Source organism: Mixophyes fleayi, chromosome 6 (genome assembly GCF_038048845.1).
Source record: "Mixophyes fleayi isolate aMixFle1 chromosome 6, aMixFle1.hap1, whole genome shotgun sequence".
NCBI classification, from domain to species: Eukaryota; Metazoa; Chordata; class Amphibia; order Anura; family Limnodynastidae; genus Mixophyes; species Mixophyes fleayi.
In genome coordinates this window covers 174196955-174269043 of record NC_134407.1, presented here as the reverse complement: position 1 = coordinate 174269043, position 72089 = coordinate 174196955, and the positions used below count along the sequence as shown (strand labels likewise).

Genomic DNA, 72089 nt, shown 5'->3' with positions numbered 1-72089 from the left:
TTCCCATCCTGAAACAAATTAACCCATTGTCTTCCAGGTTCCTTGTTGAAACCCGTTCTCTCTTCCAAGAAATTCAGACTACAACAACCTTCTAAACCTCAGCCCTTATCCATCGATGGACATTAAGAATTTGAGGTCGAGAAAATCTTAGACTCAAAGAAAGTCCAAGGGCAAACTCATTTTCTTGTTCATTGGAAGGGGTATGGCCCTGAAGAGCGGTCCTGGGTGCCACAAAGGAGTCTACATTCTGACAAGCTGCTTATTGAATTCTTTAAAAAATTCCTGAAGAAACCAGGTTGTCGGGGTTCCCTGACCCCTCCTCAAGGAGGGGGTACTGTCACAAGCCGCGGCGGCTTTAGGCACCGCCGCAACTCGCTCCTTCTGGTGCCCCTGCGTTCCGGCCGTCATCATGATGACCAGGATGTCACTTCCGCTTTGTCCCGGCTGTTGCCAAGGCAACGGTCGGGACGCTCTCTGGCTGCAAGCGCCGCGTCCCGGCATCTAGGGCAGCCGGGCGCGCGCCAGGTAAATTAGTTTATTGCCCAGCTGGGCTGTTTCACTCCCTCTGCTGCTAGGACAGTTTTCTATTGGGCCTCATCAGTATATAAGGCAGGAAGGGGCAAGCCCACCCTGCCGGTTACAGTCCCTGCTCCTGCATACTTTTCCTGCTGTGCTGCTGTTGCTGTATTTAAACATTTATTTCTTTCTGTTGCCGACCCCTTGCCTGGACTCTGACTTTGATTGATTGCCTGTGACCTCGACCCCTGCTTGTATCCGACGCTGCTGATTTTCTTGTGACCCCGAACCTTTTGCCTGGATTTAAGCCCTGCTGTTTTGCCTGTGACCTTCTTTGACCTCGGTCTGGACCTGACGCTGTTTGTCGCCAACCTCCAAATAGCCCTAGCCGGGTTCTTCACTTCTCCTCGGTGTAAACACCTGCGCTACGTTCTCAGGTATCAGCTCCTACTACTAGAGTACAAGACCTGGGGGCATCAGAGTACCTGTGAGCGCATCTAGCTCTACGGGAAAAGCGGTTCCTATAGGCGAAGACCTCCGAAGCACTTCTAGGAGTTGATGCCTGGGACGTGAGCCATAACAAGAGTCAGTAAGTATGCTGCTAACATTTATTTATATTATACAGGTGATATGTTGGGGGGTTTGGGTCATGGAACTCCATGCAGATGGGAGTGAAGATGGGGAAGTAGCTAAAGTCGTACAGGAATATAAAAGTAATGTATGTGCAGATAGACGCTTGGGTAATCGGGAAGCTGGAAACTCAGGCGCAGCACCAGAAAATTACACCAGGGAGCAGCATCCTGCCTTGTTCCAGCACCAGCACAGTAGATAATAGTGTGTGGAGGCATTTGGTACCCTGGTGATCCTATATCCCATCTCATTAATTTTCTTAATGATGGAGGACTTGTATAAGAGTAACTGGTACCAAGCTGGCCATTTGTATCAATGCGAGAAAGTATTGTGATCTACGACAAGTGATGGTACACTTGTAAATAAATTTAATGAAAACTGAAGTACAGGAGGGGTGTAACCACATTGTGCAAACAAGAAGGCACTGATCCTCTACACTCACCAAATATATTATTATTGTTATTCTAGCTACTCAAAGCTGTACTCTGTATAAATAAAAGGGAATGTTAGTTCCACATATATGCAATATAGGTTAAGCTGCCCAACATGCGCCAAATTCTTCCCCTTCTGCCCAGACCTACGCTAAATGTAAACTTGAATTCAACCGGAATGTTAGCAGTATCAGTGTATGAATTTATATTGTGTGTCCTGAATTGCTAATAAAAACTTGTGTAATACTTATTTCTGTGTAGTTTGTAACTGCTCCTCTATCTACCTATTTATCTGGCATAGATCTACCTGTGTGTATATCTATTGTTCTATTCTATAGTCAATCTATTAAACTCTCTACTATCTGTATTTCTAATATTTATTTCTTTTATCCATCCAACCATCTCACACTGTCTTCTTCTCTCTATCTTGCAGAGTCTGCACCCAAACATGTTTACACACACTGACATATTTACATTTTCTGTCTTTGTTCAAACCGATCTCTTTTTCTGAGTGACAGAAGCCTTGTGTGCAGACAGTGTGAGATTGTGCTGAGCTCAGAAAACCTCCTGGATTTGCCTATGTTCTCTCCTAAACTGTGATACAATCCACAGTAATCTGTTGTATTTTTAAAAAGAAACATGGCCTTGAAACTGACAATAAATATACTATGTTTATGCACACAATATAGAACTAAAGGGCCCAGACTTGCAATGATAATAAAATACATACAAAGTTCCTGATGTAGAATTGAACACAAGTCCTTTTTTCCATACTGTTCACATAATTTCAAATAATTCAGAGACGGACACATCTGCAGGTACGTCTGTCTATTGGGGATGCTCTACCCCTGGAGTAAAGATCTGTACTGATAATGATGACCATCAGCACAAACCTTTGCAGTGTTAAAAAAAACAATAAATAGGATTTTTGTACTCACGTTGAATCCTTTTCTCATAGTCCACTGAGGGACATTGGAACCATGAGGATTGGAGGTGTGTGTAGGAGCTTGGGCTCTTTAAGAAAAATACTTGAAGAAGTGTCAGCCCCTCCCCTCATCTATATCCACTACCAGGCAGGAGACCAGTTATTTTCTAACAAAGCCCCAATCTAGGAGCATAATAATAATGTGAGATAGACATCAGACAACAAAGACTTGATCTTGTCCTCTGAAACCTTAACAACATCAACAAAAGAAAAAAACAGAGCATCTCATGGATGGGCATCCAGTGTCCACTAATGGACTTTGAGAAAAGGATTTAACATGAGTACAAAATTCTTCTTTTCTCATATATCCATTGGGGGACACAGGAACCATGGGGAGTTCCCAAAGCTGCCTTCAAGGAGGAAATGCTTTGAGGTTACTGAGCGCAAAACCTTAAACTCAAAACTGGCATCTTTAGACAGAAAAACCTTTGTAGAATTTGGGGAGTGGCTTCATTGCCAACATGGCCGGATGCTTATTGTAGGAGCTCCAGTACCTGCACCCGAGAGATCCCCTGTTAAAACTCTCCATTTTGGGCCCCAGTACTATCTTTTGGCTGGCTACCTGTTGCGGATATATCTCCAGTGCTGGCAGAGCGTTTAACCAAACTCTGATCCTCTGCATGGGAGCTCTGAAGCTGCTCTCCCACTGGAGCCCAGTTTTGGCGCCCTTGTGGTAAAGGCGCACCTCATGACTGCACTTAACCTTGCAGACCACCAGACTTTCTAGAAATCGGCACCCTGTGCCATTTGCACCATGCTACTCCACCACCGCAGGGGTTGCCTTCCCTACCTCATCACTGGGGAATACCTGTCGATGACACATTACAACGCCGACGGGCGTTGTGTTACTTATACCATGGAACTCCCTGCCTCCTGTCTACAGTCTGTGGCTAGCCCAGTAGGCTGGAAAAGGGATCCTATCCTAGCAACACAGTGAGTTATCCTCATCTTATCCTGCTTTTGGATTCACCTGCCTGCTCTATTGTTGTATGGTCAGGGTGAGAATATTCACTATAGCCTTGTATATTATTGACTGCCCTACCTCATTAGGGTCTCATTTGTGTGGTACTCTACTCCAAATTGCCATTTCTGCCTGCTGCAGTTTAATACCTCCAATCTTGTACATTCCCCAGAGTATCCTATGCTTTGCACCTTAGAGGCATTTTGATTACTAGTGTGCATGGTAACACGATGACAACATAACACCTTTTCAGCACTTCATATAATAATTTTTGACTTTTGATGCATTAGTGTAAGCAGACCGCTAGTTTGATTGAAATGTGATCTCTCACTCTGCCCACCCTGTTACTAATTGAATAATGTGATACCGTTATTTCACCTGTCTATATACCAATCGAGATGGACAAGCTTGTCAACAACCCAACCAAGGCACAGAGAAAATGTGCCGATCAGTCCACGTCTATCACAGGGAAGACCCAGGACAAAGACTCATCTGACTCTTGTAATGTTTTGGACGATAGACCTCTTACTTCACAATTTTCATTCAAAGATCCTACACCGCAACCCTCGTGTATCTCTTAGACGGAGGTGGTGACAGCGATCAAAGGGGCATATTTAACAAATTGCGATGTGCACTATGGTGCACTTAATGTACAATCCATGCCCCGATGTGTCCCCCGCATATTTATTAAAGGTACATCGCAGCAGATATCGTGGATATCTGCTGCTTTGCATTCTGCTTCGTTTTGGGGAGCAGTCACCATGCAATAGTATGGTGACTGCTCCCTCTTGCAATCTAACAAGTTCCAAAAAATAGAAGCTGGCGTACATTATCATAAATGAGAAACCTCATTGCTGTCAGCTCTGCTCCGAAGAGCAGAGCTGGACAGCGCATGTGTGGAGGGATCATGTGATCCCTCCCTGTCAATCACCGCTCGCTCTCTGCAACTATAGTTGCAAAGATCGAGCGAGATGTTTGTGCGCATGTGCAGTTCTTAGAACCCCTACCCCGGATTTTTTTTGGACAGTTTGTCTACCATTGAAATCGAAAAAGCCCAAAGACTCAGTTCAACGAGGGATAACCGGAAAGACCACACAAAACGACTTTATAGTCTGCTTGAAAAAAACGGGCAGAATAGAATGGAAAGACTATTGTCTACTGCAATTTCAAGGGGGAGGGGGGGGGTTAGCTTTACTAGCCTACTGTGCTGTCCCCATTTGCTTTTCTTCAACATACTTCCTGTACTTTTTTAAATGAGTACCCTTAAATTTTGTTCCTGGAACACAGGTGGTATAAATTCCCTAGGCAAAAGGAGGACAATAATTACTTATCTAAACAAAAGGACAGTGGATGTTACCCACCTTCAGGAGACACATCTAACCGATAAAGAGTCTGAAATTGGTACTTGCATATACTTCTTATAATATTAAATATAGGGGAGTTGTGATTTTGGTGAAAAAGGGGTCTTTCTACCGAAATACATCATAAAGTGATAGATATGGAAGTTAGATATTTAATTTTAGAGTGTTAATTGCAGGAACTAAATATGTCATATGTAACATTTATGTCCCAAATGTTTATTCCAGGGAATTTTTGTAACATCATCATCGGAGGAGATTTTAATATAGTAGCCTCCCAAGAATTAGATAGATAAGGCTCCTCAGTATGATCCGCGTGCTCCCTCAACTTAGTAATTGGATATTTTAACACTAAATTGCAGTTATTTGGTATTTGGCAATCTAGACATCACATGGATCTCAAATTCACATGCATTTCTGCAGCACATAACACCCAGTCTACATTAGACTATTTTTTGGGGTCTTATTGCCTAATGCCAAAATTTTCAAATACTATATGGAACCTAAAGGGTTTTCTGACCATGCTCTAATATGGATGACTGTTGAGGGTCAGTCCCTACATGGTGGATACAGACAATGGCAGGTCCCTGACAGTCTTTGTTATTCAATTAAATTTCAAGATATGTTGGAAGCATCATGGGCGATGTCTGCACTTGATAATCAACAACATATTGACAATCCGTCACTTTTCTGGCAAACGGCTAAAGCAGTTTTAAGGGGAAACATAATATCTTTCATGAAGCAATATAGAAAAAATCAATCAGAAGTGTTTTCAGTGGCCCAACAGGAATTAACAGCAGTCTCCACAAAATTTAAAATGAGACCCTCAACTGAGAATAGAAAGTTCTACCAAGACAAGAAAACACACTTTGATAATGTGGTACAACAAGAAGATGACAAACAGGTTTGTGAAAATTTGTATTCTATAAATTTGGTAATAAGTCCTGCAAAATTGCTTTCTAATCTACTCAATGGCAGTAAACAGAATGCCACTATTATGGCTCTGCTGGACCAGCGAGGGGAATTGACATATAAGGACACTAATATAAATCCATCTTGCGGGACTACTACCAAGGTCTATAAAAACAAGATTTGATACATTGCTATCTTAAGGCTTCCTTTGGGAACTCGATCTTTTTGCCTACTCTCACACAATCACACATTGACATTCATGATACCTTTTACAGAGGCTGAAGTCCTTCAAAGGATTAAAAATGGGTTCAGCTGGGAGATTTATAAAATCCTACAAAAAACAAGTCCCTAAATCTTTGGTAACATTTTATAATTCAATTCTTTCTAAAATTTAATCCCCCCCACCTTTAATACTGCAATCATAAAGGTCCTTCCTAAACCTGGTAGAGATCTGAAATTACCAGCTTCTTATCATCCAATATCCCTCCCTGATGTTGACATAAACATTTCACCAAACTCATGGATGACAGGTTGATGATTTTGTTTCCTAGCATTAGTGCCAGAGACCAAATGGGCGTTACTTGGGGAAGGCATTTCATTACTACTGTCTGGAAAATATTGACTGTCATTCAGGCCCTGGAGGTTTCTGGCACAGATAATTCCACTTTGTTTTTGCCTCTGGATGCAGAAAAGGTTTTGATATGGTTTTCTTGGGATCATCACTTCAAGACCCTCCAGAGGTTCGGTTTCCCGGAAGCTTACATTACTAGGCAAGGTTGCCCGCTCTCTCCACTACTGTTTGCGATGGCCCTGGAACTGCTGGCTGCGGCTTTGACAACCAACCTGGATTTTTTGATTAGGGGGTTGCTATAATAAACTTGCACTCTTTGCGGATGATTTCTTCTCATGATTTCCGATTCATAACGTTCTATCCCGGGTATACTTAACTCTATCCATATCATTGACAACATTACAACTCTTTTAGTAAATTGGTCTAATCTGCCCTTGTCATTACTGAGCTGCAATGCTGTTATCAAGAGTGTGCTTTTCCCCAAGCTATCTTACCCCCTCCAGATGCTTCCAGTTAGTCTTACTAAATTTGATCTATAAACCTGTACCAGGTTATTTTCCTGCTTTCTCTGGAATAATGCTAAGCCCCAAATTGCTAGGAACAAATTAATTATTGGGAAGACTGAAGGGGGCTTAGGAATACCAGACATTTTGTCATTTACTAAGAAAGCACTATTTCGGAAAATACAAATGGTTTTTGAGCCAGGACCATTTTACTTATAGAACCTTAGAGGAGGAACTATTTTCTCCTTACTCCCCGGCCGCATTGTTACACCCCCGAAGATCTCAAATCCCACCACAATTTTACCAAAATATCCTTTTTAAGCACACTTATAAAGCTTGGATCCAAATTACTAAAAAAATATAATAGGGATTATAAATTTTCTAGATTTATCCCAATTTGGGAAAGCCCAGATTTCATACCGAATCTTGACAATGCCACTTTTCTCACTTGGAAGAATAAAGTAATTTCTGCCATAAAAGATGTGTTTGTGTAAGATGTATGTATATTTTTCAATTCTGCATTCCCAATACTCAATTCTTCATCTTCTTACAACTGCGTCATTACATATGCTCATTATTCATAACGTATAAAAAAAAACGTAACCCATGGATGCCCTAGATTCCATGATTTTCTTTTTGAGGTCTAATACCTATTAGGATACGATATTTGTATGCAGACCTTATCCATACTGACCTAGAAGGAATCTGGGCCAATACATGGGGCCCATGGCAAAAGGATGTCCCCTCCCTAACTAACTCAGATTCTCTGTTACAACACTTTAAATCCACATGGAAATTTCTATCTTCTTCCCAGCTCCAAGAGGTTCACTTTAAAACAATTACAACTCCCGTGACAGAATGGGGTGGAGGGGGAGACAGGGAAGTCTCCTAAACGCAAAGCACAACAAGCGGACCCTTTTACACAAGCTGTGGAACTGTCAAAAAAATCAACAAATTTTGGAATAAGGTTGTTAATACCCATTTTGACACCCGTCAAATTTGGCTGTTACTTTCGCCAAATTTTGATCCTTGGAAAGACATTTTGTCTTCTAGTACACTATACCCTGTCTTTACAGTTATTGTCACTGTTGCCAAGCAATTGATATTGTGGCAGTGAAAGTCCCCGTCTCCACCTCACCTCTGTACACTAAAATCAGACATTCTTTATATGGATTGGAGAGCCACTCTTGCAGATATAGAAAAGAGTATGGAAGAATTCCAAAGAAAATGGGGAATATACTACAATTCACTAGATGTCACTGTACAATTTAATTTTATGAAATTGTTTGAATCCACCGAGCGGTACCTACTCAGACAACTTGAATAATTTATTAATGTATATCTCCACTTGCTTGGTGGACCTGTTCTTATTTTTATTCCTCCTACGTGGTTTCAAGTCTGGCTTCCCATTTTACAATGCACTAAATCACTTTCGTGTTTCAGACGTGGAAGAAAGATATTGAGACATACAATTGTTTAGATGTTACTTTCTCTTTTATTATTTTATTTCAGCTTATCATTGTTTAGTTTTCTTTTTCCTTTGTGACATATTTTTCTTTTCTTCTTTGCATAAGACATTTACTTATTATGTCTTTTCTGTGATTTATATGTTCTATATTTCTCCGCCATTTATCTGGCTGGATGTGTTGCTATTGATGTTTTTTTCTTTTTTCCTTCTCATGTTTGTACTTCTATTGCGATTTTCTTGTGATATTCTTTTGATCTAATTTTCATTAAAAAAAGAATTTAAATAAACAAAACAAAACAAAAAAACAGGTAGCTTGGCACAACTGTTCCTCCGAGGCCCCATGCCACGCCGTCCAGGGTCCCTCACTGATGCAATCACCGACCTGGTGGATTTTGGCTTCACATCTTCAGGAACAGGCAACCCCTCACCTTTGTATGCATGATATATTGTAGATGTAAACCATCTAGGAATGTTTTGTCACAGGCCAACCACTTTTCTAAGCATCATAAAGGACTAGAAGGTTCTGTTTTTCTAAGGCTAGCAGTCCTATGCAATTAAATTTTAATAGTTCTGACCACAATAGAAAAGAAGAAGCTTCTGAACTAGAAGATTGTCATCCATCAGAATTGGACAATCTCCTGATTTAGCTGAAGCTTGGACACCAACTATGGTTGAAAAGATGGTTTAGCACATAGCACCACCCTGTCGTCATGAATTATGATGAACAATGATGAAAGGAGATTTACAAGAATGAGCGCCTAACTCAGATACTTTTCTAGCTGTAGAAATAGCTAGCAAACATACAGTTTTCCATTAAATAAATTTAAGATCTACAAATCCAAGAGTTCAAATGGTGCCTTTTGTAAAGTACTAAGAACAAGATCCAACGATGCAATGGGATGAATGTATGGTGCTTGAACATGCAGAACTTCCTGTAGAAAAGACTGAACTTCCAGGATTAGTGCTAGATGCTCTGGAAAAAACTGATAGTTATTTGAAAGTGCAGGTTTCTGCCCACCGTCAGGAACACCTTCAGATATTAAAATCAAGACTGTATAAAGTCGTTAAAGCCAACAGATTTAAATTCTAATGATGGAATCGATCTTAAAACAGTCGTTTTTTTCTTAGCAGAAGGTGACACTACTGTCCCTCTGCCATCTTTAAAATCTTGCATACTAAGATCTCCTAAGCCAATCCGTAGCAAATAGGATTGGCCAGAAATTTTCCCTTCTCAACTTTTTTAGAACTCTTGAAAGCATCACTATTGGGTGTGGGTGGGGGAGGCGAGGGTAGATGTTAATTTCCACTGAGCTGACATGGAGTCTACTAGAGATGCTTTTAGGTCACTTGTACTTACACCATAATAGTCTACTTTGTGCATTTTTGCAGAGAATGTTCGCTTCCTATTTATCTACTCCCAGAGTGTAGACCGTTGACTGTGCAATTCCGCCCACCACGTGATTTTCCTGAATTTCTTCATCGCCAAAGAGCTCGTCTTTCCTCCATGGTGATTGATATACATGCTACTGCCATTGCATTGACTAACTGAATCTTCAAAGGTTTTCTTTTGAGAAAAGGCTGACAACTGACAAGAGTGTGAGATTGATTGGAAGACATAATTACTGTTCTGACCACCTTCCCTAAAAATGACACTGCAGTTCACTGCCCCCCTCCCCCCGCCCTAAAGACAGGCATCTGTTGTGGCAAAGGTCTAGTCCCAGATCATGAATGGGCGATCCCTGGAGAGATTGTCTCCATAAAGTCACCAGAAAAGAGCTGGCTGGATGGGCTGAGGAGAGCCTTGTTTCATTTGTTTAGACGTTTCATCTGGAACTCTCTGGAGTGGAACTGACCAAACTGAACTACTTTGAGTGTTGACACCATATTTCCTAATATTTTCATCCTAAAACAAGTAAGATACATCTGACAGCTAACAGAGACTTTACAAGCCTTTGTAACAAGAGAATAATGTCCTCTGGCAAGGATACTCAGGGAGCTGCGAGCTGAAATGCAGCGAGTAAATTACCGTATTAAAGGTTTTCCCGTGCAGGATTACCGTAATAACGGTAATATTTTTTGAGCGCGGGATTTTCGCCAATCCCGCCGTCAATTGAATATGCCCCTATGTGTGGTTATATGTTTTCTATATAGAGATCACTCTCCAATAGAACATTATTGTGGAAACGCTTCATGTATGTAAACCTATTTTATTTTTAGATTTAACATTTGTGAAATATTGTGGTAGTATTCCTTTGCATATAAGAGGCTGCAAGCCCGAGTGGAGCACCAGACACTCAGAACCTGTTGTTTGTATTAATTGGATGTATCCTACAGTGTCTTGTGTAGGAGAGCTGAGCAGACCTACACCCGAATTCCTCAACGCACATATCATCCGATCCGCTTTGTGCATTTTAAAACAACCGCACGTTGAGCTCAGTATGAGTGCCTTGATGAATCAGGCCCAATATAAATAGTATCTAGTATAATAATCATTCAGAAGCTAATTGGCCTAAAACTTTTAGAAAGCAAGAGACATTTGTAATGCTTCGCTCTTCGGAGCTAATATCTGTGAACAGGGGGGTGGCAGTTACAGTTATCCAACACCTCTTCCCCTATTCCAATGCTACTGTTGTAGTCCTGTTTGACTGCCCTATTAGGAACACAATAGAACAAGACATACCAGGAATACAATGGAAGATGTTGATACCAGGAAGACCCTGGAAAATGACGATACCAGCAGTTACACTGGGTTGGTGCATATACCAGGAATATGCTAGAAGACTATATATCCAGGAACTCACTGGAGATGATGGCTACTAGGAATACTCTATAGAATGACAATACTGGGATTTACACTGGATTGGAAAGGGACACAAGGGCTTTAAGGACCCACACATTTCAATCGCATGGAACCTGGTGCTTACACACAATATTTGCCTGCACATAACAGGAATGTAAGCAGTGCCTGCATGCTACACTGTATGAACGCTCCAAGATCTTGGCACCTAAAGCCCTTAGGCTCTCAGTGCTAAAAGACATAGACAGTCATGTGTCAGAAATGTAAATTATTTCGTCAGGAAATTAAATTATCTCCAAATTAAAATTTTATACTCTTACAGGCAGATATTTGTCACTTTTAACAAGGAAATTGCCATTTTTAATGAACTGTGCCTTTAAAATCAAGATGCCCCAGGTTACAGATAGCCAACTCCATAACTGATAGTAATCAAGGACTTCAGATCCTGCAAAACTATTACTATTCTACACAACTGAACCATATAATCTCATTGCACTCCAAACCCAGCTAGTGTGCTAATATTATCCTCATCAGGAGGAAAATGTCAGCACATATCCATGGCTACTGAAGATCAACAGACCAGTCTTAGCTTATTCTATACCAACATCCAATTCACACTCACACTATGGGACAAGACTAATAGAAAAAAATTAAATTAGCAACATACCCTTCACCTTTAACTCCAATCTGAAGACATCCATTTTTTCCAATAGCATTTGACCACAGCATAATTACCCCTTGAAAAAGCAGAAACTATGATGGCTTTATCCAAATTCTACAACAAATTGTCCCTGCAAGTTTCCTGGCAAATTGAGGACAAATGGCAACTATGCTATATTTAGCTGTGGTGTGTCATTGAATGTATACCTGAAGTATTCTACCACACTGCTGCAGGGCTGGGAATGTTTGTCCGGGAGGAAGTAGTAGTAAGTAGCCCATGGCATCCCCTTCAACTATTTACATACTTGCCAACATTCCCTACTGGAAAATCAGAACAAAATTGGTCACACCCCTGACCTACCTAAACTCCACCCATTTAAGATGAGCGCATGATTATTTTAACGCCCTTGTTGCCCACCAAATTTGTTGTACTGTACACAGCGGATTGGGACTACTGTCAGGTATGGGTTTATAATCATAGACTCTTATAGAAAGTAATGTAGACCACTCAGCTTATGAGTCCTTAACAGGATAACTATGAGCATTTTACGGGCTGGCTTTACTTCTCTGGAGCCAATACCTGGGGTGACTCAAGACCCACCTAATTACTGGTCACAACTCATTGAACATTTACAAACATGATTATTATTAGGCTAATGAATGAAGATCAGTAAACAAACAGGTCATATACAGAGAGAATATGCACAGCCCTAAAAGACACGTGCCCGATTCATTTTTGTATGTAAGTCCCTCTGAGTGCTATATTTTGCGTGTAATTGTCCTGCGCATGCTCAGAAACGGACCTTATGGTAATGAACGCAATTGCATGTAAGTGTCATTTGCGACACACAAATGACACTTACTACTGTCTATGACATGAAGGGCGGAATGGGGGAGGGAAGGGTCAGATGAACGTAGGCAATGTACAGTAAGGGAGTAATGGCGTGCCTGGGGCCTAGGCCGATTCAAGCTCTGGGCATCTTGTATGTACATTGTACATTGTTTTTAGCCTCATTTGCACTAGCTACAGGGCAGGTGTAAGTGCCAACTGATAGTGATGACTGACACGGCATAGTCTTTGTATTAAAAACTACACATATGCGTGTCACTGGCTAGTACAGAACATGTGTATGTAAGAGAATCTATAAAAACGGATTGTATGTTCAGAATGCATTAAGAGCATCCTGATTTATGTATGGAATGTAAAAAAAAACACATTTTATTAATGATTATAGTATTATGAGTTGGTAATTTCTTTTGTAACATTTTTTTTTTCTATTGCATGCTTTCTGAAGAGACTTGATATTGCACATAGGCATATGCATATCCTGCAGTCTGTTCTATCTGTTAACATCCGGCAAGTACTGTTTAGGCAAAGCGTACTGATACCCAGATTCGAATGGAAACGTATCTTAAAATCCACATACACTCTAGTTCTGTGCTCGGTTTAAAAACGCAAAATGCATGCGTTCAACGATGTATCAGGCCTAATGTCTATCTCTCAGTACCGCCCCATGTTTAAAAAACAAGAGAGGCCCTGTCTAGTGCGCCCATACTAACAACCTTTTCCTCCATCCTGACTCCTTGGTGTGCACTATTCTAATCAACAATCGACCTGCTGCTATTGATGCTTTACAAGTATAATATTGAATTGATAAGGTAGCCAGTGAAGTTAACAATTATGAAAACAGATTCCGGCACTAAAGATGACTGCTCAGACTAGGTACCAACGCTGGGGATCTGCACCCCAAAAAATAGATATAAACACTCAAAAAATGCGATAGGTAACCAAGTCTGCCACAAAGCACTCATGCACGGTGAAACAATAGAAAAGGATATTTATTAAAACATTCTAAAATCCACATAAAAATGGTATACACATTATAACCACATGTTGGAGATCTCAGTGCCAATTAGAACATATAACTAAGTAGGTGCACCTACACGATGTTCAAATCATCAAAGGTATTGGTATATACCCAGTCCAGCAGCTTCTACAACCACTCGTCTTATTGAAATATAGCGCTGTGTATTAAATGTTGCATGGAGACAATATTTCCGATGATCGTGGAGCCACAGTTTGGAGCGTTAAGATTGTAGTAATGGAGGGTATCTTACATAGATGGTAACAGGATTCCAAATGGTATAGTCAAAAAAGGTATAATGAAGTCTCTTACCAGATCCCTGGCATCACACGCAAGACCAATACCTTGACAGTAAATTCCGATTCCTGTGTATGATGAACCTCCTTCAGTTGGAATAAGTGAGAGATGTGTAGTCAGAGCTCTACTCACTGCTCCTCTTCGCTCCACGTGGTAAACAACTGATAGCGCCTGGGTTCGCGCACTCCTGACGTCATTGAAGTACGTGTGATGCCAGGGATCTGGTAAGAGACTTCATTATACCTTTTTTGACTATACCATTTGGAATCCTGTTACCATCTATGTAAGATACCTTCCATTACTACAATCTTAACGCTCCAAACTGTGGTTCCACGATCATCGGAAATATTGTCTCCATGCAACATTTAATACACAGCGCTATATTTCAATAAGACGAGTGGTTGTAGAAGCTGCTGGACTGGGTATATACCAATACCTTTGATGATTTGAACATCGTGTAGGTGCACCTACTTAGTTATATGTTCTAATTGGCACTGAGATCTCCAACATGTGGTTATAATGTGTATACCATTTTTATGTGGATTTTAGAATGTTTTAATAAATATCCTTTTCTATTGTTTCACCGTGCATGAGTGCTTTGTGGCAGACTTGGTTACCTATCGCATTTTTTGAGCCAGTGAAGTTAACCTATTTTATGTAGCTCAGTGCAGGCTTTTCTGTTTGATCTGTTTGGAAATGCCCCCCTTCCCCTCCACCTTCTTTTTTTTGTGTCGTTTCCCAACTCCCTGTTTTTTTTTTAGTAAAAAACAAATAAACCTAATTTTCAAACCAGAAAAAGAGTAGCCTGAGGTGCAATAGTCCTCTTGCTATCTTGTACAGCAGAGATCACTGAGGGCTCTCTTGTACTAGTTGTTCACAGCAGCAAACGGTGCTGCAACCTGCAAGCTTTAGAATAAAATAATTGTTTATTTTTCCAATGAGAAAGAACAATGTTTAGCTGCTAAATCTGAGGCAAATCTGGAGCACAATCATTATTTCGCATATCAAAACAAGAGTGATAAATCCGAGCTACTCCACACAGAGAATACAAAGAATATGCATTATGTATGAAACAACCAACACCCACAAAATCCACATGCAATAAATATTATGTAAATGAGAACAAGCTTCAGAGTTTGAGTCAGGTCTCAGGAGATCCTTGACACCTCACTAAGCACACCTGCTCGATAGATATTCAACAGGAGACAATGTCTTATCTCCTTCCATCCAAATGTCATAAATCTTCACCTTGGTTCTATCGCACTCTTTAATGTGTAACGTGATTCTGTAGAACAGCATTGCATCTTTTATCTATAATACGGTGATTCCAACTTTACCCTTCAATGAGATATTCATATTGTACAAATACTACATGCAGTACATACAGTAAACAAATGTATGTCTTGCTCTGAAAAAGCCTTGTAAAAAACAGTTGTAGTAGTTAGAAGTGGTAGTGTGACAGTTTATCTTCATATTTTAATCAGTACGACTTATCTAGTTGGGTGGTGGGAGAGATTCCAGGCACCTATACCTCCATGTTTGCAACAAAATGTTGCAAAATCATAAAAAAAAATTATCAAATTATATATAACACTTATGCACCTCTGTTACAACGAAATTGACTGGTCTTTACAATCAGCCATATACTCAGCTGTGACCAATTTATTTGGGATACAAATGTTTTGTGTTCTACAGGCTAGATGAGGATTAAGTTCAAACTTTTTTTTAAGTGTCTCATAAGTCAGTTCTCAGCTGTATAGCCTGCGCTCAGAGGCCTGGAGAGCACACCTAGTGAAGGGGGCAAATAGGGGGATGGGAATAGCTCTCCTACCTCCTGTTTCCATCACTTTTAACTGCGCTCTCCAGCTACTCAGCTCACCTCTTCTCGGTCCCTCTGCCCTCTGTCTCCTCTCGCTTCTCCCCGCTCCCCTCAGTGGCTCTTAACCTGGCATCCGTGCCCACCCTCTTGGGCCCTAGTTACCTGCCTGTTCTGACTTTTCCCCTCCCTCTCTTTCTAGCTGTGCCTGAGCCCCCAGAGTTATAGTGCTTACTGTTACTTGTACTGTGATGTTTCACCTTGTACTGTGCCATTGTTTGTCCTTGTACGGCGCTACGGATACTTTGTGGCGCCTTATAAATAAAAATTAATAATAATAATAATAATAATAATATTAATAATAATAATAGGGAGGGACTTCCATGGTTCAACTAATTGAGGGGAATAGAGGGGTTGGATAACATTTTATTAGAGACAGGATCTCCCTACTTATAGTATGAGTAGCAGATGCCATATTACTATGTTTACCATCTGTCCCAATATTATCTCATTTGGCCCTGGTCATTAAATTAGTCTTCCCTTATTCCCTTCCAATACAGTGCCATTTTGGGGTTCATGCAGCCTATTTTTTTGCATGAAACACATATTTCTGTACTACCAAGAACGTATATGCATACGTCTGCATGCAGGTTTTGATATTGTTCACACATCGCTCTCTCTCTATTTGTACCTGACATTCTCTCACTCGTAATTAATGTAATTGCTATTATGCTTAACTGTTTTCATACTTCGTCATGGTTATTGTATTCATGTATGTCATTTCCATAATGTCCTGTCTACAGAATCTGTAGTGCCATGAAAACAAATTATAATAATAATGATCTGAATACATAAATACCAGCCAGAAGAATTACCTATGCAGGGGGCATGAGGGCTGGTACAACAAGATGCTATAATGATGATGTTCAGCAGCACTAGCTAGCCACTTCTTATTGGCTGATTGCAGATTGACCCCTCTAGCTGGGAGTACTTATTTCATTAGTGTGGCTGCTATATTATATGAAGTCACAGGCTTCTATTTGCATTATTTGGACTGCCGCAGAAAAGAAGATTCGCAATTGATATTTAAAGGGAAAAACAATAGATATTAGTATTTCATTTCATTATATTTTACGTGGAAAATGGGACTTTTTCACATTTATTAAAAACTCAGTCCAGACACTATTCTCTCTTGTGTATATGACACTTCATAACATTACTATATTGTGTACAAATAGGGTAACAGCTTTTACCACCTACACTTGCAAGCATGTACATACCCTTGTCACTCCTGACGTCAACCTGGCACATATGCTAGTGTGGTAAAGCTGGATGTATTGTGAGATGCATCTGACCGTACATATGCAAGTAAATGTGCTTTACATGTGTGCGTCTTTTCATTCCATGTGTACGCCTTTTCCTGCTTAGGGTCAGAGTGCAAATGTATCCAGCTTTACGCGAATCACCTTTATGTTCATTCATGACTGATTTGACTCATTATAGTAAGGGGACATTGGTGCTGCCTTTTTGTAACTTATAGATTTTAATTAGAAAGTAAAAGTTTCTATAATACAGAACAAAATATTTTACTAGTTTATTATAATTATACCTTGAATTTTGTTGAATGTCAGTTTTGGTAGCTACTCCTTTCGTCCCCTGCCTCCATTCCCAGGGGCGCACTTAGGGGGAAGGGGGGGGGGGTTGGTTCCAGTTACCCAGAAACCCCCTTTTCTCTAATCATGGAAGCTCCCAGTTAGTAGGGATATTTAATTGAGCACAATGAGCATGACCATGAGCATCCGCATAGTTTTCATGAACACTAGCCTCAATAAAATGACCGCCCTCACTTTTGTCTCATGTATAATTTTGAGTTTAGTATTCAGTGCTCTAGTGTTTGTCTGACATAGAAAATACAGAAAATGACCTGTTATGTATCTGCAGTTTGATATGCAACACTGGGTAAGTAACTATAACACTCATTTTAATAGTTTTTATTTTAGTTGGGTGTGAGCTGAGATTAAAATTAATTTTGTAGAGTAATATTAATTTGGTTAGATGGTCAGATGTATTTAAAGCTTACTTTAAGCCTCATTCTTTTTTATGTAACATGATATTACATTTATGTACATTTCACTGTTCGAATTCTAATCCGAGTACAGAACTACTGCCTAATTTCTGTTTTGTATGCAATTTTGAAAATGTTTTGCAATGCTGAATGTGTGGGCACTGCACAGTACCACTTCTCTTTATGTCATTTTCATGTTGTACATTTGGGAAAATCTCCTTTGCCTACACACCGACAAAAGTCTTGTAAGCTTGACAGTGGCCATGGTTTTTTTTTTGGGGCTTTTTTCTTTTCTTTAAAAAAAATTAAAGTTAAACTTAAAATATTTAAATAAGTTAGAGTTACAGGGGTTTCACAAAAATTTCCTTTTTCTATCAGGATAGAATTTCCCAAAAGACGGGAATAAAACCAGCAAGTGGAAACAGCGGAGTAAAAACCTTTCAGTAGTTGCTTCTGTACCAGTTGCTAGTAGATTACATCTTGCACTCTGTGACTCAACCAAACCTCTTATTTACAATCAGTACAAAAAAGTTTGTAATGCCAGTTTATTACGGCAAGTTTGTTTTTGTTTTGTTCCAAAATCAAAATCAAATATTTGGAAACTCTCCTCTACAAATTCTGCATTTGCCCCTGATCCCTCCAGGGGATCTTTGTGTGTGTGACTCTACCCCCATGCCACCCCCTTCCCTCTCTGTCTCTCTGTTTGGGTGCCACCAATGTCTCTGATCTGTCTGTGTATATTTTTCTCCCCCATTTGATTGTGTGCCTCTGTCTCCACATTATGGTTGCCTCTCCTTTTATTTCAACCTCCTTTGTGTGTACATATGTCTCCCCATCCCATCTGTTCCCCCTCTTTTTACACCCACTGTGCTCTTGTGCCGAGCCTTCCTTTCCTCATCTTCCACTTCATTCTTCTTGGCATATTCAATTGTTGGCGTTACAGCCAAAATTTACGCACCCCGCGCACTATTACCGTCATTATGGTAATAGTGCGCGTAAATACCGTTATTACAGTACTTTTCTCGCTGGATTTCAGCTCGCGGCTCAGGGAGCTGCGAGCTGAAATCCGGCTTACTATTACCGTAATAACGGTAATAGTTTTAACGCTGCGGGCATATTCAACAATTGAATATGCCCCTTCATATGGCAGACAGATCTAGTGCTGTTTGCTGTCAATCAGAAGTAATGTTGGTGAACAGAGGCACGACCATGTACAACAAAACATATATGAATCTAAGTTAAGCACCATTTCCTGATTTGAATAATTTTTGCTGATTGCCTCAATAGTAAACTTTTGTTACATTATGGATCTTATTCATCATGCTTAAAATCCCATTAGTTACACGCTTACCACCCTTGTGTCAAGGGCTTATGATAGCACCGCCTGCATTTTGGGCCCCTCCTATAAAAGCCAATTATCAGATTTTTTTCCAGAGCCACTTGAAGTTCCCAAACCAACCCTGAGCCCAAGGCAAGGCAAGAGAGATTAGATTTTAGTCTGGTGCGGGACAAACTAATGAAAGCTAATGTTTGATTTGTTACATAGAGGCAAAACACACAATCTGAGATATTTAAAATGACACTTTACACTTGTAACAGTGAAATCTAGGTTTTAAATTTACAACTCTGTTTACAACCAGTAACCCTAGGCCCCCTCCTATAAGAAGGCAATCACACCTCTTTTGGCATTCCTTTAGCCATAATATTCTATAGCTCTATGTAAATGTTTCAAGAGCAGCTGTTTGGACAAGCAGTGAACACCCATCAGCAGGGATTCATGGCGAAGATTTTTTGAATTGGACAGAGAAGAGCTTTACCGTATATAAAAATATTAATTTTGCTGTTATAACCTCTGTCCTATATCTAAACTTTTGTCTTTCTCTATTAGAGTGTATCTAACCTATACCTTATTGATCAGATTCTCGAAACTCTGGGCTATGCAGCCTCGTTCTATGCCCGGCCTCAGCTCCAGTCTCTGAAAATAAGTGGGAAAAACAGGAGCAGGCAACTGCTTATTAGGTGAAATGGCTTATGTTGTATGAGAATACTGCGCATGAAAAGTGTGAGCCAAATTTCCCCATAAGTTATGGGATCGAGCTTGTGAACTGTAGCTCACTGTTGCCACCTGTTGGCTTACAAAACTTTGAGATTATGTGTATTTTATAGGATAATTTTTCGAGGTAACAAAAAATAAAGCATTTTCTATTTGAATCTTCCTATAATTATAATTGTGTGGATGTGTCCTTGTGGTAATGAAACAAAACGAGATGATAAAGATATTGTTTTTTTTTGTTTTTCTTGGAGAAGAGGCTACAATTGTATATTGAACAGACAGCAACTACATGCATCACAATTCACTAAAGATAGAATAGTTTTAAGAACCTTTGTTTCCTACTTTTTATTTTGGTTAATTTTCATTCTTTAAAAAACGATCTCTTTTATACATCTCCCCTTCGCAGTCAATGATAAATCATGAAGCTTAAATTGTTCAAATTCATACATTGAAGTCTTACGGCAGTGTTGGGCCACATGTGACCCTCCGAGTCTTCATCTGGGACCCCGAGCTCCTTCCGGCTTTATTATGAAATTTGCTTGTTATAGCTTGTAACACTTTAAATGCCTGCTGACACATTACAGATAGGGGTCTCTTTCGTTGATTAAATGTATTAACTTATTACTGAGATTAAAGGTAAGTGTGGCACTTTTGAAAGTTCAAGGGCCGCACCACGTGGTTGCCCACAACTGTCTTAAACTGTGTCTAATATGTTATCATGTTAGCCAGTCTGGAGTATGGTACAATGATCAGTGAAAATATGGCTGAATTATTAGAAAAAATCTGGAGTTAAGTGCATGGTCAGCTTCAGGGTTTCATAACATACAAATAAAGCATAGTTGCCTACTCTCCCGGAATGTCCGGGAGACTCCTGAATTTTTGGGAGTTCTCCCAGACTCCCGAGAGAGCAGGCAAAAATCCCGGATCCCGAAGTCGCCGCTGTTGAAGATGGCCGGGGGGCGGAGCTAAACGGGCCATCGTGGCCCCGCCCCCTGCTGCGATTGGCCAAAATGGGTCAAGATGGACAGGGGCGGAGCCTAACAGTGCACCACGCTAGGCCACGCCCCCTCGACGGACCCCCTCCCGGACAGCTGCCTCTTAAAGTTGGCAAGTGTGAAATAAAGTATTAATATTTATACTTCAAAAGTATAAAAATCAGTTACTTTTATTAATAGATTATTAATGAAAATATATAAAATTAGAAAATATATAAATTCACAAGGTAAAAGTTCATTTTTGAAATCGAGTAAAGAATTTTTCCTAAAAAGAGACGTGTCTCCTGAGTCTACATATGCTGTAATTAAGAAAAAACTTAAGTTGTCAGATGAGTGGCAAACACCTGAAGTTGTAGGAGCAGCACTTTCCACATTGGATGAACAAGAAGATGATAGTGAAAAAGAGATAACTCATGCCAATGACTTTCATGGCAAAGATAGACTCGGCGTCGGTGAAAGTACGTTTCCGTCCAGTGTCCGTTTGCACAGCCAACCTGAATCCAGCCTTCATCTTCCCCTGAAGCCAGCAATAGTACACTCCTTTGTCATTGCGTTGAATAAAACGAAAGTTCAGATGGTTTCCATGGTCTATGTACACTCTCATAGAGTTATTCTTCCCAATTAGGTACTCTGTGCGATAAAGCCTTTGGTTACCTTTATCCCAAGCCACAGCATGTTCTGGTTTGGCTCCTGGACATCCAATGATCAGGCTGCTGCCTAAAGAGTGAGTGTGCATTTGAGTTGGTACCTTGGGAAACCAGGGAATACGATCCTTAAGTTTGATCACGCTGTTCATTATATTGTAGACCTTACCTAGGATGCCCTTTTTAGGTTTGTTGCATGGAGACATGCAACTCCTGATAATGATCTCTGGTCTCCGACCAGAAATCAATTTTTTAAATCTTGCTGGAACAGCATCGGATCCACAAGAAGCCACATCATCCTGGGTAACACGATATCTTAGGTTAAGGTAGACACTCTTGATATAGCATAAGCCAAGTCTCCTTTGCTCACCTCTCACATCACAGCGATCACATACGGTCCAATGCCAAAAAGCAGTGAAGGATACAAAGTCTTTCATTACCAGATCTTGTTGTGGGTGACCATTCTGGTCTTCAAACGCAATATATGCTTTTTGGGATTCCTGAATGTCAACACTGTATCCATAAAAATACTGCCCCTCCCTCGTACCACATATGTAGTGCCCCGAATCTTCTTTTTGTGCCCTAAAGACAATTAGGCTGAACATTCGGATACTGAACCTCAGCAGGAGATCATAGCCACTACGAATGTCTTCACTATCGACTTGGGTTGTACCGTTAAAGTCTGTGAGCACCTGGGTGAAATCATTAGCCAAGTTCTTTTTATAGTACCACACTACAGAGTTTATCTGCTCAGGCTTGCAACGGCAAGGAAGCTCGAAGGTCATGTCTGAAAGATATGCAGCTGTATCAAACACTAAGAATGCTGGGCAGGGAACCAACCTGTAGATGTCATCTTTTTCTACCATCTCAAAACTGCTTGCTGGAGTAAGATATAGGAGGAATAGAGCAGCTACAACAAAAAAAAGGTGAGGACTACTGAGAAGCATCATCAACGCAACGTAAACTGTGTAGAGAATGGAACATAAGCAGTTGGCTGAGAATGTAAAGTTTTACAATGTAAACTCCTTGCACTGTTTATTTTGCTACTATGATGACATATTCCATTGTTACCAAGTAAAGGTTCTGTGTTCCGTTGCAGGTCACCTTAGTGTACTTTTGAAATATTCCTGTGTAACAATACAGCAGGTAAAAAGTAGATGTCAAGCAGAAAGATTTATCTATTAATGTGTGATAAATTGCACATTAACAAACAAGAAGAATTAGTAATACTGGACCATAGTTATCAATCACACATTTGTTACAAAGTAACGATTGAGATAAACGGGATTCTGCTGTACATGGAATGAAGTAAATGTATTTACTGAATGACAGCTCTAGGTCCACTTCTCATAATTACTGTTTTATTTGTTAATAGATATCTGGAGGTTTCCCTATTTGTGAGAGGTTGGGAATTCACATAAACCAGTTTACTAGTGAAGACTGCATAGTACTTAGATAATATTTACAGAGTGTGACTGTGTTGTTGGGACAATGAAGGCTGACCAATCTCTGTCACTGTCCTATAAGGTGCCAAAAAATTGTGTACTCCCCCTGTTTCTCTAATGTTGACATTTCCTTTAATCTGTTTTAGTAGCCAATTCTGCCTCTGCATGCCTCCTAACATTGCAAATAAGAAATTGGGACAACATCTATCTTGAAATCCACACATCTACACCTCTACATCTGCTCCATCATGCCTACATTTACTCAACGTCACAGTTCAAAGTGATAAACTCTGACTCTTCTGGTTTCCATGAACTGGGACTTTCCTGCAAAGATCTGGATAATTGGGAGATATGCCTTGTGTTCTCCCAAACTACTGATACATTGGCTTATTCCAGTATACAGCCCTCTGCCACTACTTCATTTACTTCTATAATATCTTTTTGATCCATTTAAACAACCAAGAAAAAAAAACAAAGCCTTCTGTATTCTCATTTCATAGTTCAAGTGTCAATGGGATAGTATGTGCACTGCCCTGAAAGATTGGACTATGTATATGCAAGTTTTACAAAAGATTGCAAACGCATTATGTACATATGAATCCATCTAATTGGGAAGAACACTAGTGATGTGGGAGAGAAATATGACCAGCCAAACTTGTCCAAAGGTCACAATTGGCCCACCACAATTTGAGCCTCTTACATTAGCATTGGGGACTTGACTTAACTATAGTGTACCACAATTTTATTTTATTCACTGTTTGCTCCACATAAACGATCCTGACTCTGTGTGGCTGTGGGGCTCTACATGTCTGTGTCCCCCACCTGCATCTAAAACCTGATATCGACATATCAATTTCTCACCAAACCATAATTCACATATTGATTTTTGCCATAATTATACTATAAACACACTTGCATGCTTTTCAGATGTTTATTTACAGAATTTTTCACATTGCTAGCAGTTTACTTTGTACATATCAATGAAACATTTTATGAATGTATTTAAAGCAACAACAAAAATAAACAAGATATTTCAAATATGAAGGTTTCTCATTTACTCAGTGTCCAGTTAATCATATATCAGAAATCTAAGCTTGCCAGTAATTGTGTCTTATTGATATATAGTGCCAAAATCCCATAAACATGTCTTTTAATTTTATTCTCCCACTGAAGGCTCCAGCAGCAGGGAACATCATGTGCTTTAACTACAAAAATGTCTAATGAATGAATCTCCTTCTTTCTATTTTCATATAAAGCCACTGGCGTCAGGGAGGAGCCAGCAACACAGAAGTGGGAAACAACCGAAGATTAATTATTTTGGAAATAATTACTAGCATGCTCTATATAGGGTATATTTTTGTTACAGTAGTTAATCAGAAAAGTCAAGACTGACTTTAAGCCAGGTTGTGTTGGATCCATAATTTACAGTAGTTTCACTCTTTCTGGTACCCACACGTGATGTCTCCCTGACCCAGTTGCAATTTTTCAGCTGAACCTGGAGTCTTTCTGAGACTAAAACACTCCAATATGTGTTGGACAGATATTACTGGTATTGAAGGGGAGAATTATCCAAGACAGGGATTAAAGAAAGACAAAAGGGTAACCAGGGGGCTGATTTGGGACAAGGTAACATCAAACTCTGCTCATCCGACTCCATGGGGGTATATTTACTAAACTGTGGGTTTGAAAAAGTGGAGATGTTGCCTATAGCAAGCATTTAGATGCTAGCTGTCATTTTGTAGCATTTACTAAATAAATAACTAGAATCTGATTGGTTGCTATAGGCAACATCTCCACAACTTCAAACCAGCAGTTTAGTAAATATACCCTTATGACTGTTACTAACTCCAGGTTATAGCTAGAAATGTTCATAATCTTTTACCTAAATAGTATATCTACACTAAAATCTGTAAATACGTTTCTTCACACACTGATCTTGTAAAGACCCATTAATTGCTTTAGCACGGTGTTCCTTCCTTCATAGATTTCATTTTTGTCATTTACTACAATCTGCAGCTTCACAAATAGTTCTTTACAGCGTTCATTCTCCAGTTTGCTGAGGAAGAGGAGGTTGAGGTCGAAGCGTTGTGTCTCTGCCAGGCACTGTAAGATCTCCATCACTTCCTCTAGATGAATGCTCTGCAAGTTCTCCTCCAGCACAAGGAGAAACTCTCCCACCAGTCCAGAGCACACTTCTGTGTGGAAAATACACGATAACTTCTTGGCTCCAATTTGCAAGAGAAAGTCGTATCTTTTCTTCCCTTCTATTCTGCGCCAGTTGCGGGTAAACTCAAATGCGTTTTTTGGCTCTGACAGTGCATCCTTACATAAAGGTTACAAATATGATTCACATGTTATCCAAAATAGAAATATATGCATGGTGTATATACAAAAATATGTACTTGAATGTTGACTTCTTTTTATTCAAAGTTTTTAGCGCTTCACATTTACACTTTTATAATTCGTCCTTTCATAACTAGTGTAATTCTACTGCAACTTTCTATGAAGAACATGTTCATAAAACAATTTATATGACATGTATATAATAATAGACATAACAAGCAGCTTTATTATTGGCACATTGAGTGAAGGATATTTATTAACATTAAAGGTGCAAATCTGCACTAATACCACAGTAACCAGACATTTGGTCTCATTGACTAAAACGGTGATGGGCAATAGACGGCCCTCCGAGCCTTCATCTGTGGCCCCCAGCTCCTTCCTAGTTTATTGTCAGATTTGTTTTGTTATATCTGGTAACACTTGTATAAAATGCCCACTGACATGTTATTACAGATAAGTTTCTCTTTCTTTGATTGAAAGTTAGAGGTTGTTAGAGGGCACCCAAGTTGCTCATCACTGGTCTAAAAGATAAAAGCTTATTGCTTACTGGTCCCTATGTTTTTAATGCAGTTTTGCACCTAAATGTATATAATGCCTGGGTTTCTGGGAACCAAATAAAATGTCTTTCAGGCACAGCACTGGAAAACGGTCACTGACTGCATGGATGGTGCTGGAAGCCTCATTGAAGTCTAACAGAATGTATACATACAGTGAGCGGATGAGAAGTAGTTACACTAAAGCAAAACAAAACATAAGCTATAACCAGTAAAATAAAAAAAAATAGTCATCTGTACATAAATTATAGCTAAAAGAGTAGTTTTACTAATCCAAGCTAGAGACTTGGCATATAGGACATGGCAGCCTCCAGTGAGCAACATATAAATAATTTGCAAACGGAGCTCCAAGCTCTAAACTAGTCAACATTAATATCTGATTGGTTGCTTGTAGTTACAACACTTATACCAAATGTAATAATGTAATGCTTTATTAAGGTGCACCTATTGTCTATCCACAGTGGAGGAAATCATGTTGTGGAATGAAGCACTATTCATGAAAATGCATCCTATCAATTCACTAGGGACCCGTGATATCACCAAGAATGCATCCTATCAATTCACTAGGGACCCGTGATATCACCAAGAATGCATCCTATCAATTCACTAGGGACCTCTGATATCACCAAGAATGCAGCCTATAGATTCACTAGGAACCCGTGATATCACCAAGAATGCAGCCTATACATTCACTAGGGACCCGTGATATCACCAAGAATGCAGCCTATCAATTCACTAGGAACCCGTGATATCACCAAGAATGCAGCCTATACATTCACTAAGAACCCATGATATCACCAAGAATGCAGCCTATACATTCACTAGGAACCCGTGATATCACCAAGAATGCAGCCTATACATTCACTAGGGACCCGTGATATCACCAAGAATGCAGCCTATACATTCACTAGGAACCCGTGATATCACCAAGAATGCAGCCTATACATTCACTAAGAACCCATGATATCACCAAGAATGCAGCCTATACATTCACTAGGAACCCGTGATATCACCAAGAATGCAGCCTAGCAATTCACTAGGGACCCGTGATATCACCAAGAATGCAGCCTATACATTCACTAGAATCCGTGATATCACCAAGAATGCAGCCTATACATTCACTAGGGACCCGTGATATCACCAAGAATGCAGCCTATACATTCACTAGGAACCCGTGATATCACCAAGAATGCAGCCTATACATTCACTAGGGACCCGTGATATCACCAAGAATGCAGCCTATACATTCACTAGAAACCCGTGATATCACCAAGAATGCAGCCTATACATTCACTTGGAAACAGTATAAAAAAAACAATGTACATGTGTACTCTACAGGATTATAAGGAGCTGCTAAACTTATGAGACTCCAAGCCAATAGTGCCCAAGGACAAGAAGACCAAAACCCAGATGGTGAATCAATTTCAGCCAGTGAGAAAACATCATTCCAGTTCTTTAGGGTCCAGTGACACAGTAAAGGCAGCCATTGTGTGGATGCAGTCTATCAATTTACTAGAAACCAGTGAAATAATCTCAGTGATCTCACAGGTTCTTAGTAATGTCACTTGTTCCTGATGAATTCATACATTTCATCATCAAAGTGGATGCCTTCACTACATCACTCAATCCTAGTGAATCTCCCTCACATTGATAGCATCCCATTCTCCTCAATACTCCATGCCTGTTGCCTTGGTTTCATCCTCGACTCTGCTCTCAGCCTTACTTCATATATTCAGTCCCTTGTGCTGTTATGTCGCCTCCTCCTTCGATACATTACAAGAATATGGCCCTTTCTCACCCTGGACTTACAAAAACCCTTATCCATTCTCTCATCCTGCACCTTGACAATGCAATGTCCTTTTATCAGGCAATCTCCTCTACCGTCTATACGCTACTACAATCTGTCCTGAATACCGCAGCAAAACAGATCTTGCTCTCTTACCACTCCTCTTCCACTTCACCATATGGAAATCCTTGCACTACCATCCAAAATCAAATTCAAACTATCCATAATCACTTTCAAAGTCCTCATCAACAGATCCTCCACAGACATCTCTGCCACCAGCATGAGATACTCTCACTCACCCCCTCTTAGATTGGCCTTGGACTTGCACTTCGCCTTGTCTAAAATTATGACCTCTCATTTCTGAGCCCAATACTTCTCTTGTGCTCCTCCCCACTTATGGAACTCCCTACCCCACCTGACTAGACTCTCTCCCAACCTTTCTTTCGTCAAGCGCTCTCTAAAAACCCACCTTATTACTATAACATATCCTACCCCCACCCGATACTACACCCTCTGGGTTCTACTAGCTCATTATCTCAGCACTGCCTTCTCCAATTAGCTTGGCAGAGATCTCTCTACCCTCTGTATCGTACCTGCACCTTCTTCATCACCTCTTATGCACTTGTTCTGTTTTATGTTCGATTTGCTTTTTATGCAAGATTTGTTAGATCCACTGTCTGGTCCTATTGAGTTGTGATGAAATACAAATAAATGATGATGAGAAGCCACAAAATTGCTGCCTCCACTGTCTCCGGGTGAGAGAAGCACTTTAAATAAATATTATAGGCTAATCTTCTCTTAAAATGTGTATGTTTTCACTGTCACAATTTGCTAATCAAGTATTGGAAATGAGCATTGCTTGAAGTAATCAAATGGATACATCTGGATTATAAGAGAAGATGAAGTTTCAAATAGTGTCATCAAGAAAAAAGCAGAGCGGTTGGAAGAAGCAGATGTAATCAATTTCTGTTTCCGCCTCACCTGTAACATGGTACAAGCTGGCTCTCTGGACAAGCTGTTTGTTGTGGCAGTCGGGTTCCATGGCTGCTTCCTATCGCCTCCAATCTTGTCCTTCCGCTCCAAGGGTTTCAGGTTAGATGCTAATACAATATCTCTGCGGAGAACAAGAGAAAGTAGAATGTATTGTAGAAAGATAAAGCCAAGTCTGACAAAAGAAACATGTTGTTTTCTGATGGGTGAAGTCACAATTGACTATTTTATTCCAGGAATTAAAAAATAAATTGAATACTATTTATAAGTAGAGTTTTCTCAGTACGTGTTCAGTTGTTGTTGAACAATAAATCCCATTGTGTGTGTAACTTGTAATTCCAAAACAGAGCCTACCCCAGGGCTGAAAGGTACCTTGTACAAGTTATTTCTTAGTCACGTCACCAGTGCTCAAATATTTCATAATTTATCCACCAGATGGCATCTTTCGATGTCTATGGATGTCACTTCACAAACAATATGGCAGTTCCTACTCATGTTTATAATTACATAAATGCAGATAAAGAAAGAAGCAGAATATCATATGCATGTTTACTAAATATATAGAAAATAAAATACATAATGATAAATAAAATGGTGATAATAATATAGTGATATAAAAACAGATTTATTTAGTAAAGTGTAAGCTCTACAGAACAGTAACCATTTTTCTATTGTGTTCAAATGCTGGACTTGCGGTTGTATCCAGTTAGCTTTTCTTATATACTGTAAAGTGAGGCATTTATTAAGTGGTGCTACATATTATAAATACACTTACTCTATACATACATTGCCTTTGTTTTGTTTTTTTAAAAACAAACAATTAAGATTCTTTTTTCTTTCCACTGACTTATATTTAACGCCTTTTAATATAACAACAAACCCAGAAAAGATTTACGGGGGGCCACATAATGTATAGTGGATAATACAGTTATCTATATCAGCAAAACAATTCAAATGGTGAAATAATTAGTTAAGTATAAGGATCTGCTGGAGTTTAAAACCAGGGTTTCTGCACTTCAATGCCTGATCATTAACCACTAGGCTACTGGAGGAGGTGTTGTGGTATATCTTGTTCTCTTGTATGAATTCTCTCCTAGTCCAAGTCATTGGTCTAGTCCAGGGGTGGGCAAACCTGTCCTCAAGGGCCATATCCAGTTCATGTTTTTAGGATTTCTTTAATCATGTACAGCTGAGTTAATCTATTTGGCTGGGTCAGTAATTATCCCACCTGTTTCTACAGACAGAAATCCTAAAAACATGAACTGGATATGGCCCTTGAGGACAGGTAGACTCTAGTCCTACGTTTAAGTCCTAGTCCTTAGAGTCCTTGTTTAGTACTTCATTTTAGCTCTTAGTCCTGGTCCTCAGTCTTTAGTTTTAGCCTTTGGTCATTTAAGTCCTTAGCCCTTGGTCTTTTAAGTGCTTAGTTTTACTCCTCAGTCTTTTGTTTTAGCCTTTAGCTCTTTGTTCTAGTCCTTACTATTTATTTTTAGTCTTTTTAGTCCCCAGTTTTAGTTTTATTTTAGTCCGTATCCAAACGTCTTTTGTTTTGGTCTTTTGGCCTTTGTTCTAGTCCTTAGTTTTTTGTTTTTGTCTTTTTAGTCCTTAGTTTTAGTCCTCTTTTTTTTGTCTTAGTCCTTGTTTTTTCTTTTATTTTGGGCCTTAGTTTTAGTCCTTAAGTCATTTGTTTTAGTCCAAGGGGTATATTTACTAAACTGTGGGTTTGAAAAATTGGAGATGTTGCCTATAGCAACCAATCAGATTCTAGCTGTCATTTTGTACAAATAAATGATAACTAGAATCTGATTGGTTGCTATAGGCAACATCTCCACTTTTTCAAACCTGCAGTTTAGTAAATATACCCCTAGTCCCTAATCCTTTATTTAATCCTAGTCCTTTGCTTTAGCTCACAGTACTTAGTTTTAGTACTAGTCCTTAGTCTTGGTGCCTGTGTATACGGCATAATACCAGAGCAGCAGCTTGTATTTATGATTTTCCTTTCTGGTTAACAAGCCTTATCTTTATTTCTTAAATATCTAATTAGCTGTCTAACTTGGTATCTATAGTTTAGGAGAAATACTCTCCATTATATTGTATGTACTAGTTGTTTGCCTGATCATTATTATTTCACTTGATTACCAGGAGAGTCCTTATTACTGGGGAATGCAGCACACTGGTGTCACTGGGTATCACATTCTCAGCACAAATAGCACTGAGAACCATCAAGGTAGACAATTTTTTCAAACGAAAAAATTAAAATACTGTATGGCAATACATTGGTTAAAATGAACACAAGGATCTGAATATTTTATAAATAGTTTGCTAGAGGTAGTGTTTTCCTTCAATACTTTATTTATATATTATGTATGTCACTCTGTCTCAATTGGCATGATACATGATGCTATGTACCTGAATTCCTCATACGATGCCACTTTCTGATGGATGGCACGGAACTTGGCATCATTCTCCCTCTGATACTTCTGGTCTGCGGCCACAGCATTGGCCAACTCCCTTTCCAGTTCACGAAAATCAAGTGCTTCTGAATCATTCATTGCTAAGTAGAAGAAATATAAGCGTTGTGGTTACATCTATATCAATCAAAAGAATTCTATATGCAAGGTAGAAAATAAACTGTAATTTAACATAAAAATACTTTTATAATTTATATAGTGGATGGTGAACATAAACATATGTGCATAATATCCAAAGAACAATTGCTTTCGGAGTATAATATTGTTTGAGCTATTGCTCAAAGACGTTGGCAAGCAATTTTCTGTTAATATAAGGATAATTTTAAACTAACATTTACATACCTTGCTTTAACTATTCCCTAGTAATTGCACGTTATGATGATTGGCTATCGTGTTTTTACAACCATGACAGCAGTACTTGGCAGAAGACAATGCAAAACACCTTATCCTCACAGAGTCACAGAGCTGATTGACAGTTGACCGATGAGTGTTTATACTTAACTAAATAGGCCCACTGCTTCTCTAAAACAGGGTACCATGTGAATATGGAGGTCCTTCTCTAGTATAGAAAACACAGAGTGATTGACAACCAGGGACGAGGCATGGGCTGAGCAACCGGTGAGTGCTAGCCACCACCCTGGGCGCTGCATCGGCACAAATTAATTTCCTGCTCAGCTGTGAGTCTGGCTCATAGTTTTGCAGACATGGCAGTGGCGTGCACTGCATATTACAGTGACACACTTCCTTTTTCCTCATTGGGGGGCAGAGGGGAAAGTAGACTGTAAAAATGTAAAAGCAGGCAGCACACGGTGCCCCAGCCGTTTCTCTTACCTTACATAGTAGACGCAGCATGTAAAAGAGCTAAAGTCCCTGCATCTGGTCATACGATGCTGCACCTCCCAGTCACTGATAGGCTGGAATTATGGTGCTTCAGTGACCTCATTACTCTACCATGTCCTCCCAGCATATGTATCACATACCTTATAAGAGCTCTGCAGCATCACCTGATCAGATGCAGTGAATTCAGCTCTTCTACCCGCAGTTTCTATTGTGTAAACTAAAAAAAAGAGGCGGGGAATGGATGGAAGAAGATAGCAAAAGGGGCTGAATAATAGGGAGGGGGTACTGAACTAAACACAGTGGCTTAGTGGTTAGCACTTCTGTCTCACAGCACTGGGATCATGAGTTCGCTTCCTGACCATGGCCTTATCTGTGTGACATTTGTATGTTTTCCCTGTGTCTGTGTGGGTTTTGTTTGGGTGCTCTGATTTCCTCCCACACTCCAAACACATACTGGTAGGTTAATTGGCTGCTGACAAAATCAACACTAGTGTGTGTGGGTGTTAGGAAATTTAGACTGTAAGCTTCAATGGGGTAGAGACAAACAGAATTGGCGGAATCATCATAATGATGATAACAGGGCTGGGGGTAGTGATGAAGGGTGATGAATAAAATTGAAAGGAGGGATGTTGGAGGGACTGATGAATTAAAGGGAAGGTGATGGGGGAGAATAGTTACAACAATATAAATGATTCTAAGAATTTTTTTTTTTATTATTTTATTACGTTGCACTGCACATTGATGGGATCATGATACAAGTAAATAACATACAATGTACATGAAACAGAAGGAAATACGGCCTTGCCCAAATGAGCTTAACAATTTAATTGGGGGGACCCCTTGATACATTTCTTAGCAGAACAATTGTTCACCAAAAAAGGCGCACTTCCTATTGTGTATAATTGATTTGGATAAAGAATAGATATCTATTTTAGGCAGCACCCTGGTACTATCCACATGAACTATTATGGATTTATTTTCTGAATCCCTATATGTAAATTCCAGAAATTATATAGGGGATTTCTCATTAATTTTGTGGCCATAAGAAATAAGTGTAGTGCTTGATTTTTTCTGTTTGGTAGAATAACAATTGTAGCTGCTGGTGGGGAAAATACATAAGGAGCAGCATTATCAACCACCAATATTAGCCATTTGTGACTGGCATTTCTGTGCAGCAACCAGTGGTGGGGTACAGTTGTTTTAATGATGGAAGCCAGTGCAAGGTGGAGACATGAAGCCAAGTCAGGACACTTGTTCCCCATGTTTTAGGTAGATTATCAAATATACAAAAATCTATCAGCTCTATATCAGTACCATTCAGCAAAATAAAAGAAACAATCAAGTTAAAATGCAGATGGCAAGCCGAAGAAATCAATGCCAACTGTTGCTGCCAATGTGTAATGACAGTAACAATTTTCAAAGCTATGTCTATGGAAGTTTTTTTTAGCTAGACATGACTCTGCTTTCTATAATGATCAATTGCACAATACATACTTCTTATCCTGTATATTAGTGTTTAAATTCAAGCAAAATATTGCCATTTCAGTAATTTTGCTCATTAAAAGACTGCATCCAAGTTATACATATTCATAGAGAAAATACATATACAGGCAACTGAGTAATAACTATATATTAGTCCATCTATTTCATTGTAACGTCAGTGCCTCTGTATGTTGCCAGCTAGTATATATTTACGCATGTTTATCTATCAGGATTCCCATAGCTGTATAACCAAAATACTATTACATATGTAAAACTATTATATATATATATAATATTAAATAATATATACCTTGTTATGGTCTCGTTACTTTTACACACACGCTTACTGGGTCACCATAGTAACGCACAGACCATATAGCCAATAAGAGGCTGTCGGCGCTCGTCTAATGGACTATACCTGCGTGTTATGGGTGTCTACTTTAGTGCCTGTTCGCTTTCTAATATTTTGCTATATTATTTTAAACATTGTCTCACAACGGAATAATAAACAATGTGAAGTGAAGAGGAATAAACTGTGTGTGCATCGTTCTTTATGTTCTCATCCCTGCAGGCACTATGAGACAGGACGCAGGGGAACGTTTCCTCGATGCACTGGGTCCTTCTTCACCGGTGTCGCAGGAAGTGCTTGTGTGAGAGCGGCGTGAGCGGGTGAGTGACTAGATCATTCTTATAACGTTTGTCCTCAGAGTGCCAGAAAGCCACAGGTACAGTGTGTGAGAATGAGGGTGATGTAAAATTGCCAGTACTTATGCAAGTAGTGGTTCTTCAGCTGTTGTGCCAAAATTACATGACATACTGATATATAACACACAGGTTGGGAGCTAGTAGCTCCCAGAACTGTATCAGTATTTCCCTCAATCACCATTACTGGGGCTGCCTAGGCTGCAATCCTATTGCTTTCTGATTGTTTTATAGAGCTCTACCTAATATGTGTCATAATTGTGTCCATTCAGTTATTTTGCATTTAAATGTTTCCATTGTGTGCTTTACTTTCTGCAGTGAGTTGTTGCTTTATGTGTATGTATATATAGATAGATAGATAAAATTGTCCTATTGGCGATCATGAGTCTGTTCTTAGATTGAAAACTTTAATTTAATAAGACTTAAATTTATATATTATAATGATACACTTGCATATATGGCTAATCATCTACACCTGGGAAAGTAACCCTTAAATGATTTTAAGTTATATTTCCATATTCCTACTTTCTGACAGCTGCCCTGGGAGAACATAGTACACTGAAAAAAATGCTTTCTTTTGGCCAAGAAACAGGTCATTTTTAAGAGTCTGGTGGAATCATCTCAGAGTATAAATAGGTTCACAAGAAAACAACCCCTGTGTTTCTTAAACATTGTTGCATTGCACTGTTTTGTTTTTTTCAAATATCACGAATATGGCAACATCCCATTCAATGTTGATCAGGACTCGCAGTTGTTTTGGTCCCACCAGCAGCACAGAGTCAAATTTATCTACAAGACCAAATAGGACATCATAATTCAACTTACTTAGAAGCTGCATGTATGTGTAGCTTTTAATTAGCGTTAATTGCAATATATTTAGTGTGTATCTTTCTCAAGAATTTTTTTCTTCTTCAAATGCAATACAAAAAAAGCAACAATACCAGTGACCAGAATTGTAGACACTATACAAAGTAGGCAAACAGATTGATAATTCAGTCACCAAGCGAAAATAGCTATTTAAAATAACACCGGAAAGGAAACATCAAGTACATGATATCTGATAATGGTAAAAAAAAAAACATCACACACAAAACTGAATATAGTGTAATGTGTAGAAGTATGTCTTAGGCAGGGAATGGGACAAGGGAAGGGTGAAAACTAGGGGAAAGGCTAATTGAGGCCAGAGCTGGCACCTCCAGGACTACTATGGGGGAATAGAAACACTTGCATGTAACAGCAAAATCAAACCCTTCGCTAAAGCTAAACAAAGAGGTCTGAAAATCCCAGAGAGGGATCTCTTTGGATAGACTAGCTGTTATAAATGTACCAGTCGCACCAGACTTGAGTATATTTGTGGGACCTGTTATTTAAGTTTGCAAAAATTTTTTCCATGGGTGCCAAATACCATTTAGTGTGTACTTTTAATCCTATTCCGTCACAATACCTTGTCTTATATTTTATTTTGTGGTACGCCTGAGTACTAGAAGCACGTTCATATAAAACTGATGTTTTAATGGTCCTTTTATCTATTATTGAAGTTGTTTCCTACTACTTTGTTGATTTGCCAAAATTATGGTCCATGTGTGTGTATATATAGTAAAATTAATATCTGAAATACTAATGTCTTATATTTTGCATTTGTGGGAGAACATACTGTACTTAGTACTTAATTAGTCAGTGGTTTATTATGGAGATTAATTTTCTCACTTTGTTGTACATTCAGAGTGTGCAGACATGGATACTGACCCATATGATGAGTTTGGTAATTACATTGGACCTGAGCTGGACTCCGACGATGATGATGACGATGAAGACATGGGAAGAGAAGACAGGGATGCAGATGTGGTAAGACCCATTTTCAGCACAATAGACCCCATCTTTGAAACTGTAGGCCTTGTGTATCAGAATGCAGTTATGGTCATGTACTCATTTTATTTGGGGAGGTGAAGTAAACTGATGTAAGTCCTAATCCTGGCCGTTTGGGTCGATTTAGAGGATCACTTTATCTAATCGGAACATCCAACATTGTTTTGTTATTTTTACTTGTATAAAATTTCACATTTTAACCTCTAATTCTTTTATTAAATACTTCAGAAAATTGTATCATAGCATACTGCAACTCCTCTCCCTGAAGACTGCCTAATGCTAAATCTCTGATCTAACTGTATCTAGTTATTATTACCTGGCATTAACATCACATGCTCCTTCCTACAGTACTTTGTACCAAGATTGGAGAGAGAGCCCCTCACCTATTCACACTACTCTTATCTACTCTGCTCCATCTTTATACTGCATACAAACATATGGCAGCTCTGAGTTTTGTTTTTTGTGGCCCAATGTCACTAATCATTGATAACGTTTCCAGTTTGTGAAGCAAGACTTTTCACTTTTATGTAAGGTTAACATGTAGTTATGGCAGGTAAATAGCTGCCTTCAATTCCACTTAATGTTTATTTAATAAACTACTGAAAAATGTCAATACATCTGAAAATGAATGTGATACTCAGAAGTCCTTTTCTTTTAAAGTAAACTGTCACCCTTAATGCAGACTAATAAAGCTAACAGCGACTAACCCTTATGAGTAGGCTTACCATTCCATTATAATGCATGCTGTCATTTTGATTAAACATGGGAATATGTATATTAATGTAGCACCAGGCACTCCCATCACCTAAGTTATAACATTTAGCAAGCACAAGTCCACCTAAATGGAGCTGGGGGACAAACAAATCTAAATATATAAATATACATCACTATGTTCTCCTCTTTAAAAATCAAAAAACATTCTAGTTGTTCACACTTAAGCCCTGATTTATTTTAATGGTACAAAATAATCTTCAGATAAAAACAAGCAATTTATTCTGTATATAGTCACAATGATCTAACTAAACTAGCAGCAGCATTTATCAGTTTGGTGCCTGTTCATATATAAGACCCTGCCTTTGACTGGGATTATTATTATTGTTACCATTGATTTATATAGCGCCACTAATTCCGCAGTGCTGTACAGAGAACTCACTCACATCAGTCCCTGCCCCATTGGGGCTTACAGTCTAAATTCCCTAACACACACACACATACTAGGGTCAATTTTGTTAGCAGCCAATTAACCTACCAGTATGTTTTTGGAGTGTGGGAGGAAACCGGAGCACCTGGAGGAAACACACGCAAACACAGGGAGAACATACAAACTCCTCACAGATAAGGCCATGGTCGGGAATTGTACTCATGACCCCGGTGCTGTAAGCCAGAAATGCTAACCACTTAGAGTCAGTGGTTGGAAAACTTGGCATAATCATTGACTATTACTTTTAACAAAATAATTTGACATCATATTAGAACTATAACATTTGTGGAGGCATTGTCAATATATTTACTTGCATGGCAGAGCAGATTTCAATAGACTGCAGCATCATTGTCCCTCATGCAATTTAACATTCACCATTTTTATCCTTAATTACCATGTTGTTATTTTCTCTGACTGCAGGCAGATGATGATGATGACGATGAATACATAGGAGATCCTGATGAGGATCGTGCAGGGATGGAGGTTGTTCTCCATGAGGATAAAAAGTACTACCCCACTGCTGAAGAAGTGTATGGTCCAGAGGTGGAGACCATTGTTCAGGAGGAGGACACGCAGCCGCTCACAGGTTAGAAGAATGCAGTATTAGACTAGATGATTAAGATCCTCTGTCTGCTTGTTTAAACTAACAGCACAAAATAAATTCATCTGTCAGGGATCTTTTGGCATACCACATGAGCTGATCAGCTGCAGATCTTCCACGCTGGTAATGGTCAGAGCTAGAGACATATTGAAAAAAGAGGTTAAAGTAGCAATTACTTGGCAGCTCAAAAAGCCATTACAAAATAATCTAGTATCATATGGATCCGAGGAATACAATAAGTCTGCACTTATTTTATTTTTTTGTGGAGGTGAATGGGTTTGCTTGGTTTACAAGCCAAAGAAGAGAAGAGTGCACACTTTCTTTTGGCAGAGTTTTATGTGGGTAATTACCATCCTGAGTGCTCCCTCACACTTCACTTGGATTCTACACACCTCAAATATGCTGTGATCATTTTATTGTAGCGGACAAAGCATGTCATGCAAAAGATGAAATGTCTGCTATGTCTCCCCGTCTTCGTCAGATATAATGATGGAAAATGCATCTAATTATTCAAAATTGGCGCCAAATAGTGACGACATCTGATTCAGAAATTAGCGTATCAAATTATTTATTGCCAGAATGGATACCCGTGTTTTCTTTCAGATATAAGTGATCAAATATTTATAGAAAAAACAAGAATTCAGCAAATCAATTGTTGATAGGATACTTTAGACCTAGTGTATGTGTGTGTGTGTGTGTGTGTGTGTGTGTATGTATATATATATGCATACATACATTTATTTATTTATTTTTGGGGGCAGTTTTCACCCCTCTAATGTGTTGAAAAGTCCAAAAAGTTAGCATATTTTGTGCAAGACGGATTTCAACCTTTGACCCCCAGTATTTTGAACATGCCAATAAAATTGCTCAGAATTGTACACACCAAATGCTAATCATTTAGAAGCAGAAATTGCAACATTATCTCAAATATGATTATAACATAAGGTTATAGCACATATTGTAATGAATTACATGCCATTAGGAAAAATATTTATAATAATGGCCATAAAACCAATAATCTGACACATTTTGTTTTACTTATGGCTAAAATCTCCATTGTTTGTGGCCCATCCAGTCTAATATAGTGACACACATGCCCTTACTAATTGGTTTCTTATAGCTTTCTTAGCGATTCTAGAGCCATTGCTGTACTATATAATATATGTATTTACTCTCTTTCTCTCTAGAACCTATTATCAAACCGGTGAAGGCAAAAAAGTTCTCCATAATGGAACAAGGGCTGCCGGCTACCGTGTATGCCATGGAGTGAGTACCCTTTTCAGTTGCTTGCTTTGTAGGTGTTAGTTTCTGGCTTGTTGCTGACTTTCTTATTTCTTTTAGTTTCTTGGCTGATCTCATGGATAATTCTGAGCTTATTCGTAATGTGACCCTGTGTGGGCACCTTCATCATGGAAAGGTAATGGCTATGACAATCATTATAATTCACCAAGCAAACAAGTTCTTTTGCAAAATTTGTATGCAGTTTTCCTGATAATGTTTCTAAAAATCACGCCATAAACTTGGGAACATGTACAGTAAATATAAATAACCGCTTTATTTAACATAGCAGCTAGTATATTGGGATGGCAGAACCTGGCCTTCTAGCAAGCTGCAGTTTACCTGTCAGAGTGGCTTAGAAGTCCTCACACTTTAAAAATGTCTTCCTCCATGCATGAACACCATTATAACAGTTTAGTAAATGATTAATGAGAAACTTCTTTGACAGGTTTACTACATCCCGTTTACGAATATACAGCTGTACTTTACCTGTCAATATTCTGTAAGGGGGGAAGGGGTTGTCTCTTTTGTACTGTTGCTGCTCAGCATTTTCTAGCCCTCTCCTACAAGGGCACCTTTCCTAATGTTTAATAAGGATAAGTTATTTCTCTTTCATCCAGTCTGGGGGACACTGCACTGGGTCGCACATTAACTACAGTCTGGTTTTGCCATCTTTGTGCCTCTACCCTAGTAATGCCAAGAGGGCAGCGCTTAACGCCATTTGCAGGTGTATATCGCCAGAACCCAGGAGTTCTGCCTTGCAGATTCCATCCTGGTCCTTTTTGATGGACATGGATGGATGAGGAAGGGTTTACTCTGATGCTGGAGAACCAACATCATTTGGGCTTATGGTTCATTCAGCCTTTTCTGGGTATTCGATCATGGAGCTTTTGCAGAACAGGTCTGCAAAGGGATCATATGGTAGACTCCTCATTTTTTACCAGATTTTAGAATGTGGCCATCCTGCAGAGGCAGAAAAGACCTCCGTGCTGCCATTTTGGCACCTCTTCTTGTCTACAGGTGTTTTTGGCACATCCTTACATTAGGAAAAACTGAATTGCTGCAATCCAGATAACCTCATTTCTGTCATTACGCCCAGAAATGGGAAGTTACATAGTTTTCATCTGTCTTGTATTCTCTGGACCTGTCTGGCTTTCTGGCTCATATAGAAATTTTTTAATCTCAAAGTGGCCATAATAAATTTGTTTACTTTTAAAACAGATTATTGCCTGACCAGAAGGGTACAGTTCACTAAAGAGAGTTGTAAGATATAAATACATTGGCCAAAATATATCCAAGCTAATGTATGAAATTTACCAATAGGTTAAGGACATATCTGGCTGGAGTCATTGCTGCTAAAGCGTGTCTCGCCAGCTAAATCATCCAACTTTTTTTCCCTTAAAGTTTATCAATGTTTTATTAGTATGTTAAAAAGTGGCATATACAGTACTGTGTATGCTGTTTAATCAGATTCTCTTATCTTTTATTAGGTGAAGATTAGATAAAATTTTAGATCTATCTAAATTAGTAATACAGATAATAAAGATTTCACAAAGTTTCCGTCATCACTGCATCCGGCTTGCCCTGTGTAAATTACAACTGTAAGAGACTGTTTAGCTGTGTGATAACATTACAAACGCAGCTCCGTAATGATTGTAGGCCTGTCTTAATGACCTTTGTGAATTATATGCCCCTGTTTCAAATATGTGACCACTGAAACAGACTGTTCACTATTTGGATCTTAGGCCAGCAATTATGATCAAATCCGTCAAATTTTAGGAAAAAAAACTAACAAGTCTGTTGTTATTCCTCACAGACCTGCTTTGTGGACTGCCTGATCGAGCAGACACATCCAGAGATCCGCAAGCACCATGACCAGGATGTGAGTATACCTGTCCCTCTTATTGACTGCACACCCTGTTACTGTTTCATTAAAATTGAAAATACAACCTGTTAACAATTTCCCTGTACAATCAGACTATATAAAAATTATGCCTAGTGTGAATTGGTGCATCAATATACATATATTTCTGTATTTATGAACATGTATGAAATGGTTGTTTGAAAGAAATATGAAAGCACCTCTTAGTAAGACTAGTAGCAACAAACCTTCCAAGTAATAGTGCCTTTAAAACACCATACACATGGTGTCCAAAAGATTCAGCTGTCATTGTTACTGTAGAAAAACTGCCCATTGACTAGGAATTGCAATTGAAAGTGATGTCACTGGTTCCTAATATATTGTGTGGCTGCTTTCTCATGAAGATTGCTCTGCCACATACCCAATGCTGTACTCCACTTCCATGTGTTTCATTCAGGCTTCGTATTAAATGTCTTTTTTTTTTTTTCTTCCCCATAGCTTTGTTATACTGATATTCTCTTCACAGAACAAGAGGTAAGTGGAACACCTACAAGTAATTTATTTGCAAGAATATTAATTTATAGATACTGTCCTCTAAAGTGTACAGTTTTATGCGATCTATATTGTGCCTTTTTTCCTCCCTCAGAGAGGCGTCGGTATGAAGAGTATACCTGTAACCATTGTTCTTCCAGACACCAAGGAAAAATCGTATCTGTTTAATATAATGGATACACCAGGTAGAGTACATCCAGTCGACAAAATCCCACATGTCCAGTGGCTTTTATTTGCGGTAACCTATGTGATTAAACTGACCTGAGAAGCAATATATGTTCTCACCCATGATGTGAAATACATTTGTTGCCTGCATTCACTACTCTTTGGAGGGGAATTCAGTTGACCGCGCACTGTTGCCGTTAGGGTAATTCCAACGCTGATTTTTGCTCAGTCAGCCATAAGCAGCCATCTGCATTAAAATTACTGTACTAAAGGTTATAGTGCGCATGCCGCATTATCACAAACAATGCGGTCAATTGAATTCCCCCCTTTGGGTCTTACAGATATTCCCCGTGTTGCTTACTTTGCCAACCTGAGACAAGACATGCACTATAAGCTTGCTTCTCTTTTGTCAACCAGGTCATGTGAACTTTTCTGACGAGGTGACAGCTGGTCTTCGGATATCTGACGGAGTAGTTCTGTTCATTGATGCTGCAGAAGGGGTAAGCTTCGCAGTGGGTACAGATAGTTGAGAGTTTGCATAACAGCCCAGAAGAGCAGGAGAGACCAGAAAACTGGTCTATAAAAGTTAAATGATGTTCTTTCTCATCTCCTGTACAGGGTCCAAAAGGTCACTATTACTACAATTATCAGAATCTAGCTGAGAAACCATGCTTTATATGAGGGAGTTCTGATCGTAACCACTCTGTGTTTATCCAAGCAGCAGTTTTCAAAGCCTGCATTAGAGATGAACTTTTCTGCTCAATTCCTATAATGATTTGTAATAAATTGAATTCAGTGATCACTATAGGGGAGCAGCTGTACTGTTAGCAGAACATTATTATGCTATGGGGCTTGGCCAAACCTGTAAGATAACATAGGATAGTGTCGCTTCCCTAATCACTCACGCAGCTTGACACATTGCACCTTAACTTACAATTTTACATGGCATGGTTTCCCTTCCGCAGTGATTCTACTGAATTATTTGTTTGTGGAAAATCACGTATTTACAGTAAAATGCTGGAAGTGTGAATTACTTCATCCATTGCTCATCATAAGCGCTTGTGTAAAAAGCCAAAATCCTTCCCACTTTGTATCATGTATTGTTTGTTTGTTTTTGACCAATATAAGTCTGTTTCTGTTCTGCTTCCTTTTCTTCCATCCTTCTTTCCTTCCTTCCATCCATCCATCATCCCTTTCCATCCTTCCCACATCCATGATTCCTTTCCTTTCGTTTCATCCTTCTTCAAATTCCTTTTATCCTCCTTTTTCATCTGCCATGTTTGTCCCCAACCAGGTGATGCTGAACACAGAGCGCCTGATTAAACATGCTGTGCAGGAACGTTTAGCTGTTACAGTTTGCATTAACAAGATAGACCGGTTAATACTGGAGCTCAAACTTCCACCCACAGATGCGTATTACAAGCTGAGGCACATTGTGGATGAGGTTAATGGATTATTGAGGTACTTGGAACTTTTGTGCATATTTTGAGAAAAATGACTGCGTTTGGCCTTTCTTTTATTAGTAAAGGCCTATTTAAAGAGACTTCAACATCAAACGTTTATTTCTTTGCCTGTTTTATCTTTGGATAAAAACATTTCTGTGGCAGGCAGTGAGTTTCTATACACAATGCAGTAAGCCTTGTGTGGTTCTCGCTGGTCCCTTTTGCTCCTTCTCCCTCCCATCCTCCTCCACACTAAACAAAAGTCTGATAAGAAAATAAAGTACTTCTACCAGCAGTGTGTGCAGATACTGGGGTGGGAATTTTAGCAAACTCAAAGCCTTTCCCAAAAGATACATTTCTGTACAAATGTTTATAGAAATGTATGTATTTGTAAGTTCAGTAAGTAAATTCTATGGTGAATCTTTTTTAAAATAAACAATTGTGTTTTAACATTCTCTGTAGCCACACACTCTTTCCTTACTGATTCTTTTTGTCTGTCTCCAGCATGTATTCCACGGATGAGAACCTGATTCTATCCCCCCTCCTAGGCAATGTCTGCTTTGCAAGTTCTCAGTATAGTATCTGCTTCACACTGGGCTCTTTTGCCAAGATCTACGCAGACACTTACGGTATGTTAATCTTTTATTATTAAGGAAACATTTGATGTTGACTAACCTATAGAAGAGTCTGAATTGTGTTTCATACACTGCCTGTAGGGGAAATGGTAGGACTATCAGTAGCCTACTTGATTTGGGTGCTGATTATGGGTTAAGAATTATGCTTCAGGGGACCAATCGTGATTGAGCTAATGTTGAACATAAAAAGGAGTAAATATTTTGACCTTGTTCTCCAGTTTTAGGATGGAGGTCTTTACACCGTAGCTGAACTCAAATTCTCAGTCTATACTTATGTACCCAAGTACTACAGGAGAAGATGGATTAGACACATTGGGCTAGATTTACTAAGCTGCGGGTTTGAAAAAGTGGGGATGTTGCCTTTAGCAACCAATCAGATTCTAGATTTCATTTATTTAGTACTGTCTACAAAATGACAGCTAGAATCTGATTGGTAGCTATAGGCAACATCCCCACTTTTTCAATCCCGCAGCTTAGTAAATCTAGCCCATTGACTGAAATGATGGTTGGTTTCTGATTCTGCAAATGCCAGGGCCATTCGATCAGGAGACAGTTGTCATTTCAATTACTGATGAGGGTGTTGAGGGGATCCTAATACACTAGATGGAAGGACAGCATTATATGCTTCCTTCAGTGCTTGCTCCGGACTTTCATAAAATATTGGAACAAGACACATCATTGGCAAGAGGTTATGTGAAGGAGAAGATTCAAGGAAAATGGTTGCTAGTGGTTACACCAACTTTTAGAATGTAACATATTTAAAATTCAAATATTTTTCTCTTGTAATAGAACTATTATACAATTTTTTGATCTACAGGTGATATTAACTATCAGGAGTTCTCCAAACGGTTGTGGGGTGATATCTATTTCAATCCAAAAACGTAAGTAGTTCTAGTGGCAGTAATGCAGTGCTGTCCAACTGGTATATTAGATGCCATGGTCAAGGGTATTTATTCTGGTCTCCTCCATCCCTGACAATCTGCGTACAGGCTCACCACAGCTCTTTTAATAGTATATGGCCTGCGAGCACATGGTTATATTATATATACAACCCTTGTCCTGTAAATACTTGTAAAGCACTGTACCAGAGTATTGTTGAGGGAGGTAGTAGAGCATGCAGTTTGGCTCTTATGCATTGTTTTGGGTTCTGCTGTGTGTAAATATATTTGTGTCCCCATTCTCCTTTCCAAAGTGTCAACTTGGGATATAAATTACTCTTTAAAGGCATTATTGTACACATTCATATAATCCTACTGATAAAGCATACCTCATATTCCACTTCCATGGAGGATCTCCTTTGTGAGAAACCACTGACACCAGATTACTGGTTCCTTGCCAGTGCTGGCAGTGAGATTCAAAAATCTGCCCCGATTGTAGTGCATGCAGCTTCAGAGTTGTCAGGAGCAGTGGGTGATCTGTATTCACCATACACCTTAAGCCTAGATTATTGAATAGGTTGAGTCAGGTGTTGCTAGTGGCTCTGTTCTCTCCCCACTGTCAATACTGAATTCCAGTAACTGGGTTTAGGGGTATAGGAACCATCAATGAAGGGCCTCATAGGATTGTCTATCTGGCAGGGGTTGTACAAATGTGGACAACATCTTTTAAATGCTATCACATATGTGAAATGTTTCCTTCCTCTTTATCCAGTCGTAAATTCACCAAGAAAGCCCCAACAAGCAACTCTCAGCGCAGTTTTGTGGAATTTATCCTGGAACCTTTGTACAAGATTTTAGCTCAGGTTGGCAGAATTTTGGATTTTGGTGTAATTGCCTTTCATACAAGGGCTTGTGATTATTATTATTATTCACGTTTTTGTTACTTTGTAGGTTGTGGGAGATGTAGACACATCTCTGCCTCAGACTCTTGAAGAGTTAGGGATCCATCTCACAAAGGAGGAACTAAAACTGAACATCCGTCCTTTGCTGAGACTCGTATGTAACCGCTTCTTTGGGGAATTCACAGGTAAAATCAGACTCTTCACCTTATGGATAGTGTAGCAGTCAATTCATGGTGCAATGTGCTTAGATGAGGTTTAACCCGTATCAACCAGATTCAAGCTGTCATTTTTCTAGTACAGTTTTACTAACTAGAGCTGGTTTCTGCAGGTTACAGCACACTTGTGCATGTTATTAAATAAATGCTGAGTGTGTGTCATAACTTTCTTTTTCATCCATGCTGGGCAGGGGGGTACTGTTGTACCGGGCCCGGGCTCACCAGAGGGCCCGGTACAACAGCGCTACACATACTTACCTGGGGGCCCGCTGTCTTGCAGTCCGCTGGTCTCTGCTACTCTGTCTTCAGCCTGGCTGTCACACCGTGACAGCCAGGCACCAGGATGCGATCGCAGGGGTGGAGGAATCATTCCCTTGCGATCATGTGATCTGGCTGTCACAGGCAGAGCACATGATCGCAGAGGAATGATTCCTCCACCCCTGCGATCGCATCCTGGTGCCAGGCTGAAGACAGAGTAGCGGAGACCAGCGGACTGCAAGACAGCGGGCCCCCAGGTAAGTATGTGTTGCTGTTGCTCATGGGGGGGGGGCTCATCGGGGGGGGGGGGGGGTTGGGACACGGGAAGCCCATACTGTGCCCCATGATTTCTGAAGGTGGCCCTGATGCTGGGGGCACTGCAACCATCCACTCTCACATTGACATCCTGTTTATTATATCTGTGTTATCTTGCTCTTACTGTCATTTGTCTTTCTCCTCATCTATCAGGTTTTGTAGATATGTGTGTCCAACATATTCCTTCCCCAAAGGCTGGTGCTAAAGCCAAGATTGAGCACACATACGCTGGTGGCATAGATTCCGAGCTAGGAGAGGACATGAGCCTCTGTGATTCTGATGTAAGTAAATGTCTATTCTTGCTTTATCCAGACCCATTTAGCTTCCTTAATTGTAGAACGTGGTTTTTGCATTTACCACATTAAAGGATTCTTAAGCCAAAAAGACCAGGCTATTTTATGTGAAAATGTGTGTAACATGCACATGCTTCTAAGTAAAAGCTTCCTTATCATTGCTGGATTTTCGATGTTTGACATTGTATCTAACCTTATCCACCTTACAGTGGGATTCTGTTGCCCACAACCATTTAGCTTTCTGCATTTGTTACAGTGGTATCCAGGGCTGTTGTATCCTAAGGCAATTTTTTTTTACAACTTTCTGATTTTAAAAAGATCTTGATGAAAAGCACAGAAGGGAGCAACACACATACATCCCACCCAAATCGGAGTGTTTTGTAAAGGTTGCAGAAAGATAATTACAAGCCAATACGTTTGTCTTCTAAAGGTGGAAAAACCTTCAGTTTCTGTTGCTTATAATATTTTCCCAGGTTTAACCTGCCATTGTTGTCATAGATTAACATACTATTCCTCTGTGATATAGAGCAGAGGTTCTTAAATCTTTTTCAACCAAAGACACCTTTTCAGGTTCAGGATCAATACTTTTAAACTAACAATGTCATAATTTTCTTCTAATTACTGTTAGCTACAAATTATGTATATTATTTTTATTAAATGACTGGTAGGAAATTAGATGCTAGAACAAAATATGATTTTTTTTATTTTAGTTTGTCGTACACAATAATTTTGCAAAGAATTTTGTAGGGGCCCAGCCTAAATGGTTACCATCTTTTGAGTCACAACCCACCTGAAGAACCCCTGATTTAGAGACAGACTGTAGAACGTTTTTTGGTAACGCAACTGTTTTTGTATTAGGGCCCCCTGATGTGTCACACAACCAAGATGTACAGCACGGATGACGGGGTGCAGTTTCATGCTTTTGGGCGGGTGCTGAGTGGGACTATTCATGCTGGGCAGCCAGTCAAGGTACTTGGAGAAAATTACACCTTAGAGGATGAAGAAGATTCCCAGGTCTGCACGGTGGGAAGATTGTGGGTGTCTGTGGCCAGGTAAGTGTTGTAACAGAGTGGGGTGTCTGTAGTTCCTTATTCCTGGGAATGGATATGTTCACTTGTTCATCACATTCAGCATCTTTTTTTATTCCACATAGGTATCACATCGAGGTGAACAGAGTGCCAGCTGGAAACTGGGTTCTTATTGAAGGTGTAGACCAGCCTATTGTAAAGACTGCCACAATCACTGAGCCACGTGGCAATGAGGAGGTAACAAAAAAGTTGTTCAGAAAAAATATTATAATACACACATGCATTGAATATTAAGGGACAAAACTTTATAATGTATGCAATAAAAGTGAAAGGAAACTATTAGAAAGGTAATGTTAGAAACAAGGCATTTAAATGGACAACTTAAAAATGATACAGGATTTGGACTTCTTCCATTGTGCTAACTTGGGAAGATTGAGCTTCATTTATGCTCTAAATATCAGTAGCCTGACAAACTTTAGTATTGAGAGCCTCAAAAACAGAACAGAGCGTCCCAGAAGACCGCAAACTTGTTAAACCTATAAATGTATTCCTGGGTCTGTTTATGTAAAGGGTGAATTTGGACAGCACCATTAAAAAGATGTTCTAGGGTACCCTGCTTGTCACAATTCTGGCAGAAATATGGGGCGGTCTGGTCAAAACAGTGCCGCTAAACAGGTGGTTTTTACTACTTCAAAATTAACTTACAAATTGTATACATATTCTCCTTCATTTGGGTGCATATCAATTTATTATATTTTATTGTATTAATATTATTATGTTAAATCATTTTCCCACAATATATATCAAAACTGCAAGTCATAATATTTAGATAACTTTTGTATGTTATACTCTTTCAATATATCATATAGGAATACCTTTCTATATTATAAGCTTAATGGTGTCCTTACAATCTTGATGACAAGAAGATCATGTTTAAAGGGGTTGGGAAATAATTCAACTGTTCTCCAGCCAATATAATGATTTTATTTCCCTTGTACTAAATGCAGAGGTCTCCCTATTCCAGAATAATAATGAACACGGTTCTCGTCATTAGTGTGCTTACACAAGTTATGTACTTTTTTGTCTTCTAGGCTCAAATCTTCAGGCCGTTAAAGTTCAACACAACGTCTGTCATTAAAATTGCAGTAGAACCTGTGAATCCTTCGGAGCTGCCAAAGATGTTAGATGGGCTGAGAAAAGTCAACAAGAGTTACCCTTCACTTACCACTAAGGTACTTATGTTGTCACCGTCTGTCATTAACAGACGCGATCATGAATCCAGCGGTAAAGTTCTATGTCTAGTCTTTACCAAAAACTTTTACCAATATTATTATTATTATCATTTATTTGTTGGGCGCCACAAGGTTTCCGCAGCGCCGTACACAGTACAAACAGTAGTACAAAACAGGGTGACAAAGTACAGAACAATAAACACAAAGTACCAATGCTTCAGGAAGTCATATGGAGTAAAGGCAGAGTGGAAGAACCGGTATGGAGACAGGAGGGGGGGGGGGACCTGCTCATAAGAGCTTACATCCTAAGGGAGGGTGAAACAAAAACAGGCACAAAAGGGAGCCAGTGAAGCAAGGGGGAGAGAAGAGAGAGGAGAACGAGAAGAGAGAGGATGAGGGGGGGTTAGGTGGATGGTTGGTAGGCTTTAATATTCACTAATTGAAGGGGGATTGCTTTCTTGCAGAATATTGCTGCAGCCTTATGTGTCTTCATGATATGGTTTTTTTTTTTACATTGGTCATTTGGCGTGTCATTCATGTATCAGGTGTAGTTTATATGTCTGTCCATGTGATCTCCACTTTAGTAACTTCCTATATCTGTCTCTAGGTGGAGGAGTCTGGTGAGCATGTCATTCTTGGCACAGGAGAGCTGTACCTGGACTGTGTCATGCACGACCTGCGCAAGATGTATTCAGAGATTGACATTAAGGTGAGTATGAAGGGGGTAATGTTACTGCTTTAAAGTGAACCTATCGCACAAACACACACACACACACACACACACACAGGTGAAGCATCCATTTTATGAGCTGAGCCAATGTTTAGGAGTATGCAGTCTAGCATTTCACTATGTACTACATTAGTATATTAGCATATATTGGTTCAGCTCACACAATGGCTGTCTCTGTTGTATGTAGGTAATGGGTTTCCTTGTAAAATCAGATTTAAGATTTTTAGTTTTCTTCCAGGTGGCAGATCCGGTGGTGACGTTTTGCGAGACCGTTGTGGAAACTTCATCACTGAAGTGTTTTGCTGAGACTCCAAATAAGAAGTAAGGACCCTATGGCTCTCTATATGCTGATGGCCATTCTAAAACCTCTGCTTCAGCTGTGCCGAGATAATTTCATACTGACTTTTTATAATATGTATAGAAAAATCTTCGACTCCTTCTCACAACTTTTATTTAATCACACTGATGAATCTGCTCCTCTTTGCTCACGTTTATCTTTTTGTCGCTAGAAACAAAATCACAATGATTGCTGAACCGTTGGAGAAAGGTCTGGCGGAGGACATTGAAAATGAAGTGGTACAGATCTCGTGGAACAGGTAGAGTTCTAGAGTGTATCATAAGATTAGGGAGAATGCACAATGAATGATGGCACAGAAACATTAATCCTAGTCCCATAAGGCATTTTTTTAAAGAGGGTATGAAAAAACAATAACAAGGACTGCCCGTTAGACTGAAAATATTAGATTTTAACATTAAAAGGTGTTATTTGATCTATGGAAATATTTTTACACTAAACTAAATTTCTTCATAGTTGCATTTGACAACCCCGAGAACAGGGTTAGGCATGGCATGCTGGCCCTTGTAGTACCACAAAAGCTCATTAGCCACTTGTTTGGTTAACTGCACAGCAGGGGGAGCTGGAGAATGCAATATTAAAATCTATATGGTGGAGGTAGCCATTTTGTGGGCTAAAGCAATAATGATGTATCCTGTTAATTTACTAGCGCACTTTGTCTCGTGTGTGTCCTACCACTGTCTCTTAGTGAATTTATAGGCTGCATTCCCCTGAATATTGCTAATTGGGCAATAAGATTTTTTTGGTGTGATTTCTCACCAACTGTTGTCTCACCTTTTACCAATTCCCTTTCTTAATGGTTGACAGAAAGAAGCTAGGAGAATTTTTCCAGACTAAATATGACTGGGATCTGTTGGCTGCCCGTTCTATCTGGGCTTTTGGGCCAGACACCACTGGTCCCAACATCTTGGTAGATGACACTCTGCCTTCTGAGGTATGTGCCTGGTAGCTGCCTGCTATTCTGTAATCAAAAGCATTTGCCATTGTATGTTATTTTTTTATTTGAAAAGGACCACTGATGTACACAGCTGGGGAAGGGCATATTTACAAAACAATGACAGGAGAGAGCCCTGCTTCTGATAGTTTACTAACTAGTGAGGGTGCAGTTGAGGACAGCAGGATAGCTGTCCGGGGTGGGGGGGAAGGGGTTGGCGAGCGAGTCAGGTGGTTGTTGAGTTATCTTCAAAGACTAGGTGGTATATGATAAGCTGGTAAAATAAGCAAATCTTGTCATATCTTTATCACAGGACTACCTTTACGTTTATAGTGCTGAGAAAATACTTTTACTGTATGCTTCTGTATTCATGCAGTAACATGTTATTAAAATTCTTCAAAAAGTAACTTTGTAGAAGATGTTTCCCATTGCATCCAATCGCATGTGTACGTTTATTTACTAAACTGCAATAAAAATTCTGCAACTGATTGGGTGCTATTAACAGTTACCCATATTATTATTGCAGCGCATTACAAATGATGTTAATGCTCACCAAAGGCTGATCAGATCTACCTACTATAGATAGTATAATTTTGTTATTAGTAGCATTTTTATTTATTTTTTTATATTTGCCGTTTCTCTGGATCATTATAGGTGGACAAAGCTTTGCTCAGCTCTGTGAAGGACAGTATCGTACAAGGATTTCAGTGGGGAACAAGGGAGGGGCCTCTGTGTGACGAGTGTGAGTATTTTAAGATATATTGGCCAGGCACTTTGCATACCTTTAAGAAAAAGTGTTCCATTTCCCAAACCTTTTCCTATTTTTCTGTCTTACACCTGTAACAATCATTACAACACTCTATTTAACTATTATTATCAACTCTGCTTTTTTCATTTACTTTCTGCTCAGTGATCAGAAATGTGAAGTTCAAGATCTTGGATGCCGTCATCGCCCAGGAACCATTGCACCGCGGAGGTGGGCAGATCATTCCAACAGCCCGCAGAGTTGTGTACTCTGCCTTCCTGATGGTAAGGTCATTTCATGTATCAATGTGTTGTTTTTCCCTGCCTCGGTCTGTGCACCAATAGTACCTCTGTCCAGTCCTTTTCCTCATTCATTCGTCCTGATTTTCATTAAACTTTATCCAGAATAGTTTTATTTTTACTAACTGTTCTTCTAACGTGTCTCCCAAACACAGAGAGGAAGGTAGGAGCTTATTGATGCAATTGTCTACATATAAAACTAGGGCTGAGATTAGCCGGGCAGATAGCGGCTGAGGCTTAGGAAATTTTAACAGTGATTGGACAGAGTAAACCATTATATTGGCCATAAAGTAGGATTTAGGTAGTTTTATTATGACTCCACTGTTTCATAGCTTATTAGCCTTCCCACTTCTATGCCTGACTGTTGTCCATTCTGACGACCTTGTTGTTATGTTTGTTTCTCTCATTCTGCCTGTATCAATTCCTCATTCCTGCTCACTTGTTATAACATGGTTACTCTTTCAGGCCACTCCCCGTCTCATGGAACCATATTACTTTGTAGAAGTACAAGCTCCTGCAGATTGCGTATCTGCTGTATATACTGTCTTGGCCAGGAGAAGGTGGGTGTTGGATGATTCTTTATACACAACTGGTGCTTAATCCATCTTTTACAACCGGCATTTCACTTCTTCTCTCCTGTAGGGGTCATGTAACTCAGGATGCCCCTATTCCTGGATCACCCCTCTACACGATCAAAGCGTTCATCCCAGCAATAGATTCTTTTGGTTTTGAGACAGATCTGCGTACTCACACTCAGGGACAGGCTTTCTCCCTGTCTGTCTTTCATCATTGGCAGGTAAAATGGGAAGGGTATTTAGTGTCTTAAGTGGCTGACTTGTTTTTCATCTAGATCTATGTTCTCTGCCACATATTGATTTTTCTTTTTTCCGCTCCACAGATTGTGCCAGGAGACCCCTTGGACAAAAGCATCATTATACGTCCCCTGGAGCCCCAGCCAGCACCGCACCTTGCCCGAGAGTTTATGATAAAGACAAGACGTAGGAAGGTATGTTGAAATTTAGAGAGCTAATTAATGATTTTTCTTAACTAAATTTCATTAACTTTTCCTCATTGAAGATATCAATTTAATTAACACCATATATCTATCTTCACTGCCTGTTTGAACTGCACAGTGCTGATTACACTGTAGACCGCATGGCTCCCAAATTAAAGCTTCATGACAAAAGGATTTGACAGATTTGAAGATTTGTATTTTCAGTATGCGGCCTGGATCCTCTGCTTTGTTGTACTATATTATATGTGAAAGCATGTTATAGGGGTGCTACTTCTGTCACTCACTGTCTGTGGCTTCTTACTTGCCTCCATTCCCTCCTCACATCACACTGCCCCTGTCACATGCAGCCCTGTTTTCTTTACCATTAATCACATGATCTCCCACAAGATCAGCACTTTCATTTCCAGCAGCTGTAAACAATCTGGAGATCTAATTGGTTAATAAGTAAGGGTACATATGAACTAGTATGAAATGAAGAACACCTTACAAATGAAAGCAAATGTCTGGTTGCTATGTGTGACAGAATGGACCGCCTATGCCACCCTGTCTGTTCTTGCTGGGAACTGGCTGGGCTTACTTTGCCACAGTTCCCTTTTGGTATCCCAAATGCGCCCTCTAACCGCAGTAGGAGGGGCTTACAAATGCTGCCACCACTGGACTCCTTACCGGACTTCAGTAATGGGTTTCTTCTGGGTAACTGACGCTGCTAGTGTACCCCGTTACTGGTGTCCCTGGGCTGGTACCCCTGACCTCTTCCTATGAATCAGGGTTGCTGTGGATGGATTCCCCCTGGTACCGGAAAGCTGGGTCCAAATCTCAGAACAGCAGGGGACAGGAGATTATAGTTGGGTCTAATCTGTAAGTCACAGGGATAGACAAGTTTCCAAGCAGGTCTTTGAAGCAAGTGATGTTTAGTTGCTCAAATTAGTTGAAAGTACCAGGGAGCAGGTCAGATGAAACAAGAACAACAATTTTCAATACAAAACAGTGCTTTATACAGTTTTGGACACAGCCTCACAGGATAAGCCAGCCCTCTGAGGTCTGAGCTGGTTTTAGAATCGGGATGCAATTTATTTACCCAAATGTGGATTTACATGAAAAGCTAACAATAATTACACTTATCTGTGATATCCTAAAACTTGCTGTGATTTCCTGATTCTTGTTTTAGACGCAGGAAACCTAACAGCAAGTCTAATTAAACCTTCAGGTGCTGGACCTTCACACATCAAAAGGTCTAATTAACATGAGATTAACATGGGTCCTTTCTTCAGACAGTTGCAGAATACACATTCCCAAAGAAAAATTACAAAACCCCAAACAAGTCATTTCCCTACCAAAATACTTCCTCAACAAAAGCTTATTGTATCAGGTATATACCTCAGAAATAATGCATTTCCTCTAGCAAAGTTAAAACAAAAAAAATAAAGATATTTCCTTTACCAAAATACACAATATCAAAATAAGTACATTTGCAATTATATAAATAAGCGCCCTGCGCTATTTCCTTTAAATAAATTTATACCATAAGTTATTTATAAGTGATCCAGTCACGCTATGGAAAGCACCAGTTTTCTACAACAAAATTACAAGAGTAATTGTCCCACCATTATCGCTCAAACATAGTAATATAAAAATATTTGAGAATAGTTCTGCAAGCATGTGAAAAAGGTTAATATTTATATCCTTCTTGTTTCTTTTTCAACATGATCATCTCTCTTTTAATTAAGTTTTCTACTTCAAATTGCTGCTTAGCCATCATATGAGGAGCATGCTTTCATAGTCTGGCTAGAGTATTCTCCTCTTCTGTGCTGCTACAGCTTTACACGGTCTCCAGTGCAAATGGGCATTGTGGACTAAGACACATCACAATTGTGCTAACCTTGGGTAAGGTAGGGGAGCATCCTGGCACCTCATTCAGGAGCGGCTATTGAGTAAACGGCCATCCACTGTTGTCTATCTAGAAACTAATTCTCCTATCGCTCCTTCTATATCTTCATTTCAGGGCCTGAGTGAAGATGTAAGCATCAGCAAATTTTTCGACGATCCTATGTTGTTGGAATTGGCCAAACAGGATGTGGTCCTGAACTATCCCATGTGAGCAGAACATGAGGCGATCGCCCATACATAAGTCTCTGAGCCGCAAATAGCACCCTGCCACCATCTTACAGTACCGGGACATGCCCTCAAAGTATCTCATAATGAACCTTGTGTCCATCAGCGACTCTCAAAGCGTTCTCACCATTGGTGTTATCGATATTCTGAAACCTACACTGTTTGCATTTAGTGCAAAAAGGAAGACTACAATCTTTACCCTGAAAGAGAGAATTAATCTTGTGATGTGTATATAATGTTTATTTTTACTTTTTAAAATAAACTTTACAATTATGTCATTGTCAAATTTACTTTTTAAGACCAAACTGACTATTCAAGATCTTTTCTTTCAATAGTATTTTTTTAAACCGTATTATTCACGAACTTAATATTACAATATTTAAACATGTTAAACAAGGCTATGATCTAAGGATAAATATTTATTTTCAATGTACATGAGAATTTGCAAGGTAACATCACTGTTTAACATGACTATTTATCTAAGGTTGTTTATCAATGAGCTGAATAATATAGATGAAATAACTGATTTGTTTATACTAAATATGTCAATCGTGTTCTGTCTACTACCTTTTTAGCAGGATACCATGTTCTACATCTGAACCAGTGGAATGCCAAGTGTGATCTTGTAGAGTAATACATTGGGGCAGTTTCAGTGATGTCATAGTAGCTTAACTGTCTGCAGTTTGTGTTCCTTATTTTTCTTTTTATTTGTTTTACCTGTATCAGATCCCTTTAGGACACTGTCCTGCAGGTGGAGACAGTGGTTTCACCTGTCTGAAATAGTGTGGTGTAAATGCTCAATAAACTACTGTTTAGCAGAGCTGTATAGATTTTCAGGTTAACATTGGTCAATGTATAATACATTTTAGGGGCAGAGTCAATTCTAAAACATTGGCCGTGTAGTGTCCCGTAACGGCCGCAAGACACTACACTGCAATTATTATTATTTTTTAGTGAAAGTACCGCTCCCTTTTGCTTGCGCCCCATAGAGACACAAGCAAAAGTGAGTGGTACTTTTTACCTTATAAACGGTGAAAATACGGAGCCGCGATATTCCTCGCAACATCACGGCTAATTGAATCTGCCTCTCGGTCTCTGATGGGGTTAGGGATAAATACTGTCAGGTCTTGGCCGTCTAAGTGCTGTTCATCAGATGTGTGAAAAGTGAATACCAAGCAATGTAGAGGAGAGAACTTCTGCACTAGCAAAGGAAGGTCCTTTAGTTTCTCCCCGTGTTGTCAGGCAATGGAAAAGGATTCCTGGATCAGGTCTCCCTTGTAAGGCAGTTCTAGACAATTGGGTAAAAATTAGCTATAGTGACAGCTGCTTGTATGTCTATTACTATATTAGGTTTAGTTTGAACATATAACTTCTGGACTATGGGGAGAATTATCTCTCCTGGTCAAAATCTGCATTATTTATTAGTTACCAGGGCATGAAACTGTATATTTTTGTTTCCCTGTATATTGTACTTAAAATAAAGATATTTATCTCAATAATCTGCCGAAAAAAGCTCTATAGGTCCAAACACCCACTTCCCTCCATGCCCCCATAAAGTCAATTCTTTCGCTATACAAAGTAGTTAAAGCAGCAATCCCATAAAAAAAATTAGGGGTGTTTTTTAAAGTTTAATTACTGACAGGCTGAAAGAAGAATGTTGGTATTTCCCATTGTCCCTTGGTTTTTGTTCTTCAAGCTACCATTGATTTATATATCAGTACAGTGTCATGAAATACCATGGTAACCACAGTCACATGGCACATAATGTAGTAAGCAGAGAGGCTTTGGAACACCCCTCTGAGCACTATCTGCACTTGTGACATCCTCCCATTCTTTCTCTCCCCTCTGCCTTTACTTGACATGTTAAGTGCTGCGAGCCTGTGGCAGCCATACTTGTCTGCCTTTCAGAGAGACTGTGAAAAGGCCATAATGATTTGTATAAGGCTAGCTAAGAAAAATGAGTATCTTGTATACTTTAAAGGTACTTAATTTCCTATTTAAATTAAATTAAAAAAAGCTGTGGGGCTTTAATAATTTTCAGTGTTTGACGATTTTTAAAACTTTGATATGGTCTGGTTAAATTCCTGTATTCATTAAATGGTTAAGTTATGTCTTAATTTTTGAAACTTTGTACATTTGTGAATATTACAAGATGCATTTTTGTACTGGATCAAATTGTATTTTGGCCCTTTTCAAAAATTGTTCAGCTGAAAACTGGGTCAAACAAGATGCCACAATGTGCCATGAATAACAGCCGTTTGCTTGTTTTTGTCTCAAATCATTAGTAAGGTTTTTTTTTGTTTTTTTTCGGGGGCATACCATTTTCACTGAAATACTTTGATGGATGGACAGGCAAATGTGATGTGGTCCTTGCCCACTCAGGGGGAGCATTCCACCAGTGTATAAGCAGTCCTGCCATGACCAAACGTAGGTTACAGGAAGTGTGTGCAAAGCGTTTTGTGGTGTTTGATACTGAAATTTTATTTCCACTCCAGAGTAGTTTTTAGGACAGCCAACGTCTGTGTCTAAGATAATGTTACAAAAGACCCTGCATCTTATTGTGGTTTCTGCAATATTATTGATGGAGGTCTTATAAATGATATTTGACTAAATTGGCCCTGGTATACATGTTATTTTGATATTAGATTGTTGGCTCCACTGGGGCAATAACTGATGTGCCTCAAAAGTTCTTAGTTTGTACAGAGCTGTGGAATATGTTTGTGTCATATAAGTGAATGATCTATCAAATAACATGGAAAAATGTACTTTGTATCCTGGCTCTAGATGTTTTTGTTAAATGCTGTGAAGGACAAAAATATGGCAAACAAAATCACACAGGTGTAAGTCAGACTGGCTGTGTGGCAGGCTTCATATTCACTCCTTTGTAGAATGTCCTTCACTTTGCAGAACAGCTACTCTCTCTGTCACCTTCTGTTGCCTGTACTCCTTGTACATGGCGTAGATTGTCCCTGCAGATGTACAGAGGAGAAAAGTGAAATACACAAGCCTGCCGGACATTCCTGTTAGCTCCTGTCAAAATGGTTAGATAATGTCCCATGCATTTAGCACTGATGTATGAACTTTGTTTCGCACACGTGCATTTGACAGAAAAGTTTTCCAGCTTGACAATTTTGTGGTACTGTTATTATTTAGATCAGTGATGGGCAAAACTTTTTCAGGAGCGGGCCAAATAAAAAAGAAAAACTTTAAGCGGGCCAATATAATTTATTAAAAAACTCAAGTATCGAAATATATAATACAAATTTTTTGAATGGGACGGGAGGGTGTTATATAGCAGTGTTACCTCTATAAGTGCAGCGATCGTACAGACACACCACTTATTTCAGCAGGTTGTTGCAGATCCGTCTTTCTGGTGAGCCACTAACTGACAACACAGCAGCCAATCGAAATCCGCCTTAGTATATGGCCCAGCCCATCTCTTCTCACATGACTTTCAGCCATTAGGGGGCGGACAGGTGTTTGTATGATTGACATACGAAGTGTCCTTTTAGGAAGGAGGATGAAGTGTAATGGAGGAAATAGCTGGGAAGGCATAAAAATGAAGGTTCTGACACAGGGTCGGCCCTAATAATTTTATGCATATTTTAATGAATTTTTTTTAAAATATTGGCCGGATAGAACCTCTAAGTGGGCTGGATCTGGCCCGCGGGCTGTAGTTTGCCAATCACTGGTTTAGATGCTCAGATTGGCTACATGTTCTCACTTCAGAATTGGCTTTAGTTGGGCATGCAAGAATTAGCACACTAAAATAGCTTAAAGCAGAGGTGCCCAAACTCGGTCCTTGACAGGTCATGTTTTCAGGATTTCTTTAATCAAGCATAGGTGAGTTGACTGCTTGGCTGGGTCAGTAAGTATTCCACCTGTTTCTACAGACAGAAATCCTGAAAACATGACCTGTTGGTAGCTCTGAGGACTGGGTTTGAGCACCTCTGACCTACAGGTTACTTCAGCTCTGCTCAGTAATATGTACCCTCTGTGAAGTTAATGCAATAGGTACTCTGACCTACATAAGAAGGGTGGGCACAGTTTTGAAGAACTATTACCAAAATATACATGTTTTTTTGTTTTTTTTTCACTTTACAATGAAATATATTTTAACATTGCAGGTCTATGACAGGATGTAAGGACCTGATTTAATGGTCATGTTTTTTGCCTACTTAGTGAGCAATTGTTAGGATGTCAGTGGCATCTGTCACCATTATCAAAGCTGATATGAGTAGGGGCCCGGCGCTGCTTTAAATTCTTCAATGCTTGGGGTGTATGAGTATTTTGTATGTGTATTTTCATGGGTAGTTCTAGCATACTAATGGGGAATGGTACAAGATGTCTTATAACATTTCTGACTTCACTGAATCCTGCACGGTCACATGTCTAATGTATGTCCTTGCTCCCAGCCCTCTTATCCCCCTGACACACATACTGGAATTCACCAACTTCCTTGGGTTCATGCTTTCTGCATTTCCTGGAAATTAACCCCTGAACTGCCAGCGTTCCCAGGGGTGGTGAATAATCACATAGACAGATACATTCATTGAGTTACAGACAGTATAATTTATATAGATAAAGAGTGGGCGAACACAAATTACTCACAAGTATATTATGCAGTGCTTCAGAACCCACAAATGTAGCAATGCATGTTCTTTAACAAGGTATATAAGGCATTATGTTACATTGAAAAAGTCATGATCATTCACTAGACACATTTGGACTATTACACAAACGTGCACAGCATAATATCTTCTTGGGGGGGGGGTCTTTCAACTCAATGTCTATTCAATGAATTGCTTTATCTTTCTGGAATTTGGGCAGCATGGTGACTTAGTGATTAGCACTTCTGCCTCACAGCAATGTGGTCATGAGTTTGATTCCTGACCATGGCCTTATCTGTGTGGAGTCTGTACAGCGCTGCGGAATTAGTGGCGCTATATAAATAGCTGATGATGATATTTATGTTGCCATTAAGTACAACATTGTTGTAGCCAATGAAGAGCTGGCTATGTATATGACAGCCATGTTATATCTAAGCCAGCAATTAAACCTATGAATGAAATGTTAATGAATAAAAAGTAAACATAAACTTTTGCCTGATAGCTAGGAATGCTGAGTTGTAAACCGATGTATGTAAAGTCTCAGCAAAGCTTATACAGACCCATAAATTAGGGGTAATTCTGTAATGTTTGTATGAATAACACTATATATTGTTATTGTGTATCCTTTATATAGCACCAACATATTATTCTGCATTACACAATCAGAGGATAGCACTCACATTAGTTCTTGTCCCAGATGTCACTACCACAGGCACACACGTCAATTTATTCTGAGGATAATTAAGGTACTTGTATGGTTTTGGACTTTGGGAGGAAACCCACACAAACATGCACATAACTTATATACATATTGTATAAAGCAGACAACGTCATTGTCGCAAATGAGTGCTAGTTAAACCAACTAGCATAGTAAATGTAAACCTTACTTTCAAAGTACAGAACACCACCTTTACACACAGACAAAGATAGATTCTTGTGTACACATGTCAGTCTCCCAATAATTGTGTGCACACATTGCTTTGTTGCTACTCTTATCTATATATGTTTTTATAATTTTGCCATGAGCAGACTTACCCAAACCAGTGGCCCCCACCACGCAGGCTTGTGCAGCAATCCGAGTGTGTATCAGGTGAACAGACATTTTAATGTTGCCTCTTCGCTTTAGTCGGTAAAGTCCATAAACAACAATTGCAGCGAACCCAGCTAGCCCTGTGGGGTGTAAGAATCAATGAATAAGTCCTTGTCCTGGTGTCACTTCTATTAAGCAAATATGAATCCAATTAAATATTGGTACTCCAGCTGTTGAGGGTGATGGTTATTATGGCTCATGAGTCTTGCTCTTAAATGTGCTGCCCAGTGATCAGTGAAAGGCGGGTAAGGGGTGCCGGAGGGTGGAATTGGTCAGATTTTGTCCATTTAGAGTGTCAAGTGGAATTGAAAACAAAATGTTTAAAAAGTTAATTTTCATAACAAATTCCTGTATAAATAACGTGTTTAAAAGACTTGCATCATAAGTCACTTTTTTCCCCACAAAACATAATTTTAAACCAATCTTTATGTCTGAAAGCCATATGAATGGTTTATGGAACAAGCCAAAAATGAGAATAGAACTATTGACCCAATATCACTAATATGTTTGTGAAGTAAATATATATATATATATATATATATATATATATATATATATATATATATATACACTTTTTTTTTTTTTTTTTACTTATTCATTCACTGTTCTCTACCCAACAGTTAATGTAGCTGAATATTACCAGAACTGACCAGGGACTTGTAGTCCCATAACTGCTGCAGAGGCACAACAAGTTGCCTAAGTGCTAAAAACCGATTACTAAGTCGGAACCTTCCTTCTGCATTTTTCCTGTCACTTACCAACTGGAACAAGAGGGGACTGTTTCATTTTACGCTGTAATTTGCTGGTGAGTGTTTCCTGGTTCTCTGGGACCCACTCATTGCTGTCTGAGGACATCTTGTCACCTTCACAGGGTATTGCCAGCAGGTGACATTGTGGACATTTCAGGGCTGGTAGCTCAACAACATAAGAAAAGAGGGGACATGACTGTGATAAAGGAATAGGAGAGAAAGCAGCTAAAGATTAAGTATACCATTACTAACTGTATGACTTTTCCATAGAAAAGATTTGTCCCTGGAAATGTTATGTTAACAATGACCTTAGTACTTTAATTCTGACACATTTCAGTATTAAATCTGTAATGCAATTCTTAGCATCTTTTCTTATCTGTATATACACTGGACCATTACATAACCTAGAACTGCATTAGGTTCATGGCCTGGGTCCAGGTAATAGAGTCTAACACTGCCCCTTGAAATTGCCTTAAAATGTTGGTAAATACAACGTCAGTCTCCAGACTGATGTATACAGAAAAAAACAGTATCAGGCATATATAGATAATATATAGATAAACAGGGATTACCAAGCACAAAAGACAGACATATCCTCTAATAATACCCACCTATTAACGATGCATTTGAGGAGCGTCCAGCCTTGTCCTCTTTCTAGGTCACTCTGTGCGACTGGATGCTGTTGTCACAGAGGTACAGTACTTTATGTACAAGGGAGACTGGGCTTCTTTCCACGGAGAGCCTGGGAAGGGTAGTCGGGTCACAAACCGAGACTCTATCACACACACAAAAGAAAAGCTGAACTTGGCAAACACCTCTTTCCTCAACCCATTGCCGCCATCTAGACGTGACAGGAAGGAGTTAAAGACGTGTTGCTTACTTGATCCTTATACTTCTTGTTCAGTGAATTCTTCCATCCATGAGAAATCGTTTTTATTCTGCAGTGTAATAGGTAGTCACAGAGGGAAGTGTTATCTCCAACTGATTCTCATATCTATCCTCAATCCCTACTCTAGTTATAGGTAAGTATCACATCTAGCATAGTGCTGGTATTACATTCCTATCATTATAAAGCTCTGCTACAGCTTAATTGATCCCTACATGAAGAACTTATAAGACTGGTGGCACTGATACCAGGTCATGTGTGCTAGCAGTCCCAAATTTCGTTCCACCTTTTATAAGCTGGCTAATGGTGGATGCTCCCCCCTCCCCTTTTCTAGGCCCACTACACCAGGCCTGTCCAACCTGCGGCCCTCCAGGTGTTGTGAAACTACAAGCCCCAGCATGCTTTGCCAGTAGACAACCAGTTGATAGCTGGAAGGGCATGCTAGGACTTGTAGTTTCACAACACCTGGAGGGCCGCAGGTTGGACAGGCCTGCACTACACCAATCCTCAATTTTTTACCTAACTAAAGACAAAAGAATAGTATGGTAAAAAATTATTATTATTAACACCCCCTCCCGTACCATCCTTTGTTTAATAAAGGTTTTTCCCATGTCTAGATAATACTCTCCGCCCAAGGTTGATTATAAATAAAAGGGGAATGTCAGGCCCAACCTCTGCATTCATTATACCTTGACCCTATTCGGCCCTCAGCCTTCCTAATGACCAAAGCTGTGTGACTTTTTCACTTGTGCCAATATATGCTGCTCTGGAAATCCATATTAAGCCCTGTGGTATACAGTGCAAGACTGTATGGAGACTAGAGCTCAAACATGATGATGATTGGCTGTTCACTAAAATGGACCCTGATGAGTGTATGCTTGTGTGTTAGGGAATTTAGACTGTAAGCTCCAATGGGGCAGGAACTGATATGAAGGACAAATATTTTCTATAGAGTATTGCATAATATGGCGGAACTATATAAATAAAGTATAATAAATAATTTCTTAACTTTGCATTTAGGCTCAAAGTTTTCACTAAACCACAGAACCAATCAAATGCTTTTATTGTCTTTTAGCACTAGACAGTCAAAAATGAATTGCTCTTTGGTTGCTTTTAGTTCATGAAAACGTTGCACGTAAATTCAATGTTAGTAAATGAGCCCTACTGAGTTGCATACTTTGTACTGGCTATACTTGCGTCACTGGAGACTGACTCCCCTTTGTGACTCCCGCAGCTAGTTATCCAGAAAGGCCTGGCTGGAGCACAGGTTATCCGTGGGAGCATGGGAAAGGTGTGTTATATTTTTGGTAAATGAGAAATTACATGGCAAGACTGTTTAAGTTACGCAAACTTATTATGTTTTTGTACCGATAAATTTCCTTGCGGTGTGTTTATTGGATGTAAATTTGACGTAAATTATATATAAACATACTATAACCTTCTGGTTAATCTCTTCTATTTCAGAGATTCTCAAACTTTTTTTCATGTGAATCACACACTCCGGAACAAAGCTTGTCTGTAAAAATAAATTGCATGGTAAAAAAGGATTGTGTTTTGAGAGATGCTCTGCAACTCCCCGGAGTTTTAGGATATGTATAGAACTTATAGAATACTCAAGGTCTAAAACTTAACTTTTATTAGTCAGATAAAATAAGAATAAATTAGATTAGTGAAAATATAGTGATAAATATGTGCAAAGTGTTAGGTGAATTAAAATGTGCTGGATGCACTCCTAGTCCAGAAATATATAATCAAGTGGGTAGAGATCCCCATATAGTAGTGGGTTTCATGTAACGATATGCATAGATTATAAAGATTCAGAGTCTGTAAGGCACAACATTGTAAGTAACAGGTAGGTATCTACCCTGCAAAGATGTCTTAACCAGCCAGATCTAAAATAATGTAAGATGGTAGTAGTACTCCCACACCTCTCCAATGTTGTAAGTTTCTCACCTCTCAATATAAAGAGATTTTAGAAACCTAACATCTGAATGAGTGCAGCCAAATGTAATAGTCATACTATAAATGAGTAAATTGCTGACTGCCTGTTCAAGCTCCATTTACTGTGGATAAAAGGAGCCTGTTTAAATAAAGAACTCGAGATAAACTACGGGGAGTGCTTTGCGAACTACCTATCCACGCTCCACTGGCTTTGGGTTTAAGGAGCCTATAAATGGTGCCAAGATTTTGATAATCTGCAAAAATGGTGCTCACAGCGACAACGCTGACGCGCGTTTCGCTAAGCTTTTTCAAGGCAAACGAATCAGTGCCTCTGACAGGTTATTAATACTCTGCGGGGAACTCGCCTCTTTCACGACATTTGAATCCGACTGCCAATAAGCATGTTCGGTTCGACTTCATGATGATTGACATCCGGTTGGACCTATCAATCGTTAATTAAAGAGAGAACCACCTGTTCTAGGGATTGGTTGACCATAGGACTCGTCATCCCCACATCCCGATATATGTTATAGCTGATGTTAAAAACAATTAACATTGTGTATGAAGAATCTCATGCAGTCAAGGATAAATAAAAATAATAAATGCATACTATGATCTGATGATTTTATACGTGTATATATACATCTCGACATAAGTAGAAATATTGGCCTTATTCTGAGATGATATTGCTATTCTATATCCTCAGAGAATGAAACTGCGATTATCGATATGACTAAATAAGCTGATGTAGTTTAATAAAGAAGTAAATAGTCATAGTGATCAGTGTGAACCCTCAGTTGTGCTCTAAGAGTAGAAATGATATATCATCATTATATTTATCAATCTATTAATTGTAAACTTGGATAACAATCCTGCAGTATTTAAGTGTCTTAATATTCATACAATTAATATGAAAGTGAAATCATAAATGTAGTAAAAAATTATTAGTTTAAATACATCTGAGATAACTTAATATCATAGCATTCTGCAGTAATGATCTTGTCAGAAAAAGGTGTATAACTATACTTATTGTGTAATATATGCTAAATTTATAAAGTGCTAAAGTAAAAGGAAGAGGGTAGGAACTACTTATTATTAATGGTATATATAGGACCCTCCTGTATGTGACAAGCTTTTTTTTATAAAAAAACAAATTATTTACTGATTGGTGATCTAGGTATTGTAAGACTGACTGTTGTTATAAGATCAATTTCAAAAACTGTGAAATAAATCCTAGTATAATAGTAATGTACTCCTATAGGAACACAATAATTTTTATTTAATTAAAATATATACTTATAATGTGAATAGAGTATTTAATGTGAAGACACTATTTTTTGCAATCTTAACTCGTGATCAGATATATTAATTAAAAACCAATTGTTTATATCTATCCTTCTATTTGAGTAGTGTATATATACTATGTTTTTTTGGTATGTCTTTTTCTCTCTTCGTTAAATGATCATAATTAATGATAATGTTTCTCTCGATAGAGTGGTATGGCGTTTAAAGAAATACCATAAAATTGTTATTCTCATTTAGACCTTTTGGCTGAACCGTATCCATTAGAAAAATCATTCTCGATCCTTTTTTTAATAACTCTTGTTTGAGGTAACCTCCTCTGATACCCAGATTTATTTTTTTGCCTCCCGAAGGCTATTAGATCTTTTGGATTGCCATTATGTTTATTTAGAAAGTGCTTAGCAACTGTAGTGAGTGTTCTAAACCTTTTCACATCCTATTCTGCATTACGGATGTTTCCAATATGCTCCAGTAGCCTTTGTTTAAGGGGTCTATTGGTCATTCCAATGTAACTTAAGCCGCAGAAACAGGTCAGGCAATATATCTCTCCTTGAGTGTCACAATTAATAACATTAATAATGTGTTCTTTATTGAATCTATCTTTGAATGTTTTCGTTTTAATAGTAAATTTACAGGCTTTACACCGTCCACAAGGAAAAAAACAGTGGTTCTATTCAGAGTTCCCATCGTTATATTTCTTTGGGATTGGAAATTACTGCGTACCAGTATGTCTCTAAGGTTTTTAGATCTTTTCCAACTTATTTGATTATATATTTTTGGACTAGGAGTACATCCAGCACATTTTAATTCACATATTTATCACTATATGTTCGCTAATCTAATTTATTTTTATTTTACTTTATCTGACTAATAAAAGTTACGTTTTAGACCTTGAGTATCCTATAAGTTCTATACATATCCTAAAACTCCAGGGAGTGGCAGTGCATCTCACCAAAACACAATCTTTTTTTCTTTTTACCATACAGTCTCTGTCTTTTGTAGTTACGAGATAGCACCCCCTATATCTCTATTAGGAGAAAATCTTAAGATTATTACACTGAGGGAAACTCCCAGTTATCTGTGCGACGGAATCTTCTCAAATCTGTAAAAAAAAATGTCAGTACATTCACTGAGAGAAGTTTGTGCAAATACAGTTTAATTTTCATATGACTGATACACAGCTTCATAAATAAAGTTTTTTTTTCCAGCAACCAATCAAATATGAGCCTTAATTCTGTAAACTGGGCTAGTAAATTTGGGGGTCCCACAGACTTTCCTGGAGAGTAGGCAAGTGTGAATTGGAGCATACCTTCAAACACTGCCAATTTTGAAATTGGGATATTTTTCAGACCTCATCTCAATCCGCACATCCACACCATGATCTGACCAAGCCCCCACTAAGACGAATTTACTGACTTGATTATGACACTTTTTGGGGGGATTTTAAATAGATGTACTCCTCTTCCATACTTATTAACTTATAATGCCTAGGATATAACAATAGATAGTGTGAATTGTATTCAGGGTGTAGAATGAGAGGTCTGACCTGTGCTGTTGGCCAATATTGAAAAATAGGGAAATTTCAGGGATATCACTTGATCAAAACTTGTCCTCAAAACGTGCATAAATAAACTTCTATAAGCATTAATTAAATCTATCAGCAACACCCCATAATGTGATGAGCTCAGTGTAGTCGACGGGTAGGGTTTAAGCAGGGTAGTGGGTGGGAGAGAAAGGCGACGTGCAGCTTACAAGCCCTCTCCAGCTGTGAGGGTCCACAGGTTTCCATTGCATGTAACCACATGTTTCTTTCTCATGGCTTTTTGTTTACACACATAATATTCCACAGCCATCCACCACTTTCCTGTAGTCTCTGAGGGTGTGGGGACAGTGGGAGGGGAGATGGACAGGGACGGATGAGATAAGAGAGGCACATCCTTGATTGATGTATGCTCTGCTTGGCTGGAAAAAGTAAAACATACATAACATAAATTGATGATGTTTTCAAATGCATTCGTTTTAGAAAAATAAGGTATCGCGTGTCCGTTCTTTGATGTGATAAAAATACTATGGTTTTCCACGTTATAAAAACTATTAATGGAAAACAAGCTTGGCTCTCTAATTTAGAGTATCAATGGATCCATTTGATAAGTTGGTATTTTTTTTATATAATTGTCACATTATAAAAGGTATAACTAAAGCTCCCATAATATTTTAACTGAAAACCAGTAAGACTGTCCTGGGAAAACCAGGACACTGGGAAAACCAGGACACATGAGATAACTGGCTAGCTATAACAATCCTTTGCATTACATTACAAGAACTTACACATTGATGACAAGGTGAGGTTGTTATAAGTCAGATTCTAGTAGTGACAGTCACTTTGCACATTGTTTTGATGTTTCTATGCAGATGTGACTATTTGGCCATTGCATAACTTTTGTAACATTTTATGTTCATTCACAGAGGTCCAAAACCTGTGGCAGCCAGGACCAAGTTGGTGGAAGGGCCATATAGGCCTAATTGTGTGACGGTAGAATTTCCTGTTTCATCATAAACAAAATCAATGAATACTTTTAATTACTGATAGAATACATATATTTGTTTCATGCAGATGGGACTTGGTGGGGTTTGGGGCTGTGGAGCTCTGCATTGATCGTCAGGTGGGGAAGCTGTAAAAGAGACTTAGGGCAGAAAAAAAGTGAAATATTATACTGGGGACAGTTTTTGAGATTAAGGCAAGTTGTTTCTGGTGACCATTCTGGGATGCAAGGGGAAATATTGTCATGGACTGTCACTTGATTGGGATACTAAATAGGCCTATGCAGACCCAGGTCAATACTGTTCATGGCACAGCATATAGAGGAGGATGTTATGGGGTTGCCTTTTTACCTTTTCATTCACATACATTAAACTACATACAGCTTTGAGATGCTGTTAATTTGTGTTATAAAGTACTGCCAGTGGTAAACAGCTAAAAACAATGCATGGTCTTCTGCAGCCAAAAGTTCCTGTCATCTGCACATACTGGAAGCAGCCATTTTGTTTGAATGCAGTCTAGTAGTCCATTAAGAACTATGTAGATCTACTAAGAAGCAATGTCACAGGGTTCTATTAAATTGAGTCCCCATAAATATTGATTTAGATCAGTTCATAAATTAATCCAGGCATCTGTTTCCTGCCCACCTTAAATTTTCAAGGTAGTCTGAATGGATGGGTGAGCAGTACTTGCACACACATCCATCAGATCCACATTGCACCTCATGGTTTTGCAATGTACATAAAAGTTCTGTTTTAGAATGACAGAATTTGTGTTTACACATTTTGCTGTACGTCTTCTGTCTATAAGCAGTATTCTTGCAATCTTAGATGCAGTTGCTACAGACTGCACAAAGTGTCATGATAACATCTGCAGTGCTGCTGATACACAAGGCTTGAGGTTAAAGGTTAGTATTTCTCCATGGGAATCTTAAAAAAGTCCCATCAGACTAAGTAGGACTTCCTGTCAGTTAACCCTTTATTTCAGGAATGCTGTACTTGACTATGATTGAGGCACAAGTCCAAATTACGGTAATTTTATACTTTGTGCTTTGCTCAGTGGTAGCAGAATGAGATGGCTCTGCCATCACATTATTATTAATACAGGTGTCACTAATGTATAGCATTCACTATTAGAATTGTAGTAATATGTATTATGAGGTAATTAGCCTGAAATAGCCGCATATTTGGCAGTAAATAACCGAGATCCCACATAGTGAACCCATGACAATCTGCACAATTATGATTGGATATGTCAAAAGATAGTCACTATCAGCTTGTGTTTGTGGTCATCTTCTGATGACAACTGTGCAGGATGTCCGAATCTCGTTTAAATTGGCTATGTTTGTGGCCAAAATAAAATGGATAGTGCAAAGTTTCTCAACTCAACAATTCCTTGTTTCTTATCCTCTGAAATTACCCACAATCATCTCAGGTGATTTCAACATCCCAATTGATAATATTCGGAAGTGCACACAGGCTCACATCCCAAAAGGCTCTGCTATGACTTCCCGTTGAATTGAATTCTCACATTATGGTGGTATGGAAGATAAAAAACAGGATGGCAACGTGAGAGAATTTGGGTCGGAATTATTTTATATGTAGGTAAAGAGCTATAAGAGCTTTCAAGATTAATTTGATAAATAGATGAAATGTAATGCTTGGGGTCTTCAATAGTACTTCAAAGGGAGAATGTTTCCTATGTAAGTTGTGTTCACTGCCTTAGTCAATGTATGTGTTTTACCATTGTTTGTATCCATGTTATAGGTTTGGTAATATTTATATCATTAAGGTCAAAGGGATATATTTACTAAATTGCGGGCTTGAAAAAGTGGAGATGTTCCCTATAACAACCAATCCGATTCTAGTTATCATTCTACAAAATGGCAACTAGAATCTCATTGGTTGCTATAGTCAACATCTCCACTTTTTCAAACCCGCAGTTTAGTAAATATACCCCAAATAGTTTTTGTGATATATCCTCTCAATAATTTCAGTGCTTCATGAAACCATGTAAAAATCCAAGGTCCTGCTTTATGAAGTACCCTGGCACCAATTAAATTTGTGAAATTATAGGAGTAAGGTATAGTAAGGCTTGCTTAGGTGTTGTGAAAATGTCATCTGTGAAGGCAACATGTTCAATTCCTTTGGTACCAATAGGTTTGCATTTCAACACTTGTATAGATGCAGAAAATGGGGTCCAATACCAAATTGAAAAGGAGGTGGGAAAGTGGTCAGCCTTGGTGAGTGCCACTGTACAGCATGAGTGGAATTATTGTAAGTGCTGTGTATTTTGGATATAAATGAATATGAAAAGCCTCCCAAAATCCATAAGCTATTGTGACCACTATTGCAGACCTCATGCCGATTATTGCATTATCCCTTGATAAAACCTAATTGGTGTGGGGAAAATAACTTGCAGAAGAAGAATCTAAATCGAGTTTTCAAAACACTGCTAATATTATAAAATTCACATTTAAATTGATAAATATGAGGTTATGACTTCTGGGCGCCTACTAGGTTTAGGTATCAGAGTAGTATGTAATTTTACAACGTGCATAGAGGATACATGGTGCTAATATATATTACTATAAAAATTCTATAACAAAGGGGTAAGTTTTGGGGATAACATCTTGTAATATTCTGCTCCAAAAACACCAACATTTTTGTGTTTTTCATTTTAGTTTTAACTGTACTAATTAATTTCAATTCCGATATTAGTATCATTAATTTGTCTGTTTGAGATTCTGTGAGTTGTCCATATCTATGATTTGGTTGTGAAAGCCGGATTAGAGAGTTGGGAAAAGTATAAATCATCAGAGAAAAGGTCAATTACTTCACGGGGGCGGGTCCAAAATGACACGCATTTTGGAGCCCCGCCCCCCCTCCCCCCCCCCATCACGCCCACCTCTCCCGGAAACCAACTTTCTAAAGTTGGTATGTATGGAGTAAACTCAGAAGCTGTAAAGTAAACACACTGGGCCTGATGCTAGGATAACGTAAAATGTCTGCAATTTACACTAAGAAAGCCGCCCTTAAAAATAGTGCTTTTACACCCATATGTTGATTATCAGCTCTGAAGCATATACACATTTTTTTTTTCTAATGCCCTATATTTTTCCCATTGAGTCATAAAAATGTTCTTTAAGGGGACACATTCACAAATGCTTTATAATTTGCCATTAACATAGCTATGTTCACTTCTTAAGACCATACATAAAAACTTTGGAAAGTCGGTTTCCGGGAGAGGTGGGCGTGATGGGGGGCGGGGCTCCAAAATGCGTGTCACCGGGAATCGCGGCGTTTGGGACCTAATTCTGCCCACTTCACTAGGAAGTGGGGCACTTCCTAGTGAAGAGGGCAGATCCGGGAGATTGCCACACTCTCCCGGGAGTCCGTGAGACTCTCGCAAAATGCGGGAGTCTCCCAGACATTCCGGGAGAGTTGGCAAGTATGCTTAAGACTTTTTCTAAAATTTCAGACACACCTTTGCTATTAGCTTAGACTCACTTGTGCAAATCGAGGTGCATGACAAGTGCAAAGCTTTTCATGTACTACTACTGTACAGCAGCCATTTAGTTCTTCATAGGTGACCTTTACTGTTTTAGTCACACCTTCGCTATTAGTCTTCACAAATAGTTTGTTTTCACAAGTTGTAAAAAAATAATGTTAACAGAAGTTTTGTTTTAATATTGTCATTATTTTGAATTCAGATATTTGTCACGGGCACCAGGGCCACCTTAACTGCATTATGGGTCCCCGGGCAATGCAATGCACCGGGGCCCCTAAATATAAATATATATATATATATATATATATATATAGTGTGTGTGGTAGTAAAAAGAACATATGTAAAAAAAAGTGATTATATATAATCTCTCTTTTCTGCACTCCTCCGTGCTGTGCTTGCAGTGAATGTTG

General features: G+C 39.0%; 4 protein-coding genes across 7 annotated transcripts; 1 reads left to right on the top strand and 3 right to left on the bottom strand.

Moving 5' to 3' along the window:
• Window positions 1–21208: 21208 nt before the first annotated feature.
• On the bottom strand, window positions 21209–22474 carry FAM187A (family with sequence similarity 187 member A). The gene has a single exon (XM_075178353.1). The coding sequence runs from the start codon at window positions 22472–22474 to the stop codon at window positions 21209–21211; it is 1266 nt and encodes a 421-aa protein (XP_075034454.1).
• Window positions 22475–23891: 1417 nt separating this feature from the next.
• Window positions 23892–33856, bottom strand: DNAAF19 (dynein axonemal assembly factor 19). Its single transcript, XM_075215373.1, has 4 exons — window positions 33749–33856; window positions 31055–31199; window positions 28637–28769; window positions 23892–25294 (listed from the first exon to the last, which is right to left on the bottom strand). The coding sequence occupies exons 2-4, from the start codon at window positions 31195–31197 to the stop codon at window positions 24896–24898; spliced, it is 675 nt and encodes a 224-aa protein (XP_075071474.1). The 5' UTR covers window positions 31198–31199; window positions 33749–33856; the 3' UTR covers window positions 23892–24895.
• A 195-nt stretch (window positions 33857–34051) lies between these two features.
• EFTUD2 (elongation factor Tu GTP binding domain containing 2) lies at window positions 34052–55325 on the top strand. 2 transcript variants are annotated; one of them, XM_075177330.1, is made up of 28 exons: window positions 34052–34107; window positions 35864–35985; window positions 37628–37793; window positions 38996–39074; window positions 39150–39225; window positions 40903–40968; window positions 41446–41481; window positions 41594–41684; window positions 42082–42164; window positions 42959–43125; window positions 43611–43735; window positions 44559–44622; window positions 45392–45482; window positions 45571–45706; window positions 46463–46590; window positions 47461–47654; window positions 47756–47867; window positions 48722–48862; window positions 49470–49571; window positions 49831–49913; window positions 50102–50188; window positions 50755–50881; window positions 51536–51623; window positions 51792–51910; window positions 52391–52485; window positions 52568–52721; window positions 52824–52931; window positions 54943–55325. In XM_075177330.1, exons 2-28 carry the CDS (start codon window positions 35875–35877, stop codon window positions 55036–55038), a joined length of 2925 nt encoding a protein of 974 aa, XP_075033431.1. In that variant the 5' UTR covers window positions 34052–34107; window positions 35864–35874; the 3' UTR covers window positions 55039–55325. The 2 variants fall into 2 exon arrangements, with proteins under 2 accessions (XP_075033431.1, XP_075033432.1); XM_075177331.1 differs by having other exon boundaries at window positions 34093–34163.
• Window positions 55326–55458: 133 nt separating this feature from the next.
• On the bottom strand, window positions 55459–62585 carry HIGD1B (HIG1 hypoxia inducible domain family member 1B). Of its 3 annotated transcripts, none has more exons than XM_075177335.1 (4): window positions 62113–62585; window positions 61511–61660; window positions 60698–60832; window positions 55459–58021 (listed from the first exon to the last, which is right to left on the bottom strand). In XM_075177335.1, exons 2-4 carry the CDS (start codon window positions 61605–61607, stop codon window positions 57927–57929), a joined length of 327 nt encoding a protein of 108 aa, XP_075033436.1. In that variant the 5' UTR covers window positions 61608–61660; window positions 62113–62585; the 3' UTR covers window positions 55459–57926. The 3 variants fall into 3 exon arrangements, with proteins under 3 accessions (XP_075033436.1, XP_075033433.1, XP_075033434.1); XM_075177332.1 differs by having other exon boundaries at window positions 61511–61697; window positions 62113–62584; XM_075177333.1 differs by having other exon boundaries at window positions 61511–61667; window positions 62113–62584.
• Between the last annotated feature and the right edge of the window lie 9504 nt (window positions 62586–72089).

Excerpts from the sequence above, each read along its gene's own strand:
- FAM187A (XM_075178353.1), bottom strand. The coding sequence starts at position 22,474 with ATGCTTCTCAGTAGTCCTCACCTTTTTTTTGTTGTAGCTGCTCTATTC.
- DNAAF19 (XM_075215373.1), bottom strand. The coding sequence starts at position 31,197 with ATGAATGATTCAGAAGCACTTGATTTTCGTGAACTGGAAAGGGAGTTG. Across the intron at positions 28,770-31,054 it reads GCATCGTATGAGGAATTCAG|AGATATTGTATTAGCATCTA; the intron begins GTACATAGCATC and ends TGTTCTCCGCAG. Across the intron at positions 25,295-28,636 it reads CAGCTTGTACCATGTTACAG|GATGCACTGTCAGAGCCAAA; the intron begins GTGAGGCGGAAA and ends CCTTTATGTAAG.
- EFTUD2 (XM_075177330.1), top strand. The coding sequence starts at position 35,875 with ATGGATACTGACCCATATGATGAGTTTGGTAATTACATTGGACCTGAG. Across the intron at positions 41,685-42,081 it reads TAATATAATGGATACACCAG|GTCATGTGAACTTTTCTGAC; the intron begins GTAGAGTACATC and ends TTTGTCAACCAG. Across the intron at positions 45,707-46,462 it reads CTTCTTTGGGGAATTCACAG|GTTTTGTAGATATGTGTGTC; the intron begins GTAAAATCAGAC and ends CTCATCTATCAG.
- HIGD1B (XM_075177335.1), bottom strand. The coding sequence starts at position 61,607 with ATGTCCTCAGACAGCAATGAGTGGGTCCCAGAGAACCAGGAAACACTC. Across the intron at positions 60,833-61,510 it reads GTCCCCTCTTGTTCCAGTTG|GGCTAGCTGGGTTCGCTGCA; the intron begins GTAAGTGACAGG and ends TACACCCCACAG. Across the intron at positions 58,022-60,697 it reads GGTGGGGGCCACTGGTTTGG|GGACAATCTACGCCATGTAC; the intron begins GTAAGTCTGCTC and ends GTACATCTGCAG.